Source organism: Chelonoidis abingdonii, chromosome 3 (genome assembly GCF_003597395.2).
Source record: "Chelonoidis abingdonii isolate Lonesome George chromosome 3, CheloAbing_2.0, whole genome shotgun sequence".
In the NCBI taxonomy this organism is placed as follows: Eukaryota; Metazoa; Chordata; order Testudines; family Testudinidae; genus Chelonoidis; species Chelonoidis abingdonii.
The window spans coordinates 5,107,399-5,178,913 of record NC_133771.1 but is presented as its reverse complement, the minus strand read 5'-3'; the positions used below and the strand labels follow the sequence as shown (position 1 = coordinate 5,178,913).

The following is a 71,515-nucleotide window of genomic DNA, read 5'->3' as shown; positions in this document are numbered from 1 at the left end:
TGTCATGTTACCAGCCACCCTGCTGGGATGCAAATCTTCTTCCCTTTGTGTTCCACTGTTTCTTTGGATGGTTTCCAAGCAAAGGAGGCTACACTCTGTTTCCAAGGAAATTGCTTGTGTGACTTATCATTACCCTTGGCCTGAGTAGGAGACCATCTTACTACATTTGTGACCAGCTCCAGTGTGGGAAGATCGGCTCCTGAAACTATGTGCTTAACCTCCCTTGTGGAAACAGGGGCAACATTATGTATTTGTGGCCAATCAGGGTTGAACGGGTTTTTGGGGTCAGCATCAGGGGTTATTTCTTTTTTCCCAGGGAGCTGCAAATGTCAATCCTCCCTCAACCTTACAGCCACTACCACCCCCTTATGGGCGCTAAGTTGGGCACACAATTTACTGATCTCTGCCTCACACTTCTGATGGCCTGCTGCTGCCTTAGTCTCATCTACAAGAAAGCGAGTTGCTGCTCTTGCCTCTAACAAAATCTGTTTGTGTGTTAACTCTTTCCTATACTGTTCTGCATTCCTGCTGGCCTTGTCTTGCATATTCTAAGTACAGTCACCATTTTAAGCTTTTCTTCTATAATTTCACACCCATCTGTCTCCCATTTGTTCAAATGCTGTTGTCACTCCTTTTTCTCCAGCTCCACTTCCCACCTTCCCTTCATCATTTCAACCATGTCCAGTCATGCATAAAATAATGCCCAGGCAGCAGCCAATTCTTTCCACTACGCCATGACCTAAAGGTCGTGCAATATTGTTCAAAGCTCAGACTCACTTCAATCAGGGGATTCTCACCCTCAGAGCACCCGCTTTCCCAGGGCATTTCCCCTTCTTCGTTACCCAGCTCTCTAACCTGTTGGTTTTCTCCTGTCTCAAGCGAGTAGCCAAGCTCTACTTCCCTCATCTCACTAATGATCCCTACCAGAAGCCCTTTCACGCAGTCACGGTATTGCTCTAAAATCCCTACTTTTAAGGCACAACTCCTTATTGCACAGTTCTACTGTGCTTATAAGCATGATTCTTAACTTAAAAATCACAGGACATTACCAAATAGTCTGAGAGAAGTACCTCACTAAAGGAGCTTTTTCTGAAACAAGACAGTTTCCCCAGGTCTGTGTCTCAGTTTCCCCACTCCGCAGCAACTACTCAACAAGTGTGATCGGGGTCATGTGCTGTCTGTACTCCTCCACCAATTTGTTACCAGATTTGCCTGTTAGTTTAGGGTATGCTCATTTATGAGGCTTACTCTCCGTGGGGGGGGGGGGAGAGTTGTAATTCTATCAATATTCTGCTGTGTCACTTGTGTTCTAATATGGAGCTCACTTCTCCCTGCTGTAAGTTCCCTCCCAATGGAGTGATCCTGCAGGACCTAGGTTCCCCAGGGCTGGCTTCCTCCAGCCCCAGAATCAGATGAACGCACACACACTAACAGAGCATGTCTGTTAATCAGCACTCCCAAGCTGACCCCTTATGCCCCTGGACTCAGCAGGCTGCGTCAAGCACTTCCAAGCTGCCACCTTTGTATGCCCCAGGTTCAGCACGTCCCTCTCTCCACTTTCACGTTACAGTTGTTCTGGTAGTAACCCACCTGATGAGCAAACCCCACAGAATTTTTGGGCACTGCAGGGATCTTTAGTTTAGGTACGAGGAGCATTGCTGCACAGCTAACAGGGAAGCCAAAAAACACCCACGAGGGTGGGGAGAGAGAGAGAGAAGTAACCAGCTTAAGCATGACAGTTATTTATTGCCAGGTAATAACCAGACAAGGGGAGCCAAACAAACAAAACAGTGATAATATTAAATCTAACTTAAATTTGATTACAAAAGTCAGGTTTAGAAAACTGAAACTGATCACACAAGTCAGGGTCAGAAGACTACACCTAGAGAGAGAGAGCTGGATTCTCACCACTCTGTGAAGCTTGAATTGATCGGGGGTCCCAGGGGTGGTCAGGGTCGGCTTTAGGCTAATTCCACCAATTCCCCCGAATCAGGCCCCACACCTAAGAGGGCCCTGCTCCCAGTGAGAATCTCTTCCCTGGCTAGAGGCGCCTTTTTAATTTTTATTCACCTGGTGGCACTCCGGGTCTTTGGCAGCACTTCGGCGGTGGGTCCTTCACTTGTTCTGGGTCTTCGGCGGCACTTCAGCAACGGGTTCTTCAGTGCCACTAAAGATCTGGAGCGAGTGAAGGACCCGCCGCCGAAGTGCCACTGAAGACTCGGAGCACCGCCTGCTGAGTACAAGCCCCACGTGTTTTTTTTAACATGGTGTTTTGTTTTTTTTGTCTTCCTTGTTGGGGCCCTGTCGAAACTGTTCGAATTGGGCCCCGCGCTTCCTAAAGCCGGCCTTGGGGGTGGTGGTGCTAGCTGAGGGTCCGGAGTGCTGGAGACAGGTAGAACCCCAGCACGATCAGTCAGGAGAAGATGAAGTCCCCATGGAACTGATGCAGATCTTGGATCCAGGCATCAGAGCACTTACTTGAGCATGGGTGGGGAGTTTTCTAGTGAAAGAACAATGGTTCAAGGGAGAACACTAGATTTGTTTGTGGGTAAACTGATGGCTCAAGGGAGTATACCACAGCTGCTTTGTGCAGGCTAGACAGCGGTGGGGGAGGAGGCGAGCGGGCGGGCAGTGGCGGGGGGTGAGTACGTGAGCCGAGTGGGTGGGGGGCTGAGGAAGGGAGCAGGCAGGTAGTGGTGGGGGGTAAGTAGGTGAACTGGGGGATGGGGGGCTGAGGAGGCGAGTGGGTGGCAGTGGCCGGGGGTGGCGGGCAGGTGAGCCGGCAGCAGGGGACGGTGGCTGAGGAGACGAGCTGCATGTCGGTGGCTGACCTGTTCTACTGATCTGGTCTGGCTCCCATCCCCTCTCCAAGGGTTGCAGCTGTCTGGAGGTGCTGCCTTCCACACCTTCCTCAGTCACACCTCATTCATTCAACAGGGCAATCAATTACAAAGGGGGGGAGGGGAAGATCTTATTCTACTTCTAGCAAAAAGACATTTTTCTTTTACCTTAATTATACTACCTTAGGGGCTCGCTATAACGTATTACCAAGGTTCAATACCACTGTTTTGGTGGGGCAGCGCTGGGGAAGGAGGGTTTGTTTCTATGGGGCAGGCGGCACTGGGGGAAGAGGGGTTGTTTTGGGGGGGTTGGGTGGTGCTGGGGGGTGTGTGTTTCAGTGGCGCTGGGGAGAGTTGTTTCCGTGGGGTTGGGGGAGGGTTGGATGGTGCAGTGGGGGTTGGCGGCGCTAGGGAAGGAAGGGTTGTTTCGGGAGGATTGGGCGGTGCTGGAGGTTTGTGTTTCAGTGGCACTGGAAAGGTTGTTTCCATGGGGCAGGGAGTGGGGTTTGGCGGTGCTGGAGGGGGCAGTTTGGCGGGGCTGGGGGGATTCGACCCTCAGCTGTTTTCTTTGGAGTAATATGGCCCTTGCCACTTGATGAGTTGTGCAGGCCTGTATGCTAATAGGGATCCCTCCCTGTCCCATCTTTGATGCAAATGAGGTTAGGGGAATTTCCCTAATCCTGTCACCCTTATTCCAGGGGTTTAGGTGTGTCTCCCACTGCCTTCTCATTGCTTTTTGTAAGTCTTTCGTCTGATCAGCTTTGGTTCAAGCAGAGGCTGGAGAGGGAGAGGTCTTTCGTGAGTCAGACAGGTTGGGTACTGCGCCCTGGTTCCCCAAGAACACAGAGCTGATAGGTAACACCTTGTCATAAACAGATAGAAAAGTTAATAGCACAGAAGTACTTTATATCTCTTTGACGATAAAGGGTTAACAAGTTCAGTAGGCCTGGCTGTCACCTGACCGGAGAACCAATCAGGAGACAGGATACTTTCAAATCTTGAGGGAGGGAAGTTTCTGTGTGTGCGTTAGAATTTGGCTGTTGTTCACTCTGGGGGTTCAGAGGGACCAAGATGTGCACCAGGTTTCTCTCAATCTCCCTGATAGCAGTTTCTTATAGATTCCACAATAGTAAGCTACTAGATAGATTAAAGCGGAGTTAGGCTTATGTTTGTTTTCTTTATTTGCAAATGTGCATTTGGTGGAAGGAGTTTAATTGTGTTATTTGGCTGAAAAGAGCTCAAATTTGTATTTTTGCTGAAGGATTTTAATTTGTACTTGTAATACTTAGGCTGGGAGGGTAAATTCCCAGTGTTATAACTGAAAAACCCTGTAGTATTCTATTTTAAATTTACAAAGATAATTTTTACTGTTTTCCATCTTAATTAAAAGTTTCCTTGTTAAGAACGCTGATTGTTTTTGTTTTGTTTTTTATTCTGTGTGAGACCCAGGGGAACGGGGTCTGGATTCACCAGGGAATGGTGGTGGGGAGAAAGGAGGGAAGGGGGAGAGAGAGGCTAATTTCTCTCAGTGTCAGGATTACTTTCTCTCTCAGGAATAGTCTGGGAGGGGGAAGGAGAAGGAGGGGAGAAGGTGAATTTTCCTCTCTGTTTAAAGATTCAAGGAATCTGAATCACAGTGATCTTCCAGGGTAACCCAGGGAGGGGAAGTCTGGGAGAGGCAATGGGTGAGGGAAAGGGTTTACTTTCCTTGTGTTAAGATCCAGAGGGTCTGGGTCTTGGGGTTCCCCGGGCAAGGTTTTGGGGGGACCAGAGTGTACCAGGCACTGGAATTCCTGGTTGGTGGCAGCGCTACAGGTCCTAAGCTGGTAATCAAGCTTAGGGGAATTTATGCTGGTACCCCATCTTTTGGACGCTAAGGTTCAGAGTGGGGAATTGTACCATGACACACCTCCTGGCTCACCACTAACTATCAGAGAAGAGCTCATTCAGACCGTGCTCACAGATCATAATTTAAAATGATTAGGCTGGCGAACATCACTGAAACAAATGCACCAATGTTGTCATAAAAAACGACAGTTGTGTGAGGAAGCTAGTCTTTGTCATACTTTTCAAACCTATTATGCTTTTTCAGGCACTAGTATTTTATCATATACCGTATAAGCTTTTAAGGTGTATATTAATGTTGCAATTTCAATTCAAATTTCCAACCAAATGACTTAATTGGCAGCACTGCTTCTGTTCTTTCTGAGGAACAAAATGTAGATATCAATGGTTTTTGCTGAACTTTCCACTCTCAGTTTCAATTACATATGATCTGGGCCCTGAATTCTTTTTTTGTTTGGTTGTTTGTTTTCTTTATGACAGTAGAAGTTGTCTGTCCTTTTTCTCCATCCAGTTTGATGCAAACATGGGCACCAGGTTCTAAATCTGGCAGTTCTGTAACAGTGATATCTGTTATAAAAGTGTTTGTAAGCTTTTTTTATCTGATTTGGCTATTTGTTTCATGTCTGGCCATTCTGGAGATAGATCCCTTTCCTCAGTTGGAACAGCAGTTCTGAATTGTTTTCTCATCAGGAGTTGTGCTGGACTATATCCATATTGGTGTTGATGGATAGCACAGAAGAAGACCTATTTCTTCCTACTGCTGTCGGATTTTCTCAGCTGTCTCAGCCTTGCCCACTTGCTTGTAGGGAATGTGGGCTGCTCCTAATATAACCAAAATCATATTTCATTTGGATTGACTTGCCGCTGTGGTGAATTCTGGTTCATTGTCCATCACTAGTTCTTCTGGATACCGAGGGGAGCAAAAGTGCATTTCAGCTTCTCAATGACACTGTAGCATATTGTGTTTTCCAAGTACATTATTTCTACATAACTGGAAAAATAATCAGCTACGATCAGATAATGATATGCTCTGAATTCTACAAGTCTGCAGCTAGTCTCTTTCAAGGTCTGTCTTGTAGAGGTGTTGTTATTCTACATGATTCAGCATTATTTCTCAAGATTATTTATACTGGATCTCCTTTCAGAGGTCCAGTTGCAGTAAATATTCCATGGAGTTCTTCAACTTTTCTCACTAGGCCCATCGTGACTGCCACTCTGTGGCTGAGAAGTTTCTTGGTCTTTGATCCTTTGATCACATGCACTCTGAATGCAAACCTTTTGTCTTTGTAAGTGTTTCTATGGTTAACTGATCCATATAGTTCAGAATACCTCCAGGACTAGTTAGGTGACTTCAGCTCTGGGAGGGACTCAAGGTAATTGTAAGCCGTTTTGATATGACTGTCACACCTGCTCCTGAGTCAATTTTAAAGTCAATAATCTTTCTGTGAATATTCAGTTTCACTTTCCAGGCTGACTCTGTGTCATCACACATGACAGATCCCAGAAACAGTGGCTCTTGACTGTCGGTAATCATAGTCAGCTTCATGACTGCCTTAGTATGGCAAACAGCTGCAAAATGTCTGCATTTCATGCATTTATTACATCCCGTGTCTTTAGCTGGACATGCATGCCTTGGACAATGAATTTTTCCACATCTTTTGCATTTAGCCTAAAAGGCTTTGTAGTTTTCCTGGGACTTAACTCTCCTTGCCCCAGGGGTTTTATGATGACTTTTAGCTGTCACGCAGGGCCCAGTGTTTGATTTGTAAATGAAGAGGTGCTGGGGCTCAGGCATTAAGGATAATATTGTTTCCCCTCCCCATTCACACCTTCCCGAGATCTCCTCCTACACACAGTCCCCTTCCCCTAGTGTCTACCTGTCCCTCTCACTGGCTTCCCTGCCCCCCAAAAGTGCTCCCCCCCCCGCAACAGGAAATCCATCCTCCTGTTTCCCTCCATCCAGGGAACATTCCCCTCCCAGTGAGAGCCGCACTCATGCATCTGGAACCTCAGTTTTAACCTCAGAGTCCAGCCTGCCCCCCATGGCAGCCCTGATTGGCCAGCACTGTCCCCCCCTTCCCACCCTATGGGAGGAGAGAGGCTCAGCACACCCGAAAAGGCAGCTAATCAGCAACCAGGAGAATGGGAACCACGCTGGGGTCCCAGGCTGGGGAGCCAATAAGGGGCAGGTCTTGCAATTGAGCGGCAGAGTGATTGGCCACTCAACCTGCAGGGACTGGGTGAGATGAATGAGTGGCAGGTGACCCAGCCCCTCAGAAGGCAGAAGGGGGGGGCGGGTCAATGTGGGTGACGGCCTGAGGGGCCAAACAACAATAGCTGCAGAGCTAAAGTATGATTGGAAAGCCCCGGCCTGAGGAGGAGGCGCCCCGGGCGGGCTGGGCCCGGTGTGAAGAGGTGGCACCTGGGGGCTGGGCCCCGGCCTGAGGAGGAGGCGCCCTGGGCAGGCTGGGCCCGGTGTGAAGAGGTGGCACCTGGGGGCTGGGCCCCGGCCTGAGGAGGGGGCGCCCCGGGCGGGCTGGGCCCGGTGTGAAGAGGTGGTACCTGGGGGCTGGGCCCCGGCCTAGGAGGAGGCGCCCTGGGCAGGCTGGGCCCGGGTGAAGAGGTGGCACCTGGGGGCTGGGCCCGGCCTGAGAGGAGGAGGCGCCCGGGCGGGCTGGGTGGCCCGGTTGTGAAGAGGTGGTACCATGGGGCTGGGCCCGCGGCCTGATGAGGAGGCGCCCGGGGGGCTGGCCCGCGGTGTGAAGAGGTTGGCACCTGGGGGCTGGGCCCCGGCCTGAGGAGGAGGCGCCCCGGGCGGGCTGGGTTTTGGTGTGAAGAGGTGGCACCTGGGGGCTGGGCCCCGGCCTGAGGAGGAGGCGCCCCGGGCAGGCTGGGTTTTGGTGTGAAGAGGTGGCACCTGGGGGCTGGGCCCCGGCCTGAGGAGGAAGCTCCCCAGGGGGCTTGGCTCTGGGTAGTCGCAGCACAGAGGACGCTCTCCCTGAGTCTGTTTAGTTTCTAAGCTTGTTTCTGGTTTTTCAGGTTTGTCAAGTTTGTTTTGCTGCTCAGGTTCAAAGGCCTTTGCTATTTGGGCAACTGTGTGAAGGTTTAAGTCTGTCTTTAATTGTAGTTACTGAGAGAGACTTATCCGGCAGGCAGTAACCACACTATCTCTAATATTTTCATGTTTTACAGTTCCAAAGTCACAGTTTTCTGTCAGTGCATGCAAAGCGCTTATGAACGATTCAGCAGATTCCCCTGGTTGTTGACATCTCTGGTGAAAACATGCCCTTCCATAAACCACAGTTCTCTGAGGTTTAAGGTGTGCATCAAATAGGGCCAGAATTCTGTCAGTCACCTTAGTGATTGTCTTCAGTAAAGGGAAGGGATTTAAAGATATGCTTCCCTACAGCATCAAGTAAAGATGGTGCCTGAATGTCTGCAGCAACATCTTCCAAAATGCTGCTTTCAGTCTGTCCACTCTTTAGGTTTTTCAAAGCTGAAGTTTGCTGGGGCATTGAATAGAAGCATGTTCATGAGATCCTCCAGCCAATGTTGCTTCTTGTTTGTTTATTTCTGTTTGCAACCTTTGTTGCTGCTTTCCTTCGTTTTTTGTTCTAAGAAGAGCTCTGTGTAAGCTCGAAAGATTGTCTGTCTTACCAGGTTCCAATAAAATATATTACTTCACCCACCTTGCCTTTACCTCTGACACTGGGCTTATCTACACTTAAAATCCTACAGCAGCACAGCTGCAGCGCTGTAGCCTTTCAGCAGAGACACTGCCTATGATGACCTAAGGGGTTCTCCCATTAGTGCAGGTAATCCACCCCCTGAGAGATGGTAGGTAGGCCAACAGAGGAATCCTTCCTTCAGCCTAGTTCTGTGTACATGGAGACTTAGATGGCTTAACAACGCCACTCAGGGGGGTGGATTTTTCACATCCCTGACAGATATAGTTAAGCCAACTTAATTGTTTAGTGTAGGCTCATGTCATGTATTCCTTGTACATGGTAGGTTGCAGGACTGCTGCTAGTAGGTCAGGCTCTTGTACCAGATACTGTCTGGCTACAGAGCTTCCTTTATAGAAAGACCTGCAAGACCGTAAGATACCTTAGTGCACTGCTGGCTATAGCTGTTACCAGCTTAGATAAAGTATGTCACATTGTGACATTCTGTACCTGAGCGTGCTGTAACCCCCATATTCCTCATTTTCATATAATCGTGATCTTGCGTATAAAGCATGCCTTGTAAGGTATCAGGGGAAAGGTTATGATCTGGTAAAAGTCATTTCTCTATCCATATATGTATATCATTAATGCATATTAAGTTATGAGAATTGTGTAGTATGGTTGTCACTAAAACATGCTGTAAGTTGGAGGAATCAGCCAGATATTAGCTCCCCAGAGGCAACAGCAAGGAAACTAGCCAACACTCGAGCAGGGAGTCAAACAACTCACCAACAGCCATTGTCCAGCAAGGGAGCTACAACGCAATGACTCACCTGCTTGAGGCCACACCAGGGAAATTGCTCGGCCTTCCTTGGAGAAACTCAGTAATGCTCACCTGACTCTGAAGGGAGGGGCAAAGCCAAGAGTGAGGAAAGGACACGATAAGAGGAAGAGACGTTTGCCAGCTCTTCTCTTTCTTCCACCTACACCTACAGACACCACACTGAGCGACTGAAGTGCTGAGCAAAGGGGAGAGCCTGGCTGAAGAGCAACCAGCCAGCCTGTGGTGAGAAGCGTCTAAATTTGTAAGGGCACTGAAAGTGTTAAGATCAGCTTAGAATGTGTTTGCTTTTATTTCATTTGACTAAATCTGATTTGTTATGCTTTGACTTATAATCACTTAAATCTATCTTTATAGTTAATAAATTTGTTTGTTTATTCTACCTGAACTAGTGTGTTAGGTTTGAAGTGTGTCAGAGACTCCCCTTGGGATAACAAGCCTGGTACATATCAATGTTTTTGTTAAACTGATGAAACTTAAACTTATATAAGTTTGCAGCATCCAGCAGGCATAACTAGACGCTGTAAGACTGAACGTCCCAGGGTTGTGTCTGGGACCAGAGATAGTGGCTAGTGTCATTCGGTTGCACAATACAAGGAGTAGCTTACATGCCGGAGGCCGTGTGTGAAGAGCCCAGGATTGGGGGTTCTCACAGCAGAGCAGAGTAAGGCTGGCTCCCAGAGTCAAGGATTGGAGTGACCTAGCAGTTCTAATTAATTAATTAAAACAGGTTAATTAAAACTGTTTTTTCACCAACACCAGTTACCGTTCAGAGCTCGGGAGATCGAATGTCATCTCTGATGTTATTCCAGATAACATCAGAGGGGAATGTCACACACATACTGTGCCAAGATGACGTACCATGCCAAACAGTGGCTGAACCGTATAGTACAGTTTAGGATTCCATTGCAGAGGGAGGGTGGGGTCCAAGTGTGTAGAGAGAATCCTTCCTTGTGGTATGGGAGTGCCTGGCCTGCTGCTGAGTATTAACTGCATCAGAGCTGGTTACAAACTCTCATAAAAGTGCCAGGCTTTGTCCGTGTTGGGGGTTTGCTCCAATTCCAGCTGTTGGGGTAGGTGCCCCAGTGCAAAGCCCTGGTGTAAATGGGAGAAGTCATCCGAAGCCATAATTTTCACTCGTGCAGCTTAGCCCATGTTGTAGCTAGCTAGGTGCAGATAGTTACCCCAGTTTGTTTTGTACCTGAACCCCTTTGTGGAAAACTCGAGACGCTTGATACCAGCAATGATGTAACAGCCTGCTTTCCAGCAGGGAATCAACTGCACCAGTGCAAATAGCGGGTTTGTGTGTCTGCACCTAGGGGGCAATGCTGGCCAGAGTTGGTGCAAATTCCCAGTGTGGATGTGGTCTGAGTATCCCATGTAATAAGAAAATTGCTGTGGAGCTGCGGAAGGTGTAAATGCCGCAAGCTAATGACACAGGTGATTAAACACAAAGCAGATCAGTTAAGAACATAACCCTCATTTTTATTCCCCTAGGGCAGCTCTTGTGATAATTACACCTTGCAGTGTCATCCTCAGTCTTCTTCAGATCTGAATGCGTCCTGGTTTTGAAAAGCACTAACAACCCAGTGTCAGCTGGAACTCAGTAGTAACCTTGGAACTGTTCTGCTAGAATGTCACACAAAAGACCTGAATTCTCAGGTAAGATGATATACTCTGAAACCATACTCTTACTGTGAACATTGTTACATGGAGAGCACTGGACTCCAACCTTTTTAAGCACAAGATCACTTTTGAATTTACATGCAACCCAGGATCTACTCTGCCCCTTCCCTGAGGTTCCACCCTGCTCATTCCATCCCCCCTCCCTCTGTCACTCACTCTCCCCTACCCTCACTCACTTTCACCAGGCTGGGGCAGAGGGTTGGAGTGTGGGAAGGGGTGTGTGCTCTGGGCTCAGGCCGAGGGGTTCGAAATAGGTGATGCAGTGGGGCTAAGTCAGGCTACCTGCCTGATCCGACCCCATGCTGCTCCCGGAACTGGCTGTCACATCCCTGCGGCCCTGGGGGTGGGCATGTGGCTCTGCCAGCTGCCCCTCCCTGAAGGCACCACCCACGCAGCTCCCATTGGCCACAGTTCCCTGTTCCCAGCCAATGGGAGCTGCGGAGCTGGCGCTGGGGCGGGAGCAGCATGCGGAGACCCCTCTGCCCTCCCCCAGAGGCCACAGGGACATGCCGGTTGCTTCCAGGATCAGCACGGGGCCAGGGCAGGCAGGGAGCCTGCCTTAGCCCCACTGCATCACTGGACTTTTAGCAGCCGAAAATCTCCCAGATTGGCTGTAGTAGCCTCCATGAGATCGAGCCCGTTTCTAGGAGACTCCCAGTGAAACTGGGAGGTATGACAACCCTAACTCATCCTGAGATAGACTGTCAGAGGCCCTACGATCGACCAATTGATTGCATTCTACCAGTTGGTGACCACTCATGTAGAGGAACTGATCTCCAGCTGGTGTAGCTCATCATACATTAATTTACACCAGTGGGAGATCTGGCCCAGGATCTCAGTGTTAACCCTAAGCTCTCACTTGCTCATAACTCTGAAATAGGAGATTTTCCCTGATTGGCTGGAGCCCAGAGGGGAAAGCTGGAAGTGTGAGAAAAATCCAGCTACACTGGAATAAAAGACCCTGCCCAGGTCGGCTGACTAGGGCTGAGGGGCCAAAAATTGCTGAATAAATGTTCAGGCTTGGACTTGGGCTCAGGGACCCTCCCACTCATGGGGTGCCAGAGCTCAGGCTCCAGCTCAAGCCCAAATGCCTACAGAGGACATTTAGGCCACGTCTAGATTATGCGCCGTATCGGTGCATTAAAATCTAATCTAGATGGGATATATCGATCCCTGAGTGCACTTATATCGATTCCGGAACTCCACCAACCCCAACGGAGTCCCGGAATCGACATGGCGAGCCGCGGACATCGATCCCGCGCAGTGAGGACGGGTGAGTAAATCGATTTTAGATATTCGACTTCAGCTACGTTATTCACGTAGCTGAAATTGCGTATCTAAAATCGATTTTACCCCGTAGAGTAGACCAGCCCTAACAGCCCTGCAACCTGAGTCAGCTGACCCAGGCCAGCTGCTAATCTTTAATTGCCATGTAGGGACCGTGCCATGTCAATCTAATTAAGCTGAGAGGTGCGGACATACCACAGTGATGGGTGCCAGTGCAAAACCTCTAAGCCCAGTAGGGGGAAAACAAGAAAGTGTTCTGTTTCTGTCAGTCTTAGGCTTTGCACAGAGCAAGGGCTGAGCTGCTAAAGTCAAATCAAGGTTGAAACCTGCTTACGATCTGGGCTAGATCCTCAGCTGGTGCAAATTGGTGTGGCTGTATTGAAGACAGCAGAGCTCTGCCGAGTTAGCTGAGGACTTTGCCCCTGATATTTGAACTGTTTTCACTCCATTTCTTAGTAAAACTTGATATAACAAACTTGGAAAATTGATCTGAATTCAACAGGATGAAATTCAATAAAGACAATTGCAAAGGACTTCACTTAGAAAGAAAACAGTGAAATTCACAACTACAGAATGGGGCATCACCAGTTAGGCAGCGGTACTGCTGAAAAAGATCTCAGTGTTATAGCGGATCACAAACTGAATATGAGTCAACAATGTGATGCAGTTGTGAAAAAGGCTAATATCGTTCTGAGGTGTATTAACAAGAGTGTTGTAAGTAAGACACGGGAGGTAACTGTCCTGCTCTACCCAGCACTGGTGAGGCCTCAGCTGGAATCTGATGTCCAGTTCTGGGCACTGTGATTTGAGAAAGATGTGAGCAAATTGGAGAGTCCAGAGGAGAAAAATAAAACTGATCCAAGTGTTAGAAAATCTGACCTGTGAGGAAAGGCTAAAAAACTGGGCCTATTTAGTCTTGAGAAAAGAAGCCTGAGGGGGAACCTGATAAGTCTCCAAATATATTCAGGGCTGTTAGAAAGAGAAGGATGAGCAATCATTCTCCATATCCACTGAAGGTAGGACAAAAAATAAATGGCTGCAGAAAGGGAGATTTAGGTCAGGGGCGGCTCTGTGTTTTTTGCTGCCCCAAGCACGGCAGTCGGGCGGCCTTTGGCAGCATGCCTGCTGGCCGTCTATGATCACATGGATTCGGTGGCGTTTCTGTGGGTGATCTGCAGTCCCGCGGCTTTGGTGTAACTGCCGCTGAATTGCTGTCGGAACCGTGGGACCTGCGTAGCTCCAGCAGGTACACCGTCAAAGGCTGCCTCACTGCTGCCCTGACGGTGACCGGCAGCCCGCCCCCTGTGGCTCGCCGCCCCAGGCATGTGCTTGCTGCACTGGTGCCTGGAGCCGCCCCTGAGTTAGGTTAGATATTAGGAAAGCTTTCTAACTGTAAGGAGAGTTAAGCACTTTATCATTTGTTAACTATACATAATGCTACAGAGAAGGCAAGGTCAGAGAAATGCACTTTGCACAAGAAGCAGTAAGTGGTGATGGTCTTCAGTTCTTGGACGAGTCCATTTCACAGTCCCGGAGCACCCCAGGGAAAGTTCAGTCTGCTGCACAGATGAGGTTTGCTGTAGAGTTGAAAGTTCCATTGGGCCAGAGGAGTGAAGTTATAGACCACGGTCTTCATGACAGAGCTTTAGATGGTCTGTTAGGTATCCTGGGACCAGGCCATGAAGTGTCTTTAGGATAAGGACCAAGACATTAAACTTGACAAGGCTTCATGCACAAGTACATTGGGCTGGATGCAATGCATCCGAGGGTGCTGAGGGAGTTGGCTAGTGTGATTGCAGAGCCACTGGCTATTGTCTTTGAAAACTCATGGCGATCAGGGAAGACCCCGGACGACTGGAAAAAGGCAAATGTAGTGCCCATCTTTAAAAAAGAGAAGAAGGAGAATCTGGGGAAGTACAGACTGGTCAGCCTCACCTCAGTCCCTGGAAAATTCTTGAAGCAGGTCCCTGAGGAATCCATTTTGAAGCACTTGGAGGAGAGGAAGGTGATCAGGAACAGTCAACATGGATTCACCAAGGGCAAGTCATGCCTGACCAACTTGATTGCCTTCTGTGATAAGATAACTGGCTCTGTGGATATGAGGAAAGCAGTGGATGTGATATATCTTGACTTTAGCAAAGCTTTTGATACGGTCTCCCACAGTATCCTTGCCAGCAAGTTAAAAAAATATGGATTGGATGAATGGACTATAAGGTGGATAGAAAGCTGGCTAGATCATCAGGATCAACAGGATCAATGGCTCAATGTCTAGTTGGTAGCCGGTATCAAGTGGAGAGCTCCAGGGTTCTGTCATAGGGCTAGTTTTGTTCAACATCTTCATTAATGATCTGGATGATGGGATTAATTGCACCCTCAGCAAGTTCTTGGATGAACACTAAGATGGGGGAAGGTGGTAGATATGCTGGAGGGTAGGGATAAGGTCCAGAGTGACGTAGACAAATTGGAGGATTTGGCCAAAAGAAATCTGATGAGGTTCAGCCAGGACAAGTGCAGAGTTCTGCTCTTAGGACAGAAGAATCCCATGCACTGCTACAGGCTGAGGATTGACTGGCTAAGCAGCAATTCTGCAGAAAATGACCTGGGGATTTTAGTGGACGAGAAGCTGGATATGAGTCAGCAGTGTGCCCTTGTTGCCAAGCAGGCCAACGGCATATTGGGCTGCATTAGCAGGGCATTGCCAGCAGATCGAGGGAAGTGATTATTCCCTTCTATCTGGCACTGATGAGGCCACATCTGGAGTATTGTGTCCAGTTTTGGGCCCCCCACTATGGAAAGGATGTGGACAAATTGAAGAAGAGTCCAGCAGGAGCAACGAAAATGATCAGGGGACTGGGGCACATGAGTTACGAGGACAGACTGAGGGAACTGGGCTTGTTTAGTCTGCAGAAGAGAAGAGTGAGCAGGGATTTGATAGCAGCCTTCAGTTAGGGGTTCCAAAGAGGATGGAGCTCGGTGTTCTCAGTGTTGGCAGATGACAGAACAAGAAGTAATGGTCTCAAGTTGCAGTGGAGGAGGTTTAGGTTGGATATTAGGAAACAGTATTTCACTAGGAGGGTGATAGAGCACCCGAATGGGTCCCTGGGGAGGTGGTGGAATCTCCATCCTTAGAGGTTTTAAGGTCAGGCTTGACAAAACTCTGGCTGAGGTGATTTAGTTAGTGTTGGTCCTGCTTTGAGCAGGGGTTGGACTAGATACCTCCTGAGGTTCTTCCATCCCTAACTTCTATGATTCTATGGGAAGCTAATTTAGGGAGCGGAGAACAGGAGTTATGAGCTATGGCAGTGTGTGTAGCTGAGACAATGCACTGCTGTGTTTAGTACTAGTTGGTTTTCCTAATGCTGAAGGTTTCAGTCCAGGTTTATTGCATTTCTGTAGCCCAGCCAAGAGGTGACAAAGGCATGAATAACCGCAGCCAGGTCTTAGTGTGTGTACAGCGCCTAGCGCAGTCTCGGCCTCCAGCAGTGCTGTAATGCAAACAACAGTCCTGGGTTGTTACCAGTACATGGGTCAGTGTCTCCGCATGCCATCTGTGCTGAACCTCAGGTCCTTTATTAATGAGCCTTGTAGCTGGTGTCCATCTCTAGCGCAATCTCACTAACAAGAAGGCCCTTTAATCTGAAAAGGTGCTGAGGCGGAGATATAAATGAGTCACCCTGCCAGAAAAAGAGGAGTTTGGACAAGTATCGACCATATCGCACCGCAAGAGCAAGAGTTCCTGAAAACTGTAAGTATGAAAAACTGTCCCCAGTCCCTGCTGATACTGGGGAATGTGCCCGGGATGTGCCTGAAATACACAGGGCTATGGGGAGAGGGCAAAATGGACCCAGCCCTGGTTGTGGTTGAGGGTACAGAAGCCGCTCTCCGCGCCCCAGGCTAGGGTGCAAGGCTGCACCAGCCCATGTTCATGTGGCTGCTCTGTGCACTTGCAGCAGGGGGGGTCAGGGCTGCAGCATCCCATGGAATTTGTGAGCTTCTCAGGGCACACAGGGCTGTGAGTCACCTTGTTGCCACCTGCTTCGATGTGACGGAGTCTTGTGCCAGCTGGGTGTTAGCACTATAATACGACCAGCCGTTCAGCCACTCAAGCACTCTCCTCTGGGCTACAGCAGCCCTGCCTTTGCCCTGCAGGCTGACAATAGACACATGCCAGCCCACAAGTGCCTTCAAAGTGTCCCACTGTTGTGTCTTCCCCTGGTCACTGAATACCCACAGAAATCCCAGATCCTCTGTTCCCAAAGGAACAATGTATCCCAGTTTTACCTTACCCACCGCTCCTGTATTATGCACAGCTCTTTAGTTCAGTCATAGTTAGGGCCTTTCCAAATAAACGGACCATTTTGGTCAATTTCACAGTCATAGGATTTTCAAATCATAAATGTCATGAGTTCAGCTATTTAAGTTAAGGTTATTGTAGGGGGTACTGTAGTGTGATACTGCTGCCCTTACTTCTGCGCTGCTGCTGTTGCTGCTGGTGGCATACTGCCTTCAGAGCTGGGCAGCTGGAGAGTGGCGGCGGCTAGCCGGCAAGCCCAGCTCTGAAGGCAGAGTTGCTGCTAGCAGCAGCACATAAGTAAGGATGGCATGGTTATGGTATGGTATCGCCACCCTTACATCTGCACTGCTGCCTGAAGAGTTGGACCCTCAGTCCCGTAGCCGTCACTCTCTGGCTGCCCAGCTCTGAAGGCAGCAGTGGCTGAAATAAGGGTGCATGGTATGGTATTACCACCCTTACTTCCGCACTCTTGCTTGCAAGGCGCTGCCTTCAGAGCTGGGTGCCTGGCCAACAGCTGCCACTCTCCGGCTGCCCAGCTCTGAAGGCAGCACAGTAGTAAGGGTGGCAATACCACAACCCCCTAAGATAACATTGCGACCCCCTGCAACTCCTTTTTGGGTCAGGACCTCCAATTGGGAAACGCTGGTCTTCCCCATGAAATCGTATAGTACAGCGTAAAAGCACATAAAAAAACAGATTTCACGGGGGGAGATAGATTTCATGGCCCGTGACGCATTTTTCATGGCTGTGAATTTGGTAGGGCCCTAATCATAGTGAAACAAAAGGGAATTAGTTTAAGAAGACTAGAGATTCAACTGGAAACAAGTGTGAGTGATGAACAACATGATTTAATATAAATAAAAACATAAGAACATGAACTAGGGTCTACGCTTACTAATAGTTACCTTTCCTAGCTAATAAAGTAGAGTCTCACCCCAAAGTTCAGTCTTTTCCAGCACTTGCTTGTCCCAAGTAGCCAGAACCAAGTCTTCCATGAACCACCCCCGCTCATCCTAGGATCTACTGAATCAGTCTTTTGTCTTTATTCACAGGCAGGGCCATTCCTTCATTGCTGTATTGTTCCTTTCCCCTTCCAAGTGATTTGGAGGTTATAGTTTGTCTTTTATTGTTTTCCATTGACTTTTCTGAGTTGGGGCAAGGCAGACAATTAAGCAATGCACACCATGATTGGCTAGCCAAGAAGGAGTGATAACTCCCTCCCACTTGACTGGGCAACCACTGAGACATATGTTCCCTAGTGACTCACTTTCATTCCAAGACCTTAAGGGCACAAATTTTCAAGATAGTGACATTATTCCCAAGATATTTCACCCAGGTCCTCTGCACCAGGGGAATTCCACTCTGGCCACCACCCTGGATGCAGAGGGTGCACCAAGTGGAATCTGGCCACAGGGCCTCACTCTTAAAGCTCATCTGAAATAGCCTATAGCACAGCAGTTCTGAATCTTTTTACTATTGTGGGCCACATAGGGTGACCAGATGTCCCTATAAAATTGGGACAGGCCTGATATTTGGGGCTTTGTCTTATACAGGTGCCAATTACCCCCCACCCCTGTTCCGATTTTTCACTCTTGCTATCTGGTCACCCTAGGGCCACACATGCAGCTCTCAATATGTGGCTCACATCCACACAGTATATATGCTACCTGTACGGCCCAGAGGATGGCATGTGGGTTGCAGCTGTGGGCTGATTGGGCTGCAACCACTGGTCTGGTAGCACAGCACCCCTAGCACCATACTGGAGCATTGGGGCTGATAGGGATGAAGAGCCATCTATTGAATCACCATTGCCATTTCCTATAGTATCCTGGGTTTTCCTGGGAGGTCTCCCCTCCTTGACTGACCTGGCACAAATCTGCTTAGCTGGTGAGAGCTGAGTCTATCCCTAGCATGTAATTGTCTCCTCCTTCCAGATGAAAATATGGAATCCAGGATCCGAAAAGTTCTGAACATTGCGTACAAGAAGCTGACCAACTCTCTGTCCCAGGATACTATATCGGACAAGACTAAATATCTCAAGTGAGTCTGCAGCCCCATTTCTCCCTTAAAGCCTAATGATGGAGACACCACAGCCTACGCTCACATAGGGCTCTGCTTACCTGCTCTATGGATGGACCCATGTCGCAATGTGCAAATCTAGCTCTGAACTCCTGCCTCTGCAGGGTTCTGGTGCAATGGGGCAGCAGCCAGAACCCCAGAGCATCAAAAATCAGTTGGCATGCCACCTTTGGCACATGTGCCATAGGTTGACAACCCCTGCTCTATACCAGTGGTTCCCAAACTGGGGTTCGCGAACCCCTCGGGGTTTGCAGAACATTACAGGGGATTTGCCAGAAATATTTAACTAATGGCGGCCAGAGGACCCCGGGCATTGGAGACAGCAGGTGGGACCCGGTTGCAGGGCAGACACCCCGAGCCCCAGGGAGAGCGGGGCCGGGCAGTTTGGGCTGGCAGCCTGAGTCCCGGCGGTCAGCAAGGGAGCCGGCAGCCTGAACCCCAGTGCTCTGTGCGGGCTGGCAGCCCAAGTAACAGGAAGAATGGGGCTGGGCAGTTGGGGCTGGCAGACTGAGCCCTGCCCCTGTCAGTGGGGGAGCTGGCAGCCTGAGCCCCAGGAAGAGCGGGGCGGGCAGTTGGGGCATCCATCACACTGAGGAAATTTAAACTTAAATCCCTGAAAATATTCATTTTTAGGAGAGGGTTCATGACACTTCACAGTTTAGTGAAAGGGGTTCGCGGGCTGTTAAAGTTTGGGAATCCCTGCTTTATACACTAGTAAGGAGATGAGCATCTTACAGTTGTTGGAGGGCTCTATTTAGCAGTAACAGGGCTATAGGAAAGTCAGTCAACATTTTATGTTTCTCTGATGAAAACTGGCCCACTCCCTTCCCCATACCAAACTTGTCACAAATAATTGTCAAGTAAATTTTCTGTTTTTGGCTAAGATACTGATTTTTTTTTAATTGAAATTGAATTCAGGATTGTTAGCAAGCATTTTTGGCAAACAAATTTGTTAAATGGCAACACAGCACTGCTTTCATGCTTGGCTCACCCCCCAGCCTGCTGGTCCAACAGCTGAAGTAGAAGAGGAGATAGGTGGAAAACTGCAGGACCCCAAAATCCACCTCTTAGGGTGCAGAGTGGCAACACCAAACCCTCAGGTCCGATCACACGCCAATAGGCATCTCCGCCAGCCCAACAGACCATGGTGAAGTTAGCACAGCATCTGATCTCGGGGGGGCACCCACGGAGCCACAGCAGCTCATCCTGCCCTGTACAGCTCCACCCGGGGGAGAGATGCGCTCCCCAGCTAGGGTGACCAGATCTAGATGTCCTGATTTTATATGGCCAGTCCCGATATATGGGGCTTTGTCTTATATAGGCACCAGAGCCTATATAAGAAAAAGACTCCAAAATCGGGACTGTCCCTATAAAAGTGAGACATCTGCTCACCCTACCCCAACCCCCTGTCCTGATTTTTTTCACATGCTATCTGGCTAGCCCCAGCCCAGACCTGTGTGACCATTCCAATCCTGGCTGCCTGCCAAGGAAGTGAGTTACTTTCACTTTCATTCTTCAGCAGGCAGCCAGGGAGGAGAGGGGGGGAGAGAGGGGTGCTCCATGGGAGGAGGGAGAAAGGTGGGGTGCTCCATGGGGCGGGGGGAGAAGAATGGATATTATGGGGGACAACAAAGGATACTGCCAGAGCCACGGAGCCTGCCTCACCTCACACCAGGGGAAAGAGTCACACTCACTGGTGAGTTCCTTCCCCCACCCCTTCCCAGCAACCCCAACAGCCAACCCCCTCCCTCAGACTGTGCTGCATTCAGCTCTCTCTAGGACCCAGCAGCCCTGCTCTCACATGCTCCACTGCTTCCCATCTGTCTGGCAGAGCGGTGCCCCCAGACCTAGTGGTGCCCTAGGCGGCTGCCTATTCTGCCTATGGCTAAGGACGGCCCTGCCCTGAGCAGCTGTCTAGTAGTCTGCTGACAGGAGTTCCTTTCTCTTGCCTGCTCACTGCTCTGTTAGCCACCCGCCTTCTGCCTCCCAGCCCTTTTGTCCTCCCAGCTGCTGTTAGCAGGCCAATCAGCAGTGGCTGGCAGTGCCTGTGTGGCTAGTGTGGGGCACATATACCCCATGACACAGACTTCCTGCTTCTAGGGGCATACCCAGGGTTCCTAGCCCCTCACCAGCTGTAGCTGCTCTAGGTCTTGGTTCATGGTTTATGGCAGGAAAACTTGTCTGTCCATCCAGCCAAACCTTAACGATAGTGGAGCCTGATCCAATGTTCATCTAAATCATTTTGGGGGTTGGGGAGAAGGGGAGTCTTTCCATTGACTCCAATGGGGCTGTATTTGTGAGGCAGGGAGCTACTGGCCCTTCCCAAATACGTGAATCTGTCTAACCCTCCCTCCCTCTTGCCTTTTCTACAGGAACCGCCTCCTTGCCTTGAAAGAAAAGTCTTCTCTGGACCCCATTTACATTGGGCTCTTTGGCAGCACCGGGGCTGGGAAGAGCTCACTGTTCAACGCCATCATCGACAAGCAGTTCTTCCTGCCAGTGTCGGGGAACCAAGCCTGCACCTCGTGCATGGTGCAAGTCAACAGCAGCCGGAGCAAAAACTACGAGGCAAAAATTCACCTTCTGTCATCACAGGCAAGTCTAATTCCTCAGCCTGGCACAGGGCCTGGGTATGTTCTGTAGGACAGTCTCCTGCTGCAGGGTGTGTAGCCACAGCCCCTCCACAGGGTAACTCTGTCTTATGGAGAGGGCAGCTGCTGCCTGGCCCAGAAGGCCCCTGCTGGCTGCTTCCTGTATGAAACCTCAGCTCTGCCTGATGATTGCCAAGGGCTCCAGGAAGGAATGAGTGTCCTCTGAGGACTGGGTTGGGGCTGGTTCTCTTAGTAGGCCAGGAGGAGACAGGTGTAAGCAACAGCACTTCCCTCCCTGCTTTCCTTGTAGTTGTCCAGAGGGGAATCCTGCTGCTGGAACCACAGCTGGTTCATCTGCTGCAGAAGCCAGGGAACCACTTGTGCTGCTTCTGCACTATAGCTCCCCACAGCTTCTCCTGCAGCACTGAGCCAGTTCCCAGCTCCCATCCCCTGCCCTCTGCTCGGCACTAAAATAGCTCTGTAGTCTCTTTGCTTGGAATGCTGTTACACCAATCCCACCCAGCCTGAGCTCTAGGCACCCCCATAGCTACTGAAATCCACTACTGCTGCCTGTACAACCCTAGTCAAATCCAGCTTCAACTCCTGCATTATTCTGTAGCAGCCTTGTCCAGCCCCTGCCCCGGCCCCCAAATGCCCAAGATAACAATGGCCTGTTTTCCCTGCTCTGCACTGGCAGGAATGGAAGGAGGAACTGAAGAATCTGGTGGCGCTTCTGCGGAAATCCAGAGAGGAGGAAGAAGAGGAGGAGGAAGGGGAGGACGAGGATGTTGTAAGTGAAGCTGTTCAAAAGCTTCAAGCGCTCTATGGGAGAGATGCTGAAAAGAGATCTTATGAAGACCTGTTGAGGGCAAAGCCCCTAGTAAATATCCCTTCCTCAAAATGTATTCGCCTCCAGGCAGCGCAGGTGAGTGAGTGTGTGATCATAAATTCCAAATCCAGAAGACCCTTGTAGGTTCAGAAAAGAACGAGATCAATTCATGGAGGACAGGTCAATCACTGGCTATTAGCCAAGATGGTCAGGGACAAACGCCATGCTGTAAACCTCTGACTGCCAGAAACTGGGAGTGGACGACAGGGATGGGTCACTAGATAAAGAACCTTGTTCTGTTTACTCCTTCTGAAGCATCTGGCATTGGCCTCTGTCAGAAGACCGGGTAGTGGGCTAGATGGACCATTGATCTGACCCAGTGTGGCCATTCTTGTGTCAGGGAGATGGGTGGAGAGGGTGAGGCCAGAGCAGGAGGAGGCTGGGGAAGGCTGGGATGGGGAGGGAGTCTGAGCAGCTGGGCTCAGTCTCAGTTTCAGACAGTGAAGGTGGGGGAGAGGCGGGGAGGAGAAGCAGGGAAGTGTTGTTTCTTGCCAATGGCTAAACCAATCCCTCATAGTTTTTCCTGTGACATTGTTTATATGAGTGACTCATATAAATTTAAAGTTCTCTAATATGTAAGCCATCAACCCTGAACAATTATATAAGTTCTGCGTGGGAGTGTGAATCCTGCTGCATTAATTAGGGCAGTGATGCTCAAACTACTTACCAACCAGTCATTCTTTTGTCAGAGGAACAAAGTAGGAGGGGAAAGAGTCAAGACAGTGACAGGAAATGGGTGACTGGGTATTTCCCTGTCTTGGGGGGAGGAGAGGATGAGTGGCTAGGGAGAGGTGTACACTGAAGTCTGACTTTTTCAACCTGAAATTATTATACACACAGTGACTAAGGCGTAAAGAGGAGTTAAAAGACAAACTAAAATACAGGATTTGGTGGTTTTTAAAATCACCAAAAAGAGTTCAAGTTGGCAGTATGGCAGTGGGATGTGTGATAGACACACCCGAGCTAGCTTTCAGCCAGTTAGCTCATATACCAATAGCAGTAAAGCTGTGGCAGCTGTACAAGCCCACCCAGAATCCTGGATAATTACTCGCACAGCTACCCCGCACAGACGTCCAGGCTACTGCAGCTTCACCGCTACCTAGATCAAAGCCAGATCAGGTGCGTCTCCATGTGCTGCAATCATACCCCTCTGCCCCCCTTCGCAGTGCAGACATACCCCTTTAAGGAAAGGTGGTAACATTTAAATTCAGTAGCTGCCTCTTTCAGCTTCACATTGAGCTACAACCAGCTTTTCTGGCTGTGGATGGGTTTTTCCAGATAACTTGGAATAGGCCAAACTCGGGGCAAAACTGTCCCCTCCTGCATGAATCTACTGTGCAATTCCCCATGGAGATTACCCCAGTCTGCCCCACTGAGGGAGTGAACTCCGCCTGCCCCATCCCACTCCTCCACACCCCTGGCAGGGAGGCAGCTCCTGTGCTGCCACCTAGAGCTCCACAACATTTCCTCACCAAACAAATGTCCAGTTGGAAAATGTGGATTAGCTGAAGTCTAAATGTTAGGCAGGAAAATGTCAACTGTAACTGATATTCTGATTTTTTCCAATCAGGGATATCAGACCAAACAAACACTACTTTGTGGCGAATCATCACTTTGAAACAATTGTTTTGCTTTGTTTCAATTTAAAAATGTCATTGTAGCTTTGGGATTTTCAAGGGTTTTCCTGCCTTTCTCTTCCCAAATTTCAAGTGGGGATTTTCCCTGAGGAATTGACCACAGGGAACATGTCTGCTTTTCTGATCAGCTCTACTGCCAGCCATGCAGAGGCAGCTGTAACCCTCTGCCCCCAGCATCCCACCTCCTTGCCCTGTTCCCTAGCCAAAGTCATTCCCAGGGATTTATGGGGGATGCTGGAGAAAGTTAATCAGGCCTCAGACTACAGTCACTCTCTCAGGTGTCCTCTGCAGTACCAGAGAGGGAGATTCTGTGCTTCCACCATGCTGTTTATCTCATGTGAAAGCTCTATCAGAACTGGAAAGAGGCTAGACTTCCTGGGCTCTATTCCCAGCTCAGACAATGTCTCACTGAGTGTTCTTGCTCCTCCAGGCCCCTCAGTTTCCTCCTCTGTAAAATGCTGGGGAATGAAACTTAGTCTCACAGCACACCCAGGTGGCAGATTGTTCAATTAATTTTACTGATGACTTTGAGGTCCTATCACCATGGAGGGGCAGAGTTTGATTTATTTATTGTGTTTCAGGCAAAAGAACTTTCTGACAAACTGGACCCTTATGTGCGGTGTCAAAGTGACAAGGATGAGGAGGAGCCAGCACTGGATGAAGAGAAAGGCAAGATGCGACTGTGGCCACTAATCAAGTACGTGGAAGTGACGATTCCGAAGTCCAACATGATTCCAGAATGTGTCGTGTTTATGGATATTCCCGGGACAGGAGATTACAACAGCCAAAGGGACGAAATGTGGAAAGAGGTGACTCACCAGCTCTGTGATGTGTGGGAGAAAATGCTGATATGTTATTTGGCTGGAAAGCATTTAACCATTGGTTCTAATGTTACTAACGAAGGAAGGAAAGCTCTAGAGAGGGCAGTGAGCTCTGTGGCCTGGGGAAGGCCTGGGCAAGGCTTTAGCAGAACGAAACAGCATCCACACCGTACAGTGAGGAGGCAACCCTGATATTAGCTAACAGTGCTTCCTAGCTTGGATCCATTGCTGCTCCTGGATTCCTGTAGCATCAAGGCCCCATAGCGCCTTTCTCCATCTGCTCTTCACTAGGAGACTGAGGTTTTTCCTCAGAAGTGCAGACCCTGCAATGATCAGATATACCTTTATCTTCTCTGCACTAGGGCTATCCCACGGAATGCCTACGCAGCAATTAAACACCCGCAGCTGGCCCATGTCAGCTGACTCAGGCTCGGGCTCTGGGGCTGTAAAATTGCTGTGTAGATGTTCCGGCTTGGGCTGGAGCCTGGGCTCTGGGACCCTCCCTCCCTCATGGTGTTTAATTGCTGTGTAGGCATACTCCTAGTGGTCAGCTCAGAACCTCCAGCTAGCACAGTCCTGAGTGGTACATAGCTGAGGGGCTTGAGCTAGGGGCTCAAGTCTGCAAATTGCTGGCAGAATCCTGCAGAGACTAAGCACTCTGCACTGGCATTGCAGTCAGTGGGGAATCTAGAGTGCTTGGCATGTCTCAGGATGGAGCCTGGCTGCCTCGTTGCTTCCAGATATAATCTTCCCTCTCTCTCTCTCTCTCTCTTTCTCCTTAAGAGCATCAATAAATGTTCAGTCATCTGGGTTATCGCCGACATCGAACGAGTTCTGGGGGGCAAAGTCCATGAAGTGCTGCTGACAGAGAGCATCAAAGCTTACCAAGGCGGGATGTGCAGTGACATCGCTCTGGTGGTCACCAAGTCTGATAAGCTGGACCTGAAGGAATACCTGAGGTAGTGGAATAGACTATCCCTGGGCTTCAGGGACTGAGAGTCCTTCCCTTCAGAGACTTAGAGTGTGTCTGCCTGTCTTCCTCCTTCTAGCTACCATCTAGTCCAGGTTCACCCATCAGCTTCTGAAGCATCTGCCATTTGTTCTGGCTGGCGGTTTCTGACTGCAGTGTCTAACAACAATACCAGTGGTTCTCAAACGTATATGACCGTTTGCGCCCTCCTGCTTTGTGTCTAGTAGTAGATGTACTGGGCCCCTCTCTTCCACTACAAGTCAATATAGGAGAGTAAAAAATAACCAGCCTTGGCAACTTCACGTAAATATGGTAAGACGGAGCATGTTTAGTATCACGACTCCGTGATCCCTAATAAGCAATAAGCAACACTGTGATGGCTATGTTTACATACTAAACGATGCCACTTGCTCCTAGCAAACAGGATAACTACAGATGGCAATGAGCTTTAGTATAATGCTAGCAAGCTGAACAGAAATCCAACAAAATGCACAGCAATCATCCTAGGACCGATATGTCTGGAGGAATCTAGCTTTGCGAGTATTCATGCTGTGGTAAAGATGCACGTAAGGGTTTTCCTTAAAGCTTGCACCCCCCAGAATAACATCCCCTTGCACAGTCTTGACTGGCTAGAGGAGGATGAAAAGCTGTAGGTATTTGTGTGTGTACTGGCCCGGGAACACTAGCAGCGAGAACTGAACCTGTGATTTCAAGGATTTAAACATGAACCCTCTACTGCGCTGAGCTAAAAAGCCTGCTCTGTAAAGCCAAGGCTACAGCAAACACTCCAATTCCAATGGCTGCACGGCCCTTGGGGGAAACGCAAGACAATGTAGCCCATACCCATGCCTAGCTCTGAAACTAGCTTAGCTCGGGTCCAAGAGTGATGCACTGCAGCATGGGCTAGCTGCGCCAAGTACACATCCCAGGCCCGCTGAAGACTGTATGTGTAGCATCTAGTCGGGCGCCGACAGCCTGTGGCTGCCATTGGCTCTAGCTGCTAGAAGGACTATAATAGCGGATAGAAAGTCTAGCAGACATGGGCTCATCTCGGTATGTGATCAATGGCTCCATGTCTAGTTGCAGCCCGGTTTCAAGCAGTGCCTACCAAGGGTCGTCGCCTGAGGGCCAGTTAGATTCATATCTTCAAATCAATCTGGTAGGATGCGTGAGATTGTTACCCTCAAGCATATTGCAATGGAAGTTGCAGATGGGAGGAGTGATAGAATCGCGGAGGGTGATAGGGATACGAACAGGAAGCGAACCTAACACAATAGAGAAGAAATTAGAGGGCCGAAAGCAAATTGCTGATGATGTTCAGCAAGGACATAGTGCAGATCCTGCCACATTCAGGAGGAAGAACCCCATGCACTGCTACAGACTAGGGACCGAATAGGCTACGGCAGCAGTCTGGCAGAGATAAGCCTAGACAGAGGCAGGCATTTGCATAAGGCCCATCAGGTTTCCAGAATGTTGGAGACCAGAGTTAGGGGAGCTGTGCCTCGCCCCCACAGCCAGGCTCCAATGGAGCCTGGCCAACGCCTCCTATCGATCCCCTGCTTCTACGCCTCCTGCTGGCCCGCACCGGGACTCCTGCCCCATCCATACCCCTGGTTCCCGTCGCCGAAGCCGCCCCCGGGACTCCTGTCCCATCCACCCCCCAGCTGCTCCAGTCCCCTGACTGCCCCCAAGACCCCGCCGCCGACCTGCCCGCCCGTCAGCGCGGGTTAACCATCCCACACCTCTCTCACATTCTGACTGCCCCCCTCGGATCTCTCTGCCCCCATGGTCCCGTGCCCTCTGAACCACCAGTGTACTCGATGCGCTATAGAAACACACTCCCTGTCTCCCGAACCACCACCCCATAACTCCCCTGCCCCGTTGACATGCTCCCTGGAGCACTGGTGGCTGGCGGCGCTACAGCTGTGCTGCCCAGAGCACTAGGACAGGCTGCCATGCCATCGCACAGCACAGAGCACCGGGTCAGGCCGCGTCTCTGCAGCTGCACTTCCCCAGGAGCTCTCGAGCCCGCAGACCAGAGCATTGAACCACCAATGGGTATGTGTGTCACAGGAGATTTAGAAAGAAACAGGCCATGGGATGAACTGTATTGCAAATGACTCTACAATAAGCCACCTTGTACCCACCACCATACTGATCAGTGCTCACAAGTCTCCTACGTGTGGAATACCCGTAGGGCCCATCACTCGAAGAAGAGGATGTTACTTACTGTACCTGGAGGTTCTCTGAGATGTATGGTCCCTAGCTGTGTTCCACTACCTGCCCTTCTGTCCCTCTGCTTCGGACTTCACCACAGTGCAGTAAGAGGAGGAACTGGAGTAGTGCTGACCTGCACTGCCCCTTACACTCTCAGTCAGGAGCACAAAAGCACATACCGCGCATGCAGGTCAACAGACACTGCTTGGAAAAAATCAGGACTCAAGTGCACAGCGCGATGTACACCTATGTGTGGAATACAGATAGGTACCACACATCTTGACAAACCTCCAGTACAGTAAGTAACCACTTATTTCAAGAACTCTGGCCTCTTGAATCCCCTAAGTGATCTATCATTTAGGGGTTTGCTCCCCCTCTCTTTATAGCTCAGTAAGCCTTTGAAATGTATTCCCACATAAGGTTCCTTTCCCCTGCTGGGTGTGGCTGCCAGTCTGGTGTAGATTCCAGGCTGTCTTCTCCCTTGCTGGTGATTTTTACAATACAAATGATCTCTTCCTGCAACCTCAGATATAAATGAATAGCCCTTTAATTGGACCCACCTGGTCTAAGATATTGGCCTCTTTCCTTTGTCTGGAGAAAACTTATCAGTTTCCTCTGACGTGTCTGGTTTACACACATTTTAGTCACATATTTCCTGCCCATCTGTAAAGTTTTTTGTGGGTTGACCATACGTATGTACATAACGCAAGAATATTAATGATATATTACAAGCCACCTTTTGGATATATATCATGATAACAGTGTGTGAGGTGTAGCGGGTATGTCAGATCTGACACGAGTTGCAAACCACCAATTCACTTCTGTGTCACAGGGGGTTAGGAAGAAACAGGTCATTCTATGGTTGCTTTCTACAGTGATTCTTGCACCTTCCGTTGAAACATCTGGTGTTGGCCACTGCCAGAGACAGGATGCTGAGCTAGATTGACCTTGGGTTTGATCCAGTCTGACAATGCTTGTGAACATGCTAAAGCCCATTTCTATTTTCCAGACTGTATATTGTCACCTTCCCATAACCCCCTGCACATAGTTATGTGCAAGGGGCATGATAGGATTTTTGATGTTTGCCAAACCTGATTAAATGTGTCATTTTAATTTTTTTCCAGGGAAAGAAAAGAGAAACATGTGAGTATTTGCAGACTTTTTTAAAAAATAAGTTATAGTCTTAAAAATGAACTCTACATCAACAAAAATGAGAGGTCTTATCTTCTAAAGATGGATGTTACCCACTAGGGCTGCTAAATACAATGGGGTGTACTTGTAAGAGGAGCTGCAAGGTTAATTTATAGTATCCAGGGGCCCAGTCCAGGTATCACCTGCTCACCCTACACATGTGAGGCCCCCATTCGCTTTGGGTGGGTAAGACAGTTTAGTCCACAACCAGGATAAAATTACAAGAGCTATCGGCATTTGTAGTTCAGGAAGGAGGTTGATCATCAGCTGAAATGGGGTAAATATCCTGAGAGGCCTGGTGCAGTGGCATGAGAGCCATGAAGTCCCTTGTTCTCCTCTCATCTCTGTAACAGACTCCTTGTGTGTCCTTGGGCTAGTCACTTAACCTCTGTGCCCCTTAGCTTCTCCAGCTGTAAAACTGGGGCAATAAGACAGTCCCTATGCATGGGAGCCCTGACAAATGCATGGAGTGAAAATTACAGATGCAGTTATACTGACACATGAAGAGAAGGGAGTTACTTCACAAGTAGACCTTTAATCATTTTTGTTGTTCTTCTCTGGACTTTCTCCAATTTGTCCACATCTTTCCTGAAATGTGGTGCTCAGCACTGGACACAATACTCCAGCTGAGGCCTTATAAGTGCTGAGTAGAGCAGAATAATTACTTCTCATCTTTCTTACAACACCCCTGCCATTACATCCCAGAATGATCACTTTTTTTGCATCAGTGTTACACTGTTGACTCATATTTAGCTTGTGATCCACTATGACCCCCAGATCTCTTTCCGCAGTACTCCTTCCTAGGCAGTCATTTCCCATTTTGTATGTGTGAAACTGATTGTTCCTTCCTAAGTGGGGTATTTTGCATTTATCCTTATTGAATTTCATCCTATTCACTTCAGACCATTTCTCCATGTAAACAGGGGAATGGTCCTGCCATTGTGGGGAACTTTCCTGGCTTTTACACTGCCTCAGTGGAATTGGCTACCCAAAGGATCTGAGTCCTCACTCCAGCTCCCTTTACCCGCAGGCCGACCTGACCTGGGGGATTCCCCTTCCACTCTCCTGGGTGGCAGAGTCCTTGTAACCCTGACAAGGCTGGGCCCAGCATTCCTGGGAGGCTCGACCCCCCAATCTTTTCATGGTCACTTAAGGCAGGGGCAAGGGTGTCCCCACTCCGGGGTGCTCTCTCTGCACTGGATGCTTCCCTGACCCACTGATCACTGCACAGAGCTCAAAGCAAATACAATTTATTAAACAGCAGCCAATTAAAACAATGAGGAAAAATGGGAAAGGTTAAAGGAACCCGTCACCGCGCTCTGTGGGCACAGGGGGAACCACAACCAGCGTCACTGGAACGTCAGGGCAGCTCAGTCTGTGCTGCAGGGACGCTGCGGGTTGGACGCTTGCTCTGGTGGTGGCCACACGCCCTCAGGCTCTAGGAGGCAGGGCCCTGCTTCCTAGTGTCACCCTCGCCCCATCGGGGTTACGATCCCCCCCCCAAGTCTGGCCTGCCTGGCCTCTTGGCCAGGAGCATCTCCCCTGGCTCTCTCATTGGCCGATCTGCCCTGCCAATCAGGCTGACATGGAGCATTGGCCTCTTCCCATTGGTCCTGGGGACCATCAGTCTCAGGATCCTGATTTCTCTTTGGCCCTTCCTCTTTCCTTTGGTACTAGGAGAGGCCACCCAAAAATCCCACTAAGTGTCAGTGGAGGGCCAGCAGCCCCCTTACATCCGGTTTGTCCAGATCATTTTGAATTTTAATACTGTCCTCTAAAGCACCTGCAAACCCTCCTAGCTTGCCATTGTCCGCCGACTTTAAGTGCACTCTCTATGCCATTATCTAAATCACTGATGAAGATATTGAACAGAACCGGACCAAGGACCGATTCCTGTGGACTCCACTCATTATGCCCTTCCAGCTTGACTGTGAACCACTGATAACTATTCTCTGGGAACAGTTTCCAACCAGTTAGGCACTCACCTGATAGTAGCTCCAACTAGGCTGTATTTCCCTAGTTTGTTTATGAGACGGTCATGTGAGACAGTATCAGCAGCCTTACTACTATCAAGATATACCACATCTACCTCTTCCCCCCATCCACAAGGCTTGTTACCCTATCAAGGAACGCTATTAGATTCAGTTACATGATTTGTTCTTGACAAATCCATGTTGACTGTTAATCCATGGTAACATCAGTATGTTAAAAGCACACTAGGGAACTTCTAGTCCACGCTGGCAGGGTCCACATGGGCCAGTTAATGTGCAACATATTAGTGAGCTCTAGAAATCACATCCCTGTAGTTGCCATTACTGGCTCATATAGACAAGCCCTGAAATCTCTGCTCTAGCTCAAACAGAAGTTCTGGGCTAGATGCAGAAATTCCTGAGTGAAGTTTGCCCTGTGTTATGTTGGAAGCCAGATTAGATGGTGTCTGCTGGCTTTAAAATCTATGAAAGCATTTTAGGGACTACCTATAGTAACTTTCATTGCCTTTCCAAATGTAGAAACCTGTAGAAAACAAACACGATGCTATTTTAGAGAGGAATGCAACCGTGAAAGGGAAGAAAATCAAAGGAATGAAGACAAAGCTCGGGGTAAAGTATAACACTGAGTTTTCAAGTTGTTGGAAACCTATTCCTGGTATATTTCAATAGTAAATGTGATGGTCCTTGGACTAACATTTATAAGTAAGTATTTTGCCATGAGATGTGATGATTTCTACATGGTCTCAACTACACTATAAAAACCTCGATATCAACACACAAAGTTCCAAGTCTCATTGAATTCTGGGGCCAGCTCTGTCTTGGCCTTCAGGTGACTAATTACTGTCAACATCCGATCAGAGCTAGTTGCCTAGCCTTGTTAGGCACTTCTGAAAATCCCATTAGGGAGCTCTCCTTTACCTTTGGTGATAAAAATGTGTGTGTTTGGAGCTGACCATCCTCTGTGGTTTGATTCTGAGTCATAAATAAGGGATCCAGGCATTAAAGTCAATGTGCAGACAAAGCTGATCCTTGATTTGGTGTTTGCTCGATGAAAAATTGACATCCCAAATCCAATCGTTTCACAGTAATACAGAATTAGGAATTTAAGATGCACTGTTTGTCTGCAGCACAAAGCATTCCTAAAACAAAGCCGGTAATGTAAGGAGAGAGGAAATGAGGCCTCAGAAAGAGAGAGATGAGCTGGGACATTGATGAGGCAGTGAGGTTCATAAGGCTGTTCTTGGTGGCAGAAGCTGCAGAGGAAGAGGCTCTCGCCCCAACAATGGTGAGATTATGTGATGAGACAGAGGAGTTGGCTGCTGGAGGGAGGGCAAGAGCACAATTTTGAACTGGATCCTGATATGAATGGGGTAGTTGAGGATACGCAACTGATTAAATTCACACTCACTGGACCACTTATTGTGCTAACTGGCGGAATTCTGCAGTGACAATAGAACTTGCCAGAAGCTGGGAATGGGCAACAGGGGATGGATCACTTCATGATTGCCTGTTCTGGTCATTCCCTTTGGGCACCTGGCATTGGCCACTGTTGGAAGACAAGATCCTGAGCTGGTTGGACCTTTGTTCTCACCCAGTGTGGCCACTCTTATGTTCTTATGAATTTTCTGAAGCTGCTTCAATAACCCCACTTTTTACATAATCTGTGTGGGTGGGTGGTTCGTTTCTGTTTTTTAGAGAATACTGCCGAGTGACTCAGAAATTCTGAACAAGGCTGATCTCGTTTACACGGTCAGTGCTAAAGAATACTGGCGGAAGAAGCATATCACTAAGGAAGAGTCAGGTAACATGCAATCATTCTTTCAACATGAATTGCTAATGCTTCATTGCTCAGAGTGCTGACTCTGCATCTGCTGTGTGCAGCTCTTACTGGTGATGGGCACTCATCACAGATGCAGGAATTTGGTTTAAAGCAGCATCTAAATGTGCAGACGCTTTTTCCCGAAACTGTGGGGATTGTATTTATTGTTATTATTTTCATTACAATGACACCTGTATTACAATTGTCTTACAAATCTAAAACCACAATTGGGGCTCTGTGGTGCTAGGTGATTTACATGCACCTAATAAGAGACAGTCCCTGCCATAAAGAGCTGATGATCTAAATAGATTCGACAAACAAAGTGAGTGTCACTGTCAGTTTTAATGGGGAACTGAGGCTCAGAGATTAAGTGACTTGGCCAAGGTCACACCGGGTATCTGTGACAGAGCCAAAAATTGAATCCACAGCTCTGAGTCCCAGTGCACTGCAGACACAGAAATCTATGGGGGTTGCAGGTGCTTGGCATCTCTCAGATTCAGGCCCACTCCAGTGACCATCTGAGAGCCCCACTTCTGGCTTCTCTTCCACCAGTGACCCCACCTTTCTCTCAACCCAAACCTCTATAGGCCCCCTGTCCAGTCCCTTCCCTTGACAACTCAGTAGCCCTCCACTACAGACCACTACATATGCTGCCTTGTTGCATAGGACCCAGTTGTTCTGCTGGGCCCATCCACTGCTGAATCGAGAATCCTGGCATCTTGGTGCCCTGAACGGGAGCTTAGCCTGCAGTGGAAGACTGGAGAAGCTTTACCTGTTAATGATCAAGGATCAGACTCGCTAAAGTTGGCCCAGGGTGTTGTAAATTCCATGCCTGTGCCCCAGCCTGGCCCCTGCACCCAAAGGAAGGCATCGTCCTAAGGGGAGGCAAGTGCTGTTGCCACCAGCACCCTTCTATGGGGTTCCTGCAGAGGAGGCACCTTCTCCATTGCATCCAGGGCTCTCCAGGAGATGGGGGCTGTCCAGGGAACAATGCCCTGTATTAGCATATCCCTCAGCTGTTCCAGCAACACCGCCTCTGCAGCTAGCACTGTCCCTGCATTGGGCTGCACTGGCCCTCTGGCAAAGCAGAGGCAGGGCCGGCGCTTCCATTTAGGCGACCTAGGCGGTCGCCTAGGGCACTAGGACTTGGGGGGGGCGGCATTTTGCCACCCTCGGCGGCAATTCAGCGGTGGGGGGTCCTTCCGTGCTCCGGGTCTTCGGCGGCAATTCTGCGGTGGGTCCTTCACTCACTCCGGGACCCGCCGCAGAAGTGCCCCGAAGACCGGGAATGCAGAAGGACCCCCCCGCCGCCGAATTGCTGCTGCTGACCGGGAGCGCGGAAGGACCCCTGCCTAGGGCGCCAAAAACCCTGGCGCCGCTCCTGAGCAGAGATTGTGACCACTGATGTCATTGCTGTGTGTGCTGTGAATCCCTGTCTCTGCCTGAGCCTCGGGGTATAATACTGCGACAGGCCCAGGGAGAGGACTTCATCCTTCAAACTACAGGGTCTCATGTCCTGAGTGCTGGAGGTTCAATACCCTATGTACCTGTCATTGCACAGCCGCAACCTTCCTTGCCTGTCACATAGCCTGCCTGGAAACTGCAGGAGAGGTGGCATTCACAGGCTACAGCTCTACATGTGTTGTTGATAGTAAAGCTTAGCTCTGCTTCTCAACCCCCTGTTTTCTTCCTTGTGTGGCTTCCCCTTTTCCTCTCCCAACGTTGTATAGCTTCTGCCTCCATATGCAGATCCCTGTGTAACACTGACAGAGCCTGGTCATCGGCAAGATGGAACTGGGGACCTCTGGAGCTTAGTTCATGAGCCTCTGCTGCAAGAGCTAAAAGCCAACTGGCTGTTAGCTAAGGCTGTAGAGCAGATTCATTTTATCTCTCTCTCTCTAAGTGGTCTCGGTGGGTTACACCTGCACAAGCCAGCCACCGCTCCCCTGCTCAAATGTGCAGCAGGCAATTTGTAGGTCCCTGAGTTTCTGAGACACCAGCTTTTCCTCCAAGTCTCTCAACTGAGACAAGAGATGTTCTATAGATGGAACATTCACCCAGGTTCATACTGAAGCAGCCTGGAGCCCTAAGCACATCATGACATGGGGAGAGGGGTATCATGGCTCCACCTCTACAGTTCCCCCAACCCGCCACCTAGAGTGATAGTGCCAGGAGGGCCCCCTCTGCTCCCAGTGTGGCTGTGGCAGAGATTCACAGATGTGAAGGCCAGAAGGACCATTGTGATCATCTAGTCTGACCTCCTGCATTACATAGGTCATAGGACTGCGCTGGAGTAATTCCCACTCCGAGTCCAATAGGTGGGTTTGAACTGGAGCCCCCCCGCCCTTCAGAAAAAATATCCAGTAACAATATCTAGCTTTTCTACAGCACTTGATTCAAACATTTACAGTGAGTGAGAATCTATAGTTGGTCCAGTGGTTAATGACCCCCAATGTTAAAAATTTGCACCTTATTTCTAATCTGAATTTGTCTAGCTTAACTTCCAGCCACTGGATCATGTTACAGCTTTGTCTGCTAGACTGAAGAGCCCATTATCAAATATTTATTCCCCATTTAGATACTTAGAGGCTCTAAGGTAAACCTTAACCTTCTCCTTATTAAGCTAACTCGATTGAACTCCTTGAGTCTATCACTATGAGGCATGTTGCAAATTTCCAAATGTATATTTCAATATCCAAACTTCCCATACTAATGTGGTCAGTACATCTTGCAGTTAAAGCACTTGTTCTGATAAACAGGCTGTTGTGCTATATCTCAAGCAACTAAACTTTCCGCTCCCACTAAATTAAATTTTCCACTTTTAATAAAGGTTACACAACTTAACATTATTATTACAAATTATTCATAAAGCTTCAAAGCGGTTGATTCACTTGATAATAAGCTTTTACTTAGCAATAGGCCCTTTGGCTTAATAGCCAAGAAAGCCTACTTCTTCCCACCAGGCATGACTGCCTGATGCCCTTTTCCTCAGGAGCAGCATGAGTGTAAACAGGAGTCCCCCTGCTCTCTGTGTTTCGGTCTAGATGGGTCAAGCTGTCTGCACTTTTCCCCTCCTGCTATGCACAGAGCCCTCTGCTGGGCTGGAATTCAGAGAAACCTCCATAGCAGTGGGATTAACACACCCACTGAAATGCATGGGGCAGTGCCCACCTTCACAGCAATTGATTCAGGCTCTGTGCAGATTCAGGCAGATGTTACTGAACCAGTTTTCAAGCTATTCTTCACAACTGTGAGAAACAGATACATTATGTTTTGTAAATGCAGGCTGGGATTCTGATGTAATCACACGGTTCCTGGAGCTGGGGTCCTAGGCCTAGGCCTTAATCCAGCCCTGTGTTCACTGACGGGAAGCTCTGCAGGAGCAATGTGGCCCTGCCGAACATCCTCCATGAGGAATGTCTCCTACCACATTTCTAAGGACATATCTATACTACAAGCACTGCTGCTGCAGCTACATTGCTGACGTGCTGTAGTGTAGACGCACTTCAGCGATGGAAGGACTTTTTCTTTTGCTGTAGCCAATTCATCCCCTCGAGAGGTGGTAGCAAGGCTGATGACCCAGCTGTGTCTACCGTCTTCATGGCTGAGGATGTGAGGGACATTCCAAAAGCTGAGCCAGTCTTTTTAGATGACAAATCTGAGGAACTGTTCCAGATTGAGGTGTCATTAGAGGACGTTTTGGAACAAACAGATAAACTAAACAGTAATAGGTCACCAGGACCACATAGTATTCACCCAAGAGTTCTGAAGAAACTCAAATGTGAAATTGCAGAACCTATAGACTAACTGTAGTCTATAACCTATAATTTAAATCAGCTTCTGTACCAGATGACTGGAGGATAGCTAATGTGATGCCAATTTTTAGAAAGGACTCCAGAGGTGATCCCGGCAATTACAGACCAGTAAGCCTGACTTCAGTATTGGGAAAACTGATTGAAACTATAGTAAAGAACAGAATTGTCAAACATATAGATGAACATAATTTGTTGGGGAAGAGTCAACATTTGTAAAGGGAAATCATACCTCACCAATCTACTAGAATTATTTGAGGGGGTCAACAAGCATGTAGGGAATCCAGTGGATATCGTGTATTTAGAGTTTCAGAAAGCCATTGACAAGTTCCCTCACCAAAAGTTCTTAAGCAAAGTAAGCTGTCATGGGATAAGAGGGAAGGTTCTCTCATGGATTGGTAACTGGTTAAAAGATAGGAAACAAAGGGTAGGTATAAACGGTCAGGTTTCAGAATGGAGAGAGGTAAATAGTGGTGTCCCCCAGGGGTCTGTTCTGGGCCCAGTCCTATTTAACATATTCATAAAGACCTGGAAAAAGGGGTAAACAGTGAGGTGGCAAAATTTGCAGATGATACAAAACTACTCAAGATAATTAAGTCCCAGGCAGACTGAGAAGAGTTACAAATGGATCTTACAAATCTGGGTTACTGGGTAACAAAATGGCAGATGAAATTCAGTGTTGATAGATGCAACGTAATGCACATTGGAAAACATAATCCCAACTATACATATGAAATGACAGGGTCTAAATTAACTGTTTCTACTCAAGAAAGAGATCTTGGAGTCATTGTGGATAGTTCTCTGAAAACATCCACTCAATGTGCAGCAGCTGTCAAAAAAGCAAACAAAATACTGGGAATAATTAAGAAAGGGATAGATAATAACACAGAAAATATCATATTGTCGCTATATAAATCCATGGCACGCCCACATCTTGAATATTGCGTGCTGATCTGGTTGCCCCGTCTCAAAAGAGATATATTGAAATTGGAAAAGGTACAGAAAAGGGCAACGAAAATGACTAAGGGTATGGAACAGCTTCTGTATGAGGAGAGATTAATAAAACTGTGACTTTTCAGATTGGAAAAGAGACAACTAAGGGGAGATATGATAGAGGTCTATAAAATCATGACTAGTGTGGAGAAAGTAAATAAGGAAGAGTTATTTACTCCTCATAACACAAGAACTAGAGGTCACCCAAGGAAATTAATAGGCAGCAGGTTTAAAACAAAAAAAGGAAGACAGGATACTGGGCTAGATGGACCTTTGGTCTGACCCCATAAGGCCATTCTTATGTTCTTACTTACAAAACACAGGGTGTGAAATTTTTCACAGCCCTGAGCGCCATGGCTAGGTCATCCTCGGCGTAGACTAGGCCTAACTCTGCCTCTCTGTGCTATTCCAGAGATCCCCAAGCTGAGAGAGTACATCAGGAATATCTATCTGAAAGAGAAGAAGAAGCTGCTAGTGGATTATGTGACAGAGGCTCTCAGCATTGTCCTGTTGGCTGAGAATTTTAACTGCACACGAGACATGGTGGTATGGCTGGAAGAGCTTTGGGCACTACAATCTGCTTCACTACTAGCAGAGTAATGATGCAGTGAATATTTCCCTCTCTTCCCACTGCAGCAGTTTGTCTGCACTCTGCCTTCTCCCCGTTCCATCTCTGCTCCTTTGAACTGGGCCACTCACCCCATGGTTCCTAGTAGGAAACAAATGCAAATCTGCTCTAAAAATCTAGTAATGAGCTGACTAGTGTGTAAATGCACCACTGCACCCTGTTGGATGGAGCTGTAGCTGTTCAGCTATGTGCCATAGACCCTATACTGCTGACTGATAATGGGGATGATTCTGTAGTTCAAACTAGGGAGAGGGACTATACTTTTTGATGCAGGAGGCTCTGAGTTCTGTCCCTAGAGCAGGGCTAGATGATGACATGGTAGAAATCCCTGCACTCTTTCTACACTACAGCTTACTACATTGGCAGCATCAGCGAAACTGCGTCAGAGCTGAAACGTGCTATTTTCCCTAGGGGAGACACACCCACATTCAGGGGCGGCTCTAGGTATTTTGCCGCCCCAAGCACGGCAGGAAGGCTGCCCTCGGCAGCTTGCCTGCAGGAGGTCCCTGGTCCTGCGGATTCGGCGGCATGCCTGCGGGAGGTCCACTGAAGCTGTGGGACCAGCGGACCCTCCACAGGCATGCTGCCGAAGGCAACCTGCCTGCCACCCTCACGGCGACCAGCACAGCGCCTCCCATGGCTTGCCGCCCCAAACATGCACTTGGCATGCTGGTGCCTGGAGCCGCCCCTGCCCACATTGTCCAAGGCCCTGCTGTACTTGGCCGTTGGGCTTTTTGATGATGTCACACCAAGCATTACCTCCCAAATGCTCACCGCTGGACTAGAGGTGAAAGTAAGCCAGTACGGTCCGGTACAGCGTACCGGCAAGAGCCAGTACGCCATGCCGGACCGCATCGACTTCCACGGCGGGGATTGAAAGGGCTCTGGGCTGCCCGCAACTGCCCTTTAAATCCTTTAAATCCTGGCCTTGGCTCTGGCAGCCGGGCAGGGGATGGGATTTAAAGGGCTCAGAGCTCCCCGCGGCTGCAGGCAGCCCAGAGCCCTTTGAATCCCTGCCGCAGCTGGGATTTAAAGGGCTCAGAGCTCCCCGCCGCTGTGGGCAGCCCTGAGCCCTTTAAATCCCAGCTGTGGCTCTGGCGGCTGGGCTGGGGCCAGGATTTAAAGGGCTCTGGGCTTCCCTCAGCGGCAGGAGCTCTGGGCCCTTTAAATTCCTGCCCCAGCCCCACAAAGATCCAGTTCCCCCTGGCGGCCAGAACCCCGGGCCCTTTAATTTGCCCCTGAGCCCCGGGGGGCTCCCAACCATCTCTGCAGCTGGGAGCCCTGGTTGATTTAAAGGCTCTGGGTCTCCCAGCCACAGCTGGTTCCCCAGAGCCTTTAAATCTTGAGAGGCCACGCCTCTTCCGGATGAGGCCACGCCCCCCTCAGGACTCCAGCAGTACCAGTAAGTCCTGTAAGTTACTTTCACCCCTGCGCTGGACCCATATCACCGGGTGACAAAAATGTATCCCTGTGCCCATTGTGTTCTGTGGGTGGGTAGAGCAGTGAAAGGAGGAAAAAGATACAGAGATTCTGTTCTTTCCCTCCATCTATAATTGATGTTTAAAACCACTACAGGCTTTATCTGCAAAGGCAGCCAAACCTTGTACCTCCCCTGTTGCCCAGCTGTCACTTCCCCCTCTCCTTCCCGCAGCTCCCAGCATCATGCCACGCCAGGGCTTTGGTTCAGTACTGACTCAGAGCAGCCCAGGTGGACTGGCGACACCAACTCTTCCAGCACAATGTCTTCTTTAGATGCCTCCCATCTGGTTGACCGAACCCAGGCCTGTGCTGCGGTTTCTAGCGAGAAGAAATCTTGACGTGTATCTTTATTTTGCCTCCAGCATCAGCTGTGCAATGATGTGTCTTGTGTTCTGCTGCCATTGCAGGATCATTATGAGCGGAGCGGCTTGGAAGGCTTTGTGGGGGACAAGATCAAGGCTTTGGAGAAGGAGATTGAGAAATGTTTTGCCCAGCTGGAACAGCCCCTTGACAATGGTGTGAAGCAAGCAAAATCATCTTACCAAATAGCATTCACTCGGCTCCTTATCGTAAGTGGCAAGTTCTTGACTTAGACCTCATGTGCAGCTTTCACGCTCTGGCCAGCAACTGCCTCCCCTTTGCATATCTCTTGCTTATTGACTTTTGAGAAGTGCTTTGGGATCTGTGGCAGAAAGTCCTATAGGGGCTAAGAATTATTATTGGGTGTTGAGAGGACTAATTAAGATTTGTGAAGGGAACTGGATGAAAGGCACTAGAGGATAACAGCATGTTATGGGCTGGAGTCTGATCCTCTTATTTGTATGGAATAGCCACTGACACCAATGGGAGTCGGTGAGTAAGGGTATTGGAATCCAGCCCCAAATTAATATAGGCCAGGCTCCATTCTGCTTCCTTTACTTGGGTGAGTAGTACTTTGCTCTCCTGAGTTGCTCTCAGTGGGATGACTTGCAGAGTAAGATGCTTCTCAACTTGAACTGTGTCACTGTAGTGTGGACACTTTCTACTGCGACAGAAGGAGTTTTCCATCCTGGAGTTAATCTTTCCCCTTGAGAGGTGGTAGCAAGGTCAAAAGAAGAATTCTTCATCTACCTAACAGTGCCTACACCGGGCTTAGGGCAGCTTAACTATATCTCTTAGGGGTTACATTAATCTACGTTTTAGGTGTAGACCAGGCCTTAGTCTCTGTGCCTCTGCTCCTCATCTGTGTGGTAGAGATAATAATCCTTCCTTCTTCAGTCTATTAAGACAGTAAGTGAGAGGGCGGGGTGTGCTTAGGCAAAATTCTGTATAGATCTATTCCACTCCCCTTCTTTCTGCACCTCAGCTTAGCATTTTGCTGATGCGCAGGCCAGAGCTCTGTCTTTCCAGAAAGCATCACAGAGAGTCAGACCTGTCTCCTGTAACCTCTGGGGCTATTGAATGTAAAACACTGATAAATGGAGGGTCAGAGTTCCCAGTCATTTCCTCGGAAAGCACTGGCACTTTATTGATAAAACAAACATTGAGTGCTCACAAAACACACAGTAAATCATATACAACACTGTAATCACATTTGGAATACTGTGAAGAACATTTAGACAAAAGCTCTTAGACAGTAAATCTGCTTATATAGACTTTCCCCCTTTTTTGTTTCAGCTACAAACATTCCACTATAACAGGGGTAGGCAACCTATGGCACAGGTGCCGAAGGCAGCACGCGAGCTGATTTTCAGTGGCACTCACACTGCCCAGGTCCTGGCCACCAGTCTAGGGGGCTCTGCATTTTAATTTAATTTTAAATGAAGCTTCTTAAACATTTTAAAAGACTTATTTACTTTACATACAACAATAGGTTAGTTATATATTATAGACAGAAACCTTCTAAAAAGATTAAAATATATTACTGGCATGTGAAACCTTAAATTAGAGTGAATAAATGAAAATTCGACACACCACTTCTGAAAGGTTGCTGATCCCTGCACTATAAGGTTTCAGGGTAACTCTGTCTATACTTTAGCTCACACATCAAAACACATTTGCCTCTGATCTCCTCTCAGAGATGGTTTCTCAGGGCTTGTCTACACTGGGAACGTTAAAGCCTTGCCATGGCAGCACTTTAACAAGGCTTGTGTAGTTGTGGCAGGGTGCTGCGAGAAAGCTCTCCCTGAGCTAGAAAGTTGCAGCACTGTAAAGTGCCAGTGTAGACAAGCCCTTAGTCTTTGCAGTGTGACTGTGGTGTGTCATGTGTGTCACCTGGACTCTTCGGAGCTCAAGAACACTCCTGTCAAACACTTCAGACCCTGGCAGCAAATCAGCACTCTGGGGAGCTCCCCAACTAGCATCTTCAAGCCCTTGGGGCAGTAGCTGACTGGTCCTCTCAGTTGCTGGTGAAACACAAGTCTCTAGCCTGTATCCAAAGTGGTGCAGGGATCAGGATCAGCCTATAAAATATCCATTTCCTGGATCTCTACGAGCCACTTACTCTATAGGGCACCATCTTCTCCCCATAGACCCAGCTAAGTCAGGCACGAATTTACAGAGCCTCCCCTCAGTAAGCGCTTCCCCATTCATGCTCTGTAAACAAGACAGAATGCCAGTTCACAGCAATTAACTGAGAGCCAAATGTAAGTGCCACAGGTTCTGTAGCCTGATTCTTTAATGGCTGTTAATGGTATTGATTGCCATTTGATATTAATTTAATGTGCTGGGGGTAATAGAGTCTCATTCCAGAATCAGACTCAACAGAATTAAAACGAATCAGTTCAATATCTTGAGGGGAAGCCAGGGTGCATGGAAAAGACACTCACACTGAGGGCAAGGCAAAGCCTTAGCCACTTTTATTAACACCATCAAGGAAGAGAAGGAAGTTCCAAACCACAAAAACAAATAGCAGTAATATCGCATTAGGGATACGTGTGGTATCATCCCCTGCATATGCTCATATACTTACATACTCCCACCCTTCCTAGGGGACCCAGTGGTGAGAGACAAAGGACTAGCCCTGTCCCTGGCATGCCAAATGAGTCTGATGGTTCAGACCCCCAACACCCAGAGGTCGGTGGTAGAAAAGAACAATGAAGAGCTGAAGGGTCAGTGATGGAAACCTGGTGCCCACAACATGGTGGCCTGGCCTATTGTAGGGCCTGGGCACTATCATGAATATTCATTTAGATGCCCAGCCTCCCATGTCCAAATCTGACTTCCTCACCCTCATAATATTGGGGTGCCCATATCTGATAGGTTAACATATTACTGCCTTTTAGCTCATTATCATAAACGTCACCTATTTCTAAAGCAAGTTTGTGGTTAAACATCTGCCAACAATTCTATCCGAAAATATCCAGCCCAGGAGCAGTTCAGTGTTCCTGCAGTTGCCTGGTATCATTAAGTACCAACTCCCTCTCTTGAGCAAGCTATTAACCTAGATTTTGGGGAACCGGGAACTGCTGGGCCATTTTATTTATGCTAAGGGTCATAGGCCTACTTTACTTATCCTAACTTGGTTAAGCCAGTGCCTTACAGGATACAGGCCTGTAGGTTCCTTGCATTACTGCTAAGTAAAATAAAAGGCTAATCTAGCTTTATGGGCTACGCCACTAAAAATAATAAATGCTCCCCTGCCCCCCACTCTCCTTCTACATCCATAAAACACACCAGTGTGTGTGAGGGGTTCGGTCACAGAGACCCCCTTGGGACTGTCACATGATGTGCTAAGATTACCTCTGAGCCTCCCTGGCCGCTTGCGACTCCAGAACCCTGCCTTGTTGAGCCAGACACGCCAGCCGCTGCAACACTGACCCAGGTCTGGTCCACGCCCCCAAAGCTGCAGATTTTAACCAAAAACTGCTCAGCAGGTCACGTCTCTCCAGCACCCAGACTCCCAGCTCCCAATGGGATCCAAACTCCACATTAATCCGTTTTACTCTGTATAAAGCTTATTCAGGGCAAACTCATAAATTGTCTGCCCTCTGTAACACTGATAGCGAGATATGCATAGCTGTTTGCTCCCCTGGGTATTAACTGCTTACTATGGGTTTAATAATAAACAAAAGTGACTTTATTAAGTATAAAAAGTAGGAGTTAAGTGGTTTCAAGTAATAACAGACAGAACAAAGTAAGTTACCAAGCAAAATAAAACAAAACATGCAAGTCTAAGCCTAATACAGTAAAGAAACTGAATTCAGGTAAATCTCACCCTCAGAGATGATCCAATAAGCTCCTTTCACAGACTAGACTCCTTCCTAGTCTAGGCCCAATCCTTTCCCCTGGTACAGTTCTTGTTAGTTCCAGCTCAGGTGGTAACTATGGAATTTCTCATAACTGCATCCCCCTTTGTTCTGTTCCACCCCCTTATATAGCTTTGGAACAAGGCGGGAATCCTTTGTCTCTCTGGGTTTCCACCCCTCCTTCTAAATGGAAAAGCACCAGGTTTAAGATGGATTCCTGTATCATGTGACATGTTCACCTGTCCTGTGAGACTTCATTACCCACTGGCTGGCTCGCACGTATACAGGAAGGCTCACAAGTAAACAGAGCATTTTACAACCAATTGTCCTCATCAATGGGAGTCATCAAGATTCTAAACCACCATTAATGGCCCACATTTTGCATAATGACATTAGGACTTCAGAGTAATACTTCATATTTCTAGCTTCAGATACAAGACTGATACATTCATACAAATAGGATGAGCACACTCAGTAGATTATAAGCTTTGTAATGATACCTTAAAAGAGACCTTTGCATAAAGCATATTCCAGTTACATTATATTCACGGTCCAAGCATATTTTTATAAAGCATATGGAGTGCAATGTCACACTATGGACCAACATTATCCTAATACTTCCCCAGTAAGTAAAGCTGGAATAGCACTGACCTGTTCTCAGAGTGGTGCAGGGATGGGACCCAGCCCTCACAGCAACCTCAGTTCTTGGTCCTGCTTCGATCAGCTGCTGAGTCCACAGGGCTGTTTTTAATTCCTCTATTTGTAACCTTCCCCCTACTCGCTGATTGGCTCAGCTGTCAGAGGTGACTTGGGTATGACCTGCAAAGCTACACAGCCTCATTAACCACTACTGAGATCATGCCCTATTCTGGACGTTTCTGGGTCTTTCTGAGTTGTCCTGCCTTGTGCTCTGCATGTCTGTGTGCAAAGACACAGAATAACCAACTAAGATCCATGGTTTTCCGCACTGTATCTCCCCTCTCCCGTGGAGGGACAAAGTCAAATGCTTCAGTGTAAAGCACATGGGTTAGAGTAGTTCTTCAGGACAGAGCCTGTCTCTCATTGTTGGTGCATCTGCACTGCAGCTGGCATCTGATCGAGCGCATGCACTACAAATAGAAGTGTAGCAGTGTCGACACAGGTGGCGGGCTGTAGGGAGGGTTTGCTGCCCCAAGTACATACTTAGGGTGTTGGACGGATCAGAGTTAGTGTGGATATGTCTACCTGAGCTGGAAATTACACCTTCCAGCTCCACTGAATGTATGTACAGCTCCCCTCACAACGGGGCCCTAGCTCAGCTGGGGTCTATAGGTCCTACAGTAATACAAATCGTAAGGAATGTATCCCATACCCACTTCATTACAACTGTGTTTCTAATTATCCAGCGAGAAACTGGATACCAAGGCTTCCACAAGACACTGAAAGCCGTGTGCCAGAAGAATGGTGTATACGCGTCCCGGGTCTTCGCCCGCATAGACCTCAACGGTGCCCTCGCTCAGCCCATGTATGACAAAATTGACCCCACGTTCGCAAACATATTCAGGTGAGAGGAGCCCTGCCCCACTCAGGCTGCAAAGACACCGAGTCTCCTTTCGTGGGGCTCTCTGGGCTCCCCATTGGCCCCAGGATCCTGCGGAACCTTGTTCTCTGGCCTTCCTGGGTAACCCAGTGTGGTGGAGTCCCCCACCACCTCCTCTAACCTCATTCCAGCTGGAGCATGACATGAGGCTCTGTGGGGACTAGAACCTGGGTGTACAGGACGGCTGACACCGCCACACCACTACAGAGCAACCATGGTTGGGCTGTATGTGTTATTATATAGACCAGGGGTTCTCAAACTGGGGGTTGTGACCCTGCAGGGGTGTGTGAGATTATTACATGGGGGGTCGTGAGCAGTCAGCCTCCGTCCCCAAACCCCCCTTCACCTCCAGCATTTAAAATAGTGTTAACTGTTAAAAAGTGTTTTTAATTTATAAGGGGGATCACACTCAGAGGCTTGCTGTGTGAAAGAGGTTACCAGTACAAAAGTTTGAGAGCCACTGATCTAGACTCTGTGGAGATAAACACCACAGGAAGTACCACCTGGGAAGGTCAGACTGATAGCTTCCCTCGTGGCCCCTGATTGGTCCAGGCACCCTAGTTAAACCCATGAGGAGTGCCAGGAAGTGTCTGTGAAACAAAGTGAACTCCCTAGCTGTAGTGATGTGCACAGGAGCCAGAAAACAGCTGAAAACAGTGAAATTTGAATGGGAGTTGTGTTGGAGGAGGCAAGCCCCTGTTCCTTAGAGCAAGTGAGTGAGTTCTTGTGTGTTGTGTGGTGGTGGTGGTTGTTTCAGTTTGCAGAGACTGATAGGGGCCAGTGTGCTATGAGAGAAGTAGAGCCTTTGATCATAACAGAGCCCCTTTTAGGGGATGGGCCTTCCTCAATTCGAAGGTGGGATTTCCCTGATTAGGGGCCCTATAAGGGCAGCAAAGCAGCCAGTCAGTGGCACAGAGCTAGCAAACAGAACAGAAAACAGAAGAGTTCCAGTGAGAGTTTATAAGGGGAGCTTGAGGGAGGGACTGTTTGGTGTTTGTTTGTGTTTGTTTCCACCTGACAGGAGCTTAGGCGGGAAGGTTATGACAGATACAGAGGCAGCAGTGGTAGTGACCCAAGGAATGGAAGAGACAAGGAAGATGACCAGATACGGAAACTACAGGATGTACATTAGCCTGGAGCGGGTACCTGAAAAGAGCTTCGGTTGCATGAAGTGCCACCTCACAGAGCTGGTGGAAGAGAAGATCTGAGGCTTGGAGATGCAAGTGGAAACTAGGCTGAATTTCAGAGGGGATTCGAGCGGATGAGGGAGAGAAGGCGAGAGGAAGCTGAAGGGAAAAGTCAAGACTCTCAGCTGCAAGCTGGACTGGAGAACTGGGAGGTAGACTGCTGGGGGAAGAAAGTGGCCAGAGGAAGCATGTTACTACTAGAACCAGGCAGAGGAAAAGACCAGCTAGTGAAGGATGCATAGAGCTCAGGAACAGGTTTGCTGAGCTGGAGAATGAAGAAGGGGCACAGCAGGCAGTAACAGAAGGTGAGAGGGCAAGGAAGAAGAGAAGAGTGGCTAGCCCTAACAGCAGAGAGGAAGAGTCAATAGAGAAAGCCTTTATCTTCCTGGGGCCAACTCGCAGAAGATTGCAAGAGAGGGACAAAAGACAAGAGAACTTGCAGCCAGAAAGAAGGCACCACTTCCAGGATGAGGCAGATCTATCTTGTTGGGGGCCCTTACTAAGAAGAACAGGGAGGCTTGTCACCAGAGCTGATCCGGAGAAAAGAAGGGTGTGCTGTCTAATGGGCGCTAAGATACAGACCAGGCTGGATTTACAAATTACACGCCCCTAGGCACAGAGTCTTCAGCACCCCGCCTTGCTCCCCATGTGGCCCTGTGACCCCCACCCCCCCAGCAGCCCTGTGTGGCCCACTCTGCCTCCGACCCTGGCTCCAAGAAGGCTGCTGTAACTTGAGGAAAAAATGCTCCTGCCACCCACCTGCCAGCTGTTTGCTGCCACTCACCAGACCAGTCAACCTCAGCCTGCTCAGACTGTTTGGGCACCACAGCAGCCTCTGGTGGGCATAAGGTGGAACTGCAGCACATTTTCTGCAGGAAAAAAAATTCTGCCTCCCTTGGACAAGACTTCTGCACATGTTGCAAATGACTAAGGGGAGGAGGCATGATATGAGACCAGCAGCATGTGGGGCATCTCGGCAGAGGGCGAGGCAGATCTCCTCCGGAGCAGTGTGGCCAGTGGCAGCAGGGCAGCAACATAGCTCAAAGTACCGCAACTCAAAACTGCTAAAAATAGCCCAGTTGGGCTAGGAAATTGCACACTTGGCAACTTTAGCGCCCCCCTCGAATGCTGTCGCCCCTAGGCATGTGCCTACTGTGCCTAATTGGAAATCCGACCCTGGATATGGGATGTGGATCAGAGGCTGAACAGGATCCTATCAGGAGCAGGAAAGAATCAATTGACTGTACTTCACATAGGAACAAATGATACAGGTAGATTCTTTCTAGAGTGCCAGACTGGGGAAGATGCTTAAGGAAATCGAATCTCATCTTCAGTGGAATTTTACCTGTCCCTGGAGGAGGATAACCAAGGCAAGACAAAACTATGATACTTAACAGGTAGCTCAGGCAGTGGTGCTATCAGGAGGGGTTTGGGATGTTTGACTACAGGGAGGCATTCATGGACAGAGGACTTTCCCTTGGGATGGACTCCACCTGAGTAGGGAGGGAAATTGACTTCTGGGATGGAGGTTGGCACAACTGAATAAAAGAGCTTTGAACTAGGAACTTGGGGGAGACGGTCGGGAGACGTTCATGTAATCTCCACGTCTGATTCTAATATTGACCAGAAGGAAAATCAGGAAAGAGAGAATACAGCAGTAGGTAGGAGAATGGACATTAATGGGAAAGATACTGCCAGTACCAGTGAAGGTAACAGACAGGCGATACTGGCAGTGGAATGACTGTACCCAATTGGATGAGGAATCTGGGCAAAGCCAACCAGCCACAGTTAAGATGTTTGTACACCAATGCACAGAGTTTGAGGAATAACACGGAGTAGCTAGGACTGCTGGTGCAGGAAGTGAAACCGGATACTACAGGGATATCAGAAACATGGTGGCATAGTAGTCATAACTGGAGTACAGGTACTGAAGGGTATATGCTGTTCAGGAAAGACAGGACTAAAGGTAAAGGTGGTGGAGCAGCATTGCATATTAAGGATGAGGGAGACTGTTAAGAAATTAGGAGTGATGGAATGGCTAAAACAGAGTCTGTTTTGGGTCAAAATCACTTTGGGGAAGAAAGCTACCAGAGGCTCTACTGAGTTAGTGCTGGGGGTCTGCTACAGAGCCCAGGATCTGATTTTGATCTGGATAGAGACCTCTTTAATGTCTTTAGTGAAATAAATACTACTGGGAATTGTGTGATTATGGGAGACTTTAACTTCCCAGATACAGATTGGAGGACAAGTGCTAGGAATAATAGTTGGGCCCAGATTGTCCTGGCTGTGATGTCTGACAGATTTCTTCACCAAAGAGTCACTGAACCCACAAGAGGTGATGCCATTTTAGATTTTAGTATTAGTGTGTAGTGAGAACCTCAGAGATGAACTGGTTGTAGAGGACAATCTTGGTTTGAGTGATCATGAGCTAATTCAGTTTAAACTAAATGGAGGGAAAACCACAAACAGATCTGCAACTAGGGCCCTTGATGTCAAAAGGGCAAACTTTAGAAAATTAAGGGAATTAGGTAGGGAAGTGGACTGGATTGAAGAACCGAGGGATCTAAATGTGGAGGAGGCTTGGAATTACTTTAAATCAAAGTTGCAGAAACTACCTGAAGGCTGGATCCCAAGCAAGGAGGGGAATTTGTAGTGAAGCGTTACCAGACCAAGCTGGATGAGCAAGCATATCGAACAGATTATTAAGAGAAAGCAGAAAGCCTACAAAGAATGGAAGATGGGAGGGATCAGCAAGGAAAACTACCTCTTGAAGATCAGTAAGTGTAGGGGAAAAGTGAGAACTGCCCAAAGACAAGCAGAGCTGAACCTCGCAAAGGGAATTAAAACCAATAGTAAATGGTTCTGTAGCTATATAAATAAAAAGAAAACAAAATAAAAAGGAGGACCACTAAACAGTGAGGATGGGTAGAGGTCAAAGATAATCTAAACATGGCCAAACACCTAAACAAATACTTTGCCTGAGTTTTTAATAAGGCGAATGAGGAGCTCAGGGTAGTAGCAGGGTGGCTAATGGAAATGAGGATATGGAAGTACAGTAGAAATTACCACATCTGAGGTGGAAGTCAAACTCAAAAGCTTCATGAGGGTTTGGATAATCTCCATCCAAGTATATTGAAGGAATTGGCACATGAAATCACAAGCCCAATAGCAAGGATTTTTAATGAATCTGGAAAACTCGGGAGTCATACCCTATGACTGGAGGATTGCTAATATAGTAGCTGTTTTTAAGAAAGGGCAGGAAAGAGATCTGAAAAACTACAGACTTGTTAGTTTGACCTCAGTTGTATGCAAGGTCTTAGAACAAAAGAAAGAGAAAGTAGTTAAGGACATAAAGGTAAACAGGAATTGGGATAACATACAACAAGGTTTTACAGAAGGTGGATAGTGCTAGACCAAGCTGATCTTTCTTTGAGAAAACAACTGATTTTTTTAGATGAAGGAAATGCAGTAGATCTAATCTCCCTGGATTTCAGTAAGGCGTTTGATAAAGTTTCACATGGGAAATGAGTTAAATTGGAGAAAATGGGAGTTAATATGAGAGCTGAGAGGTGTATAAGGAACTGGTTAAAGGGTAGATTACAACAGGTCATACTGAAAGGTGAACTGTGAGTCTGCATGGAGATTGCTGGTGGAGTTCCTCAGGGACTGGTCTTGGGAACCATCTTATGTAACATTTTTATTCATGACCTTGGCACAAAAAGTGGGGGTGTGCTAATAAAATTTCCAGATGACACAAAGTCAGGAGGTATTGACAATACAGACGAGGACCAGAATATCATTATTAGACCTGGACATCCTTTGAAAACTGGAGTAATAGAAATGGGATAAAATTTTATAGTGCAAAGTACAAGTTATGCACTTAGGAATTAACAAAAATTTTTGCTATAAGCTGGGAACTTATCAGTTGGAAGCGACAGAGGAGGAGCAAGACCTGCATGTGTTGGTGGATCACAGGTGAGCTGCCAATAGGATGTGGCCGTGAAAAAGGCTAATGCGATCCTAGGATGCATCAGGCGTGGTATTTCCAGTTGCGATAAGGAAATGTTAATACCTTTATATGAGGCACTGGTGAAAACTCATCTGGAATACTGTGTGCAATTCTGGTCTCCCATATTTAAGAATGATGAATACAAACTGGAACAGGTGCAGAGAAGGGCTACTAGGATGATCCAAGGAATGGAAAACCTACCTTATGAGAGGAGACTCAAAGAGCTTGGCTTGTTTAGCCTAACCAAATGAAGGCTGAGGGGAGATATGATTGCTCTCTATACATACATCAGAGGGATACAGGGCCGATGCTTCCATTTAGGCATCCTGGGCGGTCGCCTATGGCTCCAGGATTTGGGAGGGAGGCGGACTGCTCCGGTGGACCTCCTGCAGGCGTTCCTGCTGACGGTCCGCTGGTCCCGCGGCTCCAGTGGAGCATCCGCAGGCATGCCTGCAGCAGGTCCACTGGAGCCTGGAACCAGCGAGCCAGCCCTGCACCTAGGGCACCAAAAACCTTGGCGCCGCTCCTGGAGGGATAAACACCAGGGAGGGAGAGGAGTTATTTAAGTTAAGGGCCAGTGTTGACACAAGAAAAAATAGCTATAAACTGGCCATCAACAAATTCAGGTGGCCTTTCAAAGGGAGCAGTGGGGGGCAAAACCTAACTGGCTTCAAGGCTGAACTTGATAAATTCTGGAGGGGATGATTTGATGAGACGGCCTACAATGGCATGTAGCCGATCTTCGACTGCTAGTAGCAAATATCCCCAATGGCGGTGGTGGGACACTGGACGGGGAGGGCTCTGAGGCAGCGGCGTATTATTGCCTAGGCCAGCAAAGCCTAGGGCTAGGGTGGCAAATTTGCAGGGGCGGCAAATTTGCTCGCGCCCCCTCCCCAACTCCGCCCCTTCCCCAAATCCCCAGCCTGCCTCCTCCTCCAGGCGCGCCGCGCTACCCTCCTTCCACCTCCCTCCCAGGCTTGCCACACGAAAGCGCTGGGAGGGAGGGAGAAGCGAGTAGTGGTGCGCTCCAAGGAGGTGGAGCAGAGGTGAGCTGGGGCCCGCGGGCCCGGGGAGTAACTGGGGGGGCGGGGCCCGGGAACCACTCCCCACCCCAGCTCATCTCTGCTCTACCGCCGCCATCCCCTGAGCGTGCCACAACTCCCCTTGTCCCCCCTCCCTCCCAGGCTTGCCACGCGAAAGCGCTGGGAGGGAGGGAGAAGAAGTGAGTAGCGGCGAGCTCGGTGGACAGCAGAAGTGAGCTGGGGCCGGCAGGCGCCGGGAGTAACTCTTGGGGTGGGAAGGACAGGGAACTGCTCCCTGCCTCAGCTCACCTGCACTCCACCTCCGCTATCCCTCAAGCGCGCCACAACTGCCCTTCTCCCCCCTCCCTCCCAGGCTTGCTGCTGGGGAGCGGAGGTGAACTGGTGCATGGGGGTGGGGGGTGTGGCAATTTTTTGAGGGCCTAGAGGTGGCAAATTTGTTAATCTGCCACTGCTCTGAGGTACTACACAGAATTCTTTCTGAGGTGTCTAACTGGTGTGTCTTGCTGAAATGCTCAGTGTCCAATGGACTGCCATATTTGGGGTCAGGAAGGAATATTTCCCCCGGATCAGATTGGCAGAGACCCGTGGGGGAGGGAGGGGGGTTGCCTTCCTCTGCAGCATGGGGCATGGATCATTTAGAGGTTTAAACTAGTGTAAATGGTGGATTCTCTGTCACTTGAAGTCTTGAAATCATGATTTGAGGACTTCAGTAACTCAGCCAGAGGTTCTGGGTCTATTGCAGGACTGGGTGGGCGAGGTTCCGTGGCGTGCGATGTGCAGGAGGTCAGACTAGATGACCACGATGGTCCCTTCGGGCCTTAAAGTGTTAGTCTGTGAGTCTGCCTCTTGGCTCACTGTTGGACTCCTGACCCCAGCTCTGACCCATACTCTGAAGCCTGGCATCTGACCATCCCTGCTCTGACCACTAGGCATGACCGTTCAAGCCCCAGTCATGACACATTATTATGACTGTAGACGAGACGATCAGCCCTGACTCTCCTCTCCCGTCCTCCATTTATAATTGTTATGGTAGGGCCTAGGAAGCCCAGTGAAGGATCCTAGCACCCATTGTGCTGGGTATTGTGCAGACATGTTAAGAAGAAGGCAAACCCTGCTCACAGTCTGGGTGTCAGACAAACAATGGGAATGGATAGGAGGATGAGCAACAAAATGAAGTGGGCTTAGCAAAAAGCAGCAGTCTCAGCTGGCACTAGCTTAGCCCAGGCCCAAGTGGGTGCTGTGTGGGTCCCAGCAGAGCTGGGTTTAAGGAGGGATTTCAGGAGAATAAGGTGACACCTTAACAAATTTTGCAGCTCCACTGATTTCAGCTGGTCTGCCCCCACCTGCCATTCACACTTTCATTAATTGCACTGTACCCGAGTAACTTAGCACTTACACCTGTGCTGCTTCGGGGTGTAAGTGGCGTTGGATGCTGGCACATAAGGAAATGAACAAGCTCTGTGACATCAATCCATCCCCGGTGCCCAAAAGGAGAAGGGCTCAGCCCAGTGGTTGAGGTGTTGCTCCTGCAGAGCTGAGGGGTCAGCTGTTTACCCTGGTTGCTATAGAAAGGTGTGTTTGGGTGTTTGCTACTTCCTGACTGAGGGGAATCTCCCAGCTTTACACTATTGGCTAGAAAAGGGGTGATCTGGAGCTGAGCAGAAGGAGGGAGGGGGTGTGATAGGCACCTGTATGCACTGGATTCAAGTGATCCTGAACTGACAGAACCGTTCTCAGGTGATCAGTCCAGGTGTCTTATGTTTGAGGAGCCCTATGGCTGCTCTAGCTTATACCAGAGTCAGCATGGCACCTGGCCAGCTGTGGGATTGGAGGTGAGGGATACAGATGGCTTACAGTCACCTTTGTTTCTCCTCCTACCTCCCCACTCAGCTGTGTCAAGTTAGAGGGGATTGAGCCCATTTGTCTTTTTAATGATTTCTATTTTATTATCCAACTAGGATCCAAAAGGGAACCAGAGCCTCACTGAAGCCTTGTCTTGATATATTCAAAGACTCGGTGCAGGAGAAAATCAGCGAAGTTGTGAAGAAGAGCCCAGTGACCAGTGACCGCTGCAAGCTCAACTTCTTCATTGAGGAAGTAAGTTGAGGTTAAGAGAAGAGTGAGTGCTCTGCCCTGCCAGACAGAACTTCTGGGGTGAGAGTGATCCGGCTATCCTGCCTCTCTGCTTGGCAGGGCCGAGGAGGGCTGCAGGATGGGGATAACCATGTGAGGGTAGCAATGGGTGATGGGATTAACAATGGGAGAATAACAATGGGTGATGAGGACTCTCAGGGAGTGCAGGATCTGGTCTGTGATGAACTCTGCCTTCTGACCCACTGATAAGAGACATGAACAGCTGTAGGCTGTAGTCAACACAGTGTTTAGCATTTATTAGCTGGCATCCACGCACAGCCAGACTCTCAGGTGCGACTGAGCTGTGTTTAGAACAAGACCCCAGGAGCGAGGAGTGGGGAATCGCCTTCATTTCAGGACTGGTTTGGCCCTGATGTGACTTAGAGCATCGTAAAGGCCTAAATGACACTGATGATGGTTCCCCTAGGGACCATCCTGACTGGCCAGGATGGTCAAAGCCCAATGCAGTGTGCTCCAAGCCCTCCCCCCATTAACATGCCTCCTGTGCCGGATAGGTGCGTCCAGTGAGGTCAGCCCAAAGGGAGGGCCAAGGACCAACCCCCAGTCTGTAAGATAATCAGACATCGAATCTGTGTGCACACCAACGAAACCTGCTCAGGCTTGAAATAAATAGCAAGGATTGAAAATGATCCTGGTCCAGGGCAATGTTCCCTCCATGGGCAGAATGAATTCTGTTATGTGCACCGAGGGATGTGCGCCACCAGTAGACACACAAAACCTAGATATAATGTATTTAAAGTTACCACAGGGATAATTAGTCCAGCCAGGACAGGTTTGGCATTTTAGAAGTCACTACTCAAAGAATTCAATTTAAGTGTAAGAGAAATAAAAGTTCTGACATGCAGAGACCAGTCAAAAAACTCAAGTAACAGCACTTTGAAAGAATGAAAGTACAGAGAACATATGTGCATTGCAAGGAGTATCAAGAAATAACAACAACAATAATACGTGTGTGTGTGTGTGTGTGTGTGTGTGTGTGTGTGTGTGTGTGTGTTGGCTTCTGGGGAAGTTTCTGAGACATGCCGTGAGCTGTCTCTTTAAGGCACTCACTGAAAGCTCTCCCGCTCTATCCTGAGCCCTGTCTCCCCTCCCCTGCTCTGCAGAGATGGGGTACATGGGCAGAGGGAGAGGGAGAGAGAGAGACAGACAGAGATTGTGTGTGCTGGCAGCTGAGGAATTCTCAGAGACCGGCTGGTTCAGACCTCAGACAACAGCAGAGTCCTGAGCCAGGCTGTCCCCTCTCCCCTGCTCTGTGGAGATGGGGTACAGGGGGAGGGAGAGGGGGGACGCAGACATCCTGACAGCAGCACCTCCTTCCCCCTGCCTCTCTGCACAGCCAGCAGGAGGGGTCACGGGAGCAGCTGCAAGAGCAATGTGGCTGCAGAGCAGCAGGGGGAGGGACACCTGAACATACGCTGTCAGATGCGTGCGGCTCTGCAGCACTTGAATCTCCTGGGCAGCTGCCCAACCATGCAGCTTAGCAAGAACAAAGGTCCAAGGTCCAGTTACACTCCACTCTGCACCAGTTCCGCCATAGCACTGCTAGGCTGCTGCTGTGTTTAAGTCTGGTCTCTTGTGAATTCCTATGGCAAGTACCCCAACTGCTTTCTACCACTGGAAAACAACTGGGAATCCCAAAGGACGTATCGGATGGGGTTCTCATCCTCATAGCTAACCGGAGAACTGCCCCCTTAGCTGGCTGGTGATTATAATCAGCTGGAGCCATCAGGGACACTGTGGACTGAACTAGGTCGTAGAGGTGGAAATCCCATCAGAGACTCAGTCTGCACCTCCAACCAGGGAATCTTCAGCCACCCTTAAGGCACAGGAGTAATGAAGTTAGTTAGAAGGCACCAGGTGGTATTTAGCCTTTAAGCAGGGGAAAGGTTTGCGGAACTCACAGGCTGTTTGAAGTCACATATCTGTATCTAAAACTCTGGCCTTAAGAATCCCGCACCTGCGTATTCCACCTTGATTCTGGGTCTAACCAATAAGCAAACCACACACAAACACACCCCTGAATACCTGATCAGATCTCCTATTCCAAATCATTATTTAGATCATTTTTACAAATGAGGGATTGAAAAGATAATGGCAAATGCTTTAAATTGATTCACACAGACAAACATCATCCTGAGGACCACAGAAAGAGAGATCCTTAAGAAGAAGATGGCTGTCTACCAGTCCCTTCCGCTGTCCATCCAGAGTGACCTAAAGCCTTACTATGAAGGTAGGACCCTTCTGCTGGGTGACCCTGCGTTTTGTGGTGTCAGTTTGTTCTGGGGCATCAGGCCGTGAGGGAGTGGTGGTGGTGATGATCATGATGATGAACTTCTTTAACTTCATCCTCCAAACTGGAAAAATGCATGATGAAGGGTGAGCACATTGGTCTCTATCTTCAAGCATAAAGGAAATGTGGAAGAATGTCGTAATTACTGACGGTCATGGGATGTTTCTATCCCATGCTGGCCCAGCAATCAAAGGTTTAGCACAGGCACTGCTGATTGGCAGTCTTACCACAGCTGGGAGTATCAAAGGGCCGAGAAGCAGAGGGGTGTGGCACCTGCCAGAGGAGTGAGCAGGCTGGAGAAGGGAATTTGTGCTGGCAGGCTGGTGAAGAGCCACCAGGGACAATACCCTAGAAAGAGACGACCAGAGCATCAGGCTGAAGAGCCTGCAGAAACCCAAGGGAAAGCAAGGAGGAGTCCAAGGCACAGCTGGAGTTGACGAATGCTGATCCAGTTTATCTAGCTTGAGGCCCTGAGCTGGAACCCAGTGGAGTGAGCGGGCCTGGGTTCCTCTACCGACCCCCTGGTGAACTTCAGGGCTGAGAGAGTTTTCAGATTTCTAGGCACCAGGAATAGACTAACAGCCTTGCCAGGCTGAGTGAACTCAGGTGCCAGAGGGGGAACCCTTGCACCGACACACTGACCCATCAAATAAACGAGTCACATGATGAAATGACTGGAAAAAATTATCGAGAAAAGACTGTGAGGAACTGGAGCATCAAGTAAGTGACAACTAATCTAGGTTTGTGCCAGGAAGGTCAATGATCCACACAGTGTCTGCAGCCCAAATACTGACGGAGAAGTACAGGGCAAAACACAAGGAGTTGCATTTAGTGTTAGCAGACTTAGAGAAGGCTTCTGACAGCGTCCCTAGAGGTGATGCCTGTGGACACGCAATCTGCTAGAGGTATGCGTTCAGACTATTGTGGACATGTACTAGTGCCGTGTGACGGATTGGGGCACAGAAACCCCCTTGGAAACTGCCACCTGATATGCTGGGACTACCTCTGAGCCCGTTTTCCCTGCCAGCTTGGGACTTCAGTGCCCTGCCTGGTTGTGCCACACATGCTAGCCGGCTACAAACACAGACCCAGATCTGAACCACGTCCCCCAAAAGCTGCAGACTTAACTGAAAACAGCTTAAGAAGTGCTCCTGTCTCCAACACCCAGATACTCAGTTCCCAATGGGATCCAAACCCAAAGAAATCCGTTTTACTCTGTATAAATCTTATACAGGGTAAACTCATAAATTGCTCACCCTCTATAACACTGATAGAGAGAGATATACACAGCTGTTTGCTACCCCAAGAATTAATTGCTTGCTCTTGGTTAACTAATAGGTAAAAACGATTGTATTAAATATAAAAAGTAGGAGTTAAGTGGTTCCAAGAAATAACAGACAGAACGAAGTAAGTTACCAAGCAAGAGAGAACAAAACATGCCCGTCTAAGCCTAATACAGTAAGAAACTGAATGCAGGTAAATCTCATCCTCAGAGATGTTCCAATAAGCTTCTTTCACAGACTAGGCTCTTTCTTAGTCTGGGTCCATCACACCCCTGTAGTTACTGTCTTTTGTTGTGAGGCCCTGAGGCAGTGAGGTCCCTCCCACTCTGGGCTGGGGCACATGTGGGCATGGAGGGGTCATTTGCATTGAGGAATATGAGGGAGTGTCATTCTCTGGGGCAGCCAGGATGGCTCCTTTCTCCAGCACTAAGGTCACTGTCACTAGAAGAAGCAGCTAGATGTCCCTTTGAGCGGTGCCATCAGTGCTGTTGGCTGCCGTTCTTTTCTTCACCTAAACCCAGTACCTGCCACCCTCTCTGCCCCAAATCCTTCCCCGTCTTGTCTAGAGCTGTGACTGCTCCCATCTTTCCAGCAGAGGCGGCTAAGATCCAGGGGCCGCGATCCTGCCAGAGGATGCAAAATATCCTCAGGGAGAACATTGATAAAAAGGCAAAGGATGGAATGTTTGAGAAGGCAAAGGAGAAGTTGAAGATGCAGCTCCAGGAACTGAAGGTGAGGGATGCTCCCCCTGCTCTATGGGGCTATATTTTGGGGTTTGGGTGGTGCTGTCTGGATTTGCAAGGCATCCTTTAAAGATCTGATCTTGCAAACACACATGTGCCTAACTGAACGCGACCATTGACTTCAGTGGAACCACAAATGGGTTTTAAAGTAAGTGTGAGCGTGTTTGCAGAATCATTGATGTTTATTATTTGTGTTACCATGGCGCTAAGGAGCACTGGTCATGGCCAGACCCCACCATGTTGGGTGCAGTATAAACACAGAACCAAATGACAGATCCTGCCCCAGAGAGCTTACAGTCCAAGTGTAAGACAAGAGAGACAGCAGAGGATCAGAGTGTAAATGATCTCTCTAGAGTGAACTGCATGGAACTCGAAGGTGTAGCAAGAAAGAGCAGCGACTGCACCATTTTCCTGACAGTAGGTGTCATAAACGTACAGTTAAGGGTAGCATAAAATCCCTCTTTACTCTGTAAAGTGTTAATTCCTCTTTTACCTGTAAAGGGTTAAGAAGCTCAGATACCTGGTTGGCACCTGACCAAAAGGACCGATAAAGGGAGAAGATACTTTCAAATCTGTGAGGAAAGTTTTTTGTTTGTGTCTTTGTTTTATTTTCTGGGTGTTAGCAAAGGAACCAGGGCAGGGCAAATACATCTCCCTAAGCCATATCTGGACTAAGCATCTAGTATTGCAGAAATAGTAAGTAATAGCAAAGACATGTGTTAGATTATCTTTTGTTTTAGCTTGTGAATTTTCCCTGTGCTAAGAGGGAGGTTTATCCCTGTTTTTGTAACCTTAAAGTTTTACCTGGAGGGAAAATCCTCTGTGTTTTGAATCTGATTGCCCTGCAAAATTATCTTCCATCTTGATTTTACAGAGGTGCTGCTTTTACTTTTTCTTTCTTTATCATAAAGTCTGGTTTTTTTAGAATCTGATTGGGTTTTAGTGTCCTAAAACCCAAGGGTCTGGTCTCTGCTCACCTTGTTATCTATCTGGCTGGTATATTATTCTCAAGCCTCCCCAGGAAAGGGGGTGAAGGGCCTTGGGGGGATATTTCGGGGAAACAGGAACTCCAAGTGGTTCTTTTCCTGAATCTTTGTCTAACTCACTTGGTGGTTTCAGAGTAGCAGCCGTGTTAGTCTGTATCTGCAAAAAGAACAGGGTACTTATGGCACCTTAAAGACTAACAAATTTATTTGAGCATAAGCTTTCGTGGGCTACAGCCCACTTCTTCGGGTGCATCCGGAGAAGTGGGCTGTAGCCCATGAAAGCTTATGCTCAAATAAATCTGTTAGTCTTTAAGGTGCCACAACTACTCCTGTTCTTTTCACTTGGTGGTGGCAGCATACTGTTCAAGGACAAGGTGGAATTTGTGCGTTGGGAAAGTTTTTAACCTAAGCTGGTAGAAATAAGCTTAGGAGATCTTTCATGCGGGTCCCCACATCTGTACCCAGAGCACAGAGTGGGGAGGGAACCCTGACAGTAGGTGTATGCTCTAGCAGCTTGGACCTTCTTTGTATAGAACAACAAGCACCTGGCTCAGTGTAATGAACAACACTTTCCACAAGCCTGTTAAAGCTCTGTGCCCATGGTAACTGTGAGCACATCTGTCTGTAGGTGATTCCAAGTATCTGCAGGACACTGGAAGATGCAACAAGCAGTTTGATGCTGCTCTTTATTTTTACACATGCAAACTGTTGGGGCCCACAGTGAGTGTGAAGGCTTGTTGAACCAGCCCTATCTGTCTCTGTGAATTGTACTGAGCATAGCTACTGCCTAGATATTACAAGAAGCAACTATGAGATGCAAACAGTTCTGTTGACATTGTCAGTGTTGTCCCCTGATATAGACAAGGTGGGTGAGGTAATATGTTCTATTGGACCAGCTTCTGTTGGTGAGAGAGACAAGCTTTCAAGCTTCACAGAGCTGTTCTTCAGGTCTAGAAAAGGTAACTAGTGCATCACAAATAAATACAAGGTGATACTGATGGTTAAGCCTAAGAGTTTAACATGTGGCACCACGTTAAATGAAGTGGGCAGGTAACACCTCTGCAGTCATAGGACAAAAGAGGGTTAGTAGGTTACAGATTGTTGCAATAAGCCGTAAATCCAGCATCTCTGACTTTTGGTGTCTAACAGAGTTACGTATTTAAGGTCTCAGGCTTGTCTTTTGAGTGTGTTGTGCAGGTTGTCTTTGAGGAAGAGGACTGAGAATTCAGATATGGACTCAAGTATCAGAGGGGTGGCCATGTTAGTCTGGATCTGTAAAAAGCGACAGAGTTGTACCCCAGACGTATTGGAGCATAAGCTTTCATGGGTACGTCTGACGAAGTGGGTATTCACCCACGAAAGCTTATGCTCCAATACATCTGTTAGTCTTAAAGGTGCCACTGGACTCTCATATATGGAGTGATCGCTTAGTGAAAAGTGTTTCCCCACTGGTGACAGGGTGTTTTTGTCTCTTATCATTTTTCTGTGTGAGTTCACTGAAGGGTGTAGTGATTATCTGGTTTGACCCACATGGTGGTTGTTGGGGCATTTGATACACTGGATGAGGTACATCATATGTTGTGATAGGCATGTGTAGGACCCCTGGATCTTGAAAAGTGTGCTGGGGAGGCGGGGAATTGATCATCGTAACACTGGAGATAGTCTGCAGATTTTGCGACTGTTCTGGCAGGATCTGGTGCTGCTTTGAATTGATGTGTTCTAGTCCATGGGGACTTTGCTTCTGATTATGAGATTAGCACGTTTTGGGGATTGTTTGGAACCCAGCAGAAGGGGTTTAGGGAAAAAAATTATTTCAAGATGTGGCCCTTATAAAATAAGGGTTGTAATTGTTTGACACCCGTGGGTTGATTGTATTAGCCACTCCATTATCTTGCCGAGGATCGACGTCAGACTGACAGACCTATAATTACCCAGATCATCCTGTTTAACCTTTTTAAATATTGGCACAACATAAGCTTTCTTCCAGTCTTCCGGAACTTCCCCGGTGTTCCAAGACTCATTGAAAATTAACACTAATTGTTCAGTGAGTTCCTCAGCCAGCTCTTTTTATACTTTTGAATGCAAGTTATCTAGACCTGCTGATTTATAAATGTCTGATTTTAGAAGCTGCTCTTTAACATTGTCCCGAGATACTAGTGGCATGGAAAGTGTTATCATCATTGCATGATATGAGTGTGACACTCTGTACCTCAAAGTAGCACCCTGGAACCCCCATATTCATTACTGTCATGTGATTGATATGTTTTGTACAAAGCCCGCCTTGTGAGGTATCATTTTAAATGTCTTCATCTTTTGATCCTTAATATCCTGTGGAATCGCATGTGCTATCATAGTATGTGAAGTCATGAAGTATTGCTGTATGTGTTACTGAGTGTATTGTGAGGTTGTGAGATGCCCACAGCTAGCCTTTCAGTGGCAACAAAGGACCAGCCAGACATGTGCTGATGGCCCATTAAAGGGAATCCGCTGTCCGAGAGATTTCTCAGAGAGAGCACGTGCGCAATGGGGAACTACGTGCCCAATGGGGGCTGCCTGACCCCATGGCACAGCAAGGATCTTTCTAGCTGCTGGAAGAAACTATAAAGAAGAACAGTGACATCACCACCTCTCTCCCCTTCCCCATCTCAACACCTTTGTCTGAAAGACAAAGACTTTGACCTGGGGAGATTGGTGCCAGGCTGGAAGGGAGTCTAGTCTGCATATTGAGGAGCTGTAAGCTGCATGTAATGTCTGTTGGGGTGAGAGATGGCTTGAATCAAATCTTACTTAGACAGTTAAAGTTTAGACTGCGTTTCTATTTTTATTTCTTAGGTAACTAACTTTGATTTCTCTGCCTGCTACTTATAATCACTTAAAATCTATCTTTTATATTTTACCTAAACTGTGTGTTTTTGGTTGAAGTGCTTAGGGAATCTCAGCTCAGATTAACAAGGGCTGTTACATGTCCACTACCATTTTGTCGGAGTGGCAAACTAATTAAAGTAATTGCACTGGCCAAGCAAGCCTTGACCAGTATAAAATGATACAATTCTGAGGAGCAAGGCTGTGGGCCAGGGTGATGGACTGATGCTTCTCTCTGTGTATTCATCAGTGGCTTGGAGAGCCTTCATGCAATTTAGCTGGGTATGGGTCTTTACGTCCTGATAGCTGAGTGATCACAGTGCCTGGAGGGGTTGGCTGCTGGTCACTGGCGTAGCATTGTGTGAGATAGCCCAGTCTGGAGGGTTAAGGGAGCACAGCGGTCACATAGTTCCAGCTTGTACCCTGGGAATCCCATCACAATGAGTAGATCATGAGTTTTTCCCTAAATACAGAACAGAAATATAAGAACGGCCATACTGGGTCAGACCAGAGGTCCATCTAGCCCAGTATCCTGTCTTCCAACAGTGGCCAATGCCAGGTGCGTCAGAGGGAATGAACAGAACAGGCAATCATTAAGTGATCCATCCCCTGTCGCCCATTCCCAGCTTCTGGCAAACAGAGGCCAGGGACACCATCCCTGCCCATCCTGGCTAATAGCCATTGATGGACCTGTCCTCCATGAATTTACTGGTTCCTTTTTGAACCCTGTTATAGTCTTGGCCTTCACAGCATCCTCTGGCAAGGAGTTCCACAGGTTGACTGTTCGTTGTATGAAGAAATACTTCCTTCTGTTTGTTTTAAACCCGCTGCCTATTCATTTCATTTGGTGACCCCTAGTTCTTGTGCTATGAGAAGGAGTAAATAACAACACTTCCTTATTTACTTTCTCCACACCAGTCATGATTTTATAGACCTCAATCATATCCCCTTAGTCATGTCTCTTTTCCAAGCTGAAAAGTCCCAGTCTTTATTAATCTCTCCTCATACGGAAGCCGTTCCATACCCTAATAATTTTTGTTGCCCTTTTCTGAACCTTTTCCAATTCCAATATACTTTTTTTTGAGATGGGGTGACCACATCTGCACACAGTATTCAAGATGTGGGATGTACCATGGATTTATATAGAGGCAATATGATATTTTTGTCTTATATCTATCCCTTTCTTAATGATTCCCAACATTCTGTTCACTTTTTTGACTGCCGCTGCACATTGAGTGGATGAATTCAGAAGACTATCCACAATGACTCCAAGATCTCTTTCTTGAGTGGTAACAGCTAATTTAGAAGACATTATTTATACGTATAGTTGGAATTATGTAGTCCAACATGCACTACTTTGCATTTATCAACATTGAATTTCATCTGCCATTTTGTTGCCCAGTCACCCAGTTTTGTGAGATCCCTTTGTAACTCTTTGCAGTCTGCTTAGAACTTAACTATCTTGAGTAGTTTTCTATCATCTGCAAATTTTGCCACCTCACTGTTTACGCCTTTTTCCAGATCATTTAAGAATATGTTAAATAGGACTGGGCCCAGAACAGACCCCTGGGGGACACCACTAGTTACCTCCCTCCATTCTGAAAATGGACCATTTATTCCTACTCTTTGTTTTCCTGTCTTTTAACTTGTTAACAGTCCATGAGAGGACCTTCCCTTTTATCCCAAGACTGTTCACTTTGCTTAAGAGCCTTTGGTGAGAGACCTTGTACACTGTATCCACTGGATCCCCCTTGTCCACATGCTTGTTGATCCCCTCAAAGAATTCTGATAGATTGGTGAGGCATGATTTCCCTTTACAAAAAGGAACCATGTTGACTTTTCCCCAACAAATTACGTTCATCCATATGTCTGACAGTGTTGTTCTTTACTGTAGGTTCAACCAGTTTCTCCAGTACTGAAGTCAGGGTTACTGGTCTGTAATTGCTGGGATCACCTCTGGAGCCATTTTTAAAAATTGGAGTCATATTTAATTATCCTCCAGTCATTTGGTACAGAAGCTGATTTAAATGATAGGTTACAAACTACAGTTAGTAGTTCTGCAATTTCACATTTGAGTTCCTTCAGAACTCTTGGGTGAATGCCACCTGGTCCTGGTGACTTATTACTGTTTAGTTTATCAATCTGGGACAGTTCCTCAGATTTGTCACCTAAAAAGAATGGCTCAGGTTTGGGAATCTCCCTCCCATCCTCAGCCATGAAGACCAATATAAAGAATTAATTTAGTTTCTTCACAATGGTCTTATCATCCTTGAGTGCTCCTTTAGAATCTCGATCATCCAGTGGCCCCACTGGTTGTTTTGCAGGCTTCCTGCTTATGATGTACTTAAAAAACATTTTGCAATTACTTTCCGAATCTTTGGCTAGTTGCCTGATATTTATTGAACACTATTGCCTTTTCTGAATTATTGTTGATAATTTTATCTTTTCCATCTAGTAATAGTCAAATACCATACATCCATTTGATAATGGACAATAATGAAGAAAACCATTATTAGGATTATTTGTTCCTAATATATTGTAAAAACTTCTTATTTTCCTTAACTCTGCTGACCATAGATGTTGCTTTTTATTCTTTTGTTTCCCTTATCAGTTTTCTACAATTCCTAGTTCTGTTTTATATAGATTTTTATAAACTTCCCATATATATAGATATAGATATGCATAGACATATCGAGTTTCATGCACTTCACTGTGGCCTGGTCCACACTACGCCGTTAAATCGATTTTAACAGCGTTAAATCGATGTAACCCTGTACCCGTCCACACTATAGTGCTCTTTAAGTCGATTTAAAGGGCTCTTTAAATCGATTTCTGTACTCCTACAAAATGAGAGGACTAGCGCTAAAATCGATATTATTATCTCAGAATAGTGTTAGTGTGGACGGAAATCGACATTATTGGCCTCCAGGAGGTATCCCACAGTGCACCACTGACCGCTCTGGACAGCAATCTGAACTCGGATGCAGTGGGCAGGTAAACAGGAAAAGCCCCGCGAACTTTTGAATTACATTTCCTGTTTGCCCAGCATGGAGCTCTGATCAGCATGGGTGGCGATGCAGTCCAGTCCGCGTAAATCAAAAGAGCTCCAGCATGGACCGGTACGGCGAGATAGATTGATGCTGTAGAGGAACAGATCTGTTCTATCAGAGCTCCGTTACGGAAGACGAAAATGCAAGCATTTGAAAAAATTCCAGTACACAGTACTGCGTGACAAGCGTAACGGCCAGCAGAGACCAATGACGCTAATGGAGGAGGTGGACTGGAGGATCCAGCTATCCACAGTCCAGGATGCATGTCTCCGAACTATTGAATCTGCTGAGCTCCAGCTGTAGGTCAAACACATTGTCCGACATGTTCAGGGAATAGCTCTCAGTTTACTGCCCACACTCCACACGTGAAAAGAAAAGGAAAGAAATCATTCGGGACTTCTCAGTGCACCTATGTCACTGAATGCTGTGAGATGGCGCGATGGTGCAGCATTGAAGCGCAAGTATCGCTCTCTCCCCTCTCGGTGGCAGACGTGAGTAGATGGTATGGTACTATGAAACCCGATGCCATGCTTGATAATGCTTGATAATTGTTCAATATCTAACATGTTGGCCTGAGATGAGGCCAGCCCGGGGGGGCGCCTGGCTAAAAAAAAACAGGAATGATTCCTGGTCACTCCCAGTAGATGTACAGAACGGCTGGTAACCGTCTTCATCATAAGCAACTGGGGGCTGAGCTTCATCAGCCCCTCCCTTTCCTGTGTAAAGAAAAGATTCTGTACTGCCTGGACTATCATAGCAGCAGCATGCTGGGCTCCTCTCCCCTGCACCGATTAATGTCCTGCCTGGACTGTCATAGCACCGGGAGGCTGCCTCCCCCTCATTTTATGTCACTAAAAACTCTGCTTATTCCTGCATTCTTTATACTTCATGACACAAATGGGCGGGACACTGCCACGGTAGCCCAGGAAGGTTGGGGGAGGAGGGAAGCAACGGGTGGGGTTGTTGCAGGGGCACCCCCTGTGAATACTGACACGGAGCAGCTGTGCTCTCTGATACACTGGTCCTCTAGTACACTTGCCCCATATTCTAGGCAGGACTGACTCTATTTTTAGAAACCATAAAGGAGGGATTGACTCGGGAGTCATTCCCAGTTTTGCTTTTGCGCCCCCGGCCGATCTCAGCCAGGGGCACTCATGATAGCAGTAGACAGTACAAAGGGGGAGAGAGATAACGTCATCTCATTGCCAGTTTACTCCAGCAGTAGACGGTACAGAACGACTGGTAACCATCTCTGCTATCATGCAAAAGCAAATGAATGCTGCTGTGTAGCGCTGGAGTATCGCCTCTGTCCGCGGCATCCAGTACACATATGGTGACTGTAAAAAAAAAAAAAAGCTGAACGGGCTCCATGGTTGCCGTGCTATGGCGTCTGCCAGGGCAATCCGGGAAAAAGGGCGCGAAAGGATTGTCTGCTGTTGTTTTCCCGGAGGAAGGAATGACTGACGACATTTACCCAGAACCACCCGCGACAATGATTCAACCCAGAATTCCAAGGGGCAGGGGAGACTGTGGGAACTATGGGATAGCTATGGAATAGCTACCCACAATGCAACACTCCAGAAATTGATGCTAGCCTTGGACCATGGACGCACACCACCAAATTACTGTGCCTAATGTGGCCGCGTGAAATCGAATTTATAATATCTGTTTTATAAAATCGGTTTAATGTAATTCGGAATTATCCTGTAGTGTAGACGTAGCCTGTGTTTGGCTTTCTCAGATGAAACCTTAATAGATAGTTCTACTCTGAAAAGTTACTGTAAAAATGACCTTGTGAGCATCATTTGTACTGTGATTCCAGATGAAATGTTCTCTGTTTACAAGCCACCTGTCAGTTCTGTGAATTCCCCTTGGGATCTGAGGGTCAAGCTGGGCTCTTTCCATCCTGCCCATGATAACTAGCAATAAAAGCTCTGCAGGGCAAACAAGTCCCATATTATACCTGTGCAGCCCCACAATCTTCACATGATGCCCTAGATGGTACCTGCATGACTAGTTGGTGGCATTGCACAGGAGTGGTTGATTGTGGTTAGAACGTCACAGACTGTTTAGCTGGTGCTGCACCAGATGGTCCAGACTCTGGTTCCTTCTGCCCTAGATGAGCTGACTGTTAGGACTGAGTTGCTGTGAGGCCACTTCCATGCTCATGTGCTGTGCAATGTGTTTGCTGCAGGACTATGTTGTGACAAAGCTGCAGACAGACATTTCCACCATGCTCAAACTTGCCTTGTCTCACCGGGAAGAACTCACCGAGAGGCTACCAGGTAAAAGTCTGAAATCTCTTCCTGGGTATGGGTATGGCTGCAGTCAGAACCCTCTCTGTCCTCTTTGTATGAAATGCTGCAAGAGGCACATTCGCCCTCGTGCAGGCTGCCCTACACGGGACAGCAGCCAAACCAGGCCCTGACATGACATTTGAGTGTGAACTGACCTGTGTGTATGAGAAGTACACTGCCTTAATTCGTGGAGCTGCAGTGTGAGGGGAAGCAGGAGTGACCTTCCAGCAAGGGCTGGGTGGCTCAGTGGGGCTGGAACACCGCTACTCCACCCTCCCTCCTTAAAAAGGGTTCTAATGCAGAAGGTCCCTGTGAGGGCAGGAGCTGCTTTTTATGCAGATTCAGTGGCCCCGGTCAAGAGTGTCAGAGCCTTCCCAAGGTGTGGGAAGGCCTCTTCCCCCCCAAGGCCCCTTCCCCCATAACCTCTACTGTTCCCCCAGAGACCCTGTCCCTAGTCAAGCTGGAAGATGGAGCAAGGCCTGGGGGCCGAAAGCAGTCCCCTGCCTGTGTCCCTGCCCTGTGAGTCCCCCACCCAGGGCAGGTGGAAGGTCTGCGGCTCCCCATAGCTGCCCATGGCATGAGTCTTACTATGGCCAGGCTGTGGCTCCGAGCCCTCCCCCCGCTGGCTGGAGCTGGGTCAGGGACAGAGCCATGCGGGCAGCCATGGGCAGCTGTTGCAGATGCTCCACCTCCACCTGCCCTGCACTGGGCAGGGAGCCCAGGGGGCAGGAACACGGGCCAGGGGCTGCACTCACCCCACACCCCAGGCAGCTCAAGGGTCTGCCATGAGTCCCACAACTGCCCGGGCTCCCTGATTGGGCTCCACATTAGCCTGGCTATGGGATGGGGCCTTGGAGGGAAGAGGAGGGTGTCAAGGCTGAATCCCCACTCTAACACTTCGAGTGCAGAAGGTGGGGGCCTGCAAGGATTTTAAAAATTAATACTGGCCACTCCAGGCTTGTATTACACTCCAAAGGTTACAACTTCTCTCTGACCTTGGCTTAGTAAATGGAGAAAAATGCAAATGCAAAAAAACCCCTTGAACCCAGGAAGGAGCACACGGGAATGCCCCCCTGTGAGTGCCCTCAAGCCCTTCGTCCCCCCTCCCCCCAAGGAAGAGCTAAGAAAGAAAACAAAAGAAATTAGCTAATCAAACAGCATAGGCACAAACCTGTTAGGACACCAGCAATTCAGTCCTGTTCTTAAAAAGGTAAATTTTATTAAAAATTAAAAGGAAGAAAATATATCTGGAATTTAGGCTTTTGCTAGAATTTCAAAAAAGCAATTCCAAAAATCAAGCCCCGAAACTAGCTTTCTTGGGGGTTCAGCTTAAAGGTTACAAGGAAACAGAAGCATCAGGGGTTAGCACAGAGGAGTCCACAAGCCAAAATAAGAAACAAACCTGATTGTGTCTAACTAAACATTCCCTATCCAAATAATTGCTTCTAGGTTTCAGTCTCCCATTGGCTCAGGTCAGGTCAGGTGCCCACTCCTTTTCTTTTACCTGTGGGCTTGTTAACCCTTTACAGGTAAAGCAAGCAGAGAACAGCCACCAAGAGGGACTTTATAGCTAACTGGCTGGCTGGATGTTCATAAAATGGAGCTACCCTCCCCCCCTTCCTTTATTACAGAGGGAAAGGGGGCAGGGTCTGCCCTGGTGAAAAGTGCATGGGAGTGGCCTGGCCACTTTCAAAAAGTGGGAGGGCTATGGCCCCCCTGCCCCATACAACAGTCATGGAGAGGCTGCAGAGAGTGTTGCATGGCCACCTTACACCCTGGGCCACCCAACCTAAGACCTCCACACATACAGCCTAGATACTCACAGCAATTTCTGTTGACTTGAGTGGCTGGGATAAACGACTCGCCCAGGGGCTCATAGAGATGCTGATAGAGTTGGGAATCAAACCCACAGTTCCTGAGTGCCAGGGCAGTGCTTTAAACACAAGGACATCTGCTCTGGTGGTGGTTTTACTGCATTCTTCTGTGTGGCTCTGGGTAAATTACTGAATTGCTCTGTTTCTGCATCTGTAAAATGGGAATGAGACTTTACCCACCTTTCCAAAGTACTTTGAGCTCTATGGATGAAAAGCCCCAGGTGGGTGCTAAGCACGATTAACTCAAGAGTAAATAGATTAATAAGAGTGGGGGTTGTCTACACAGGCATATGGCCCATCCACAACTGCTATTGGCAAATATCCCCAATGGCCGGCAACGGGACACTAGAGGGGAAGGGCTCTGAGTCGCTACAGAGAATTCTTTCCCAAGTGTCTGGCTCACGGGTCTTGCCTACATTCTCAGGAACTAACTGATCTCTATATTTGGGGTCAGGAAGGAATTTTCCCCCAGGTCAGACTGGCAGAGATCCTGGGGGGTTTCACCTTCCTCTGCAGCACAGGTCTCTTGGTGGTTTGAACAAGAGTAAAATGATGGATTCTCTGTAACTTGAAGTCTTTAAACCATGATTTGAGGATGTCAGTAACTCAGCCAGAGGTGAGGGGTCTATCACAGGAGTGGATGAGTGAGGTTCTGTAGCCTGCGATGTGCAGGAGGTCAGACTAGATGATCATGATGGTCCCTTCTGGCCTTAAATTCTGAGTATATGAGGTATTAAAGTCCCAATCCAGCAAAATACTTATATACATAAAATGGTAACTCTTGTTTTCCTTTGTTTGTGTTGGAGATTAGAACACTTTCCTCAGTACATAATAAAGGGAAATGGACAATTCTTGTTCAAAAGAAAGAAAAAGAACCATGTTTTAATCTGCTGTTCTTTTTTGCAGACCTACAGGAGGAATACCAAGAAATTGAAGAGATTTACAAAGCGCTGCAAAGAAAGAGACGTTCTTAAAAAGAGATATCAGAAATTCTCTATCATAAAAGCTGTGTTTTAATGAGCCTGTTAGAGACTTTTTTCTATAATTGTATGTGGTGTTAATTGAGCTATTTCAATGACTTATTTTCTCTTGTTTAATAGTTTGTAAATCTGGAATTTAAATCACATGTTGTTGTAATTAATTAGAGCATGAAATATAGGTTAAATGTCCCATCATGGAATGCTGAGAGAGTAAAGGTACACTCTCATTTCATGAATCTGCAATGCATTGTAATAGTAGCTCGTAGGGGATAACCATGTTTTTATACTCATCTTAGTCAAAATACTTTGTTCATAGATTTTAATTCCAAAATACAGAATATGCAAAAAGCCCAACTTGCTAATGGTGGAATCAATTGTGTACATGTCAAATGCAGACTTGGATACATTATAGCAACAGAACCAGAACTAAAACTACTGAGGAAATTAATTTTTTCTGCAATTTTTTAAAGTGTTCAGGTTTTGGGGGCGGGAATCTGCAAATTTTGTTACTTGCTTTAAAAAAAGTCAGTTTTTTTCCTCTGTTTTCATGAAAATCAAAAATGTTTCATGAAATGGACTTTATTTGCTAAAATTTCTGTTTCATCAAGAAAATGTTTTGATTGAAAAGTTTCTACCAGCTCTTGTGATGTCCTGTCCCTTGAAATGTGCTGGGGGTTCTGTGCCAAAGCCTCACTTTCAGGTTACCTTCAGTTTTGCAGCCAGAGCAATAAAAGCGAGCGCAGGAGACATCAGCTCCCTCTGTCTGAGTCTGTCTATCTGTCTGACTCCAGAAATATAACATTTGACGACATGGAATTTATATCCCACGATAGGATTGCCAACTTTGTAATATTTAAAAACTGGACACTCCACTCCCCTCTTCTGCCTCTTCCCCCTGAGGTCCCACCCCTGCCATGCTTCCTTCCCCAAGGCTCTGCCCCCATTCGCTCCTATTTCCCCCTTCTTCCCCTGTCACTTGCTGCTCTTCCACTCCCCCAGGTCAGGAGGGGCTCTTATCCGCAAAGCCGGGATTGGGAGCTGCAGCAGCCTGATGCACTTAGGAGCTGGCCCTGGCTGAGTAGGGGCTGGCACGGATGATGGTCCGGTACCTCCCCCACCCACAGTAACCGGACATTGGGTGTCTGATCAGTAGATCTGACCAGACACTGTCAGGTCCTCTTTTCGACTGGACTGGGCACCTGGCTAGGGTGACCAGATATCCCGATTTTATAGGGACAGTCCCAATTTTTGGGTCTTTTTCTTATATAGGATCCTATTACCCCCCACCCCCTGTCCTGATTTTTCACACTTGCTGTCTGGTCACCCTACTCCTGGCCATCCTATCCCATGAGTATCCAGTGCTCCCACTGCCTGACC

At 48.1% G+C, this 71,515-nt stretch overlaps 1 protein-coding gene across 1 annotated transcript; it reads left to right on the top strand.

Annotated features, from left to right (window-relative positions):
- The first annotated feature begins 15,827 nt into the window (after nt 1-15,827).
- LOC116837379 (nuclear GTPase SLIP-GC-like) lies at nt 15,828-70,132 on the top strand. Its single transcript, XM_032801717.2, has 17 exons — nt 15,828-15,925; nt 18,393-18,498; nt 20,910-21,132; nt 21,826-22,053; nt 24,236-24,463; nt 25,259-25,434; nt 28,787-28,805; nt 31,364-31,453; nt 32,540-32,645; nt 37,881-38,014; nt 39,983-40,144; nt 45,187-45,344; nt 53,578-53,716; nt 55,895-56,003; nt 57,942-58,078; nt 67,182-67,272; nt 70,065-70,132. Exons 1-17 carry the CDS (start codon nt 15,829-15,831, stop codon nt 70,130-70,132), a joined length of 2,271 nt encoding a protein of 756 aa, XP_032657608.2. The 5' UTR covers nt 15,828.
- Nucleotides 70,133-71,515: the final 1,383 nt, after the last annotated feature.

What these genes read in the sequence shown, in the direction of transcription:
- LOC116837379 (XM_032801717.2), top strand. Translation starts at nt 15,829, where the DNA reads ATGAGTCACCCTGCCAGAAAAAGAGGAGTTTGGACAAGTATCGACCAT. An exon ending in TTCGCCTCCAGGCAGCGCAG is followed by an intron (nt 22,054 to 24,235) that starts GTGAGTGAGTGT and finishes ATTGTGTTTCAG; the next exon opens with GCAAAAGAACTTTCTGACAA. An exon ending in CATTCACTCGGCTCCTTATC is followed by an intron (nt 40,145 to 45,186) that starts GTAAGTGGCAAG and finishes CTAATTATCCAG; the next exon opens with CGAGAAACTGGATACCAAGG.